General features: G+C 40.1%; 5 protein-coding genes across 6 annotated transcripts; 1 reads left to right on the top strand and 4 right to left on the bottom strand.

Moving 5' to 3' along the window:
- Window positions 1–2521: 2521 nt before the first annotated feature.
- On the bottom strand, window positions 2522–20359 carry dctn6 (dynactin subunit 6). 2 transcript variants are annotated; one of them, XM_079442218.1, is made up of 9 exons: window positions 20333–20359; window positions 12649–12679; window positions 12401–12525; window positions 11323–11387; window positions 11024–11129; window positions 5525–5613; window positions 5408–5455; window positions 3214–3356; window positions 2522–3103 (listed from the first exon to the last, which is right to left on the bottom strand). In XM_079442218.1, the coding sequence occupies exons 1-9, from the start codon at window positions 20335–20337 to the stop codon at window positions 3005–3007; spliced, it is 711 nt and encodes a 236-aa protein (XP_079298344.1). In that variant the 5' UTR covers window positions 20338–20359; the 3' UTR covers window positions 2522–3004. The 2 variants fall into 2 exon arrangements, with proteins under 2 accessions (XP_079298344.1, XP_079298343.1); XM_079442217.1 differs by having other exon boundaries at window positions 2715–3103; window positions 5408–5613.
- On the top strand, window positions 13666–19741 carry LOC306876758 (N-acyl-aromatic-L-amino acid amidohydrolase (carboxylate-forming) B-like; the record flags this gene model as incomplete). Its single annotated transcript, XM_079428157.1, has 6 exons — window positions 13666–13907; window positions 15976–16171; window positions 16267–16360; window positions 17327–17434; window positions 19350–19462; window positions 19541–19741. The coding sequence occupies 6 exons, from the start codon at window positions 13666–13668 to the stop codon at window positions 19739–19741; spliced, it is 954 nt and encodes a 317-aa protein (XP_079284283.1).
- Window positions 19757–30233, bottom strand: cldnd1a (claudin domain containing 1a). The gene is made up of 4 exons (XM_079442239.1): window positions 29711–30233; window positions 29520–29627; window positions 22615–22752; window positions 19757–21397 (listed from the first exon to the last, which is right to left on the bottom strand). The coding sequence occupies exons 1-4, from the start codon at window positions 30000–30002 to the stop codon at window positions 21177–21179; spliced, it is 759 nt and encodes a 252-aa protein (XP_079298365.1). The 5' UTR covers window positions 30003–30233; the 3' UTR covers window positions 19757–21176.
- Window positions 30234–43974: 13741 nt separating this feature from the next.
- On the bottom strand, window positions 43975–44364 carry LOC306885709 (histone H2B 1/2-like; the record flags this gene model as incomplete). Its single annotated transcript, XM_079442428.1, has 1 exon — window positions 43975–44364. One exon carries the CDS (start codon window positions 44362–44364, stop codon window positions 43990–43992), a length of 375 nt encoding a protein of 124 aa, XP_079298554.1. The 3' UTR covers window positions 43975–43989.
- Window positions 44365–45074: 710 nt separating this feature from the next.
- Window positions 45075–45386, bottom strand: LOC306885750 (histone H4; the record flags this gene model as incomplete). The annotated part of the gene is made up of 1 exon (XM_079442504.1): window positions 45075–45386. One exon carries the CDS (start codon window positions 45384–45386, stop codon window positions 45075–45077), a length of 312 nt encoding a protein of 103 aa, XP_079298630.1.
- Window positions 45387–52064: the final 6678 nt, after the last annotated feature.

The raw sequence follows: 52064 nt of genomic DNA, 5'->3' as shown, positions 1-52064 counted from the left end.
GCCTGGCGGGAAAATACCCTATCTTACAGAAAAGCTTTAAAAACTGCTAGATCTGATTACTTTTCGTCTCTTCTAGAAGAAAACAAACATAACCCCCGGTATTTATTCAATACAGTCACTAAATTAATGAAAAATAAAGTATCAACAGGTGTTGGCATTTCCCAGCAGCACAGCAGTAATGACTTTATGAACTACTTTACTTCCAAGATCGATTCTATCAGAGATAAAATTGTAATCATGCAGCCGTCAGCTACAGTATCACATCAGATAGTGCACTATAGATCCCCTGAGGAACAATCCCACTCATTCTCTACTATAGGAGAGGAAGAATTGTATAAACTTGTTAAATCATCTAAACCAACAACATGTATGTTAGACCCTATTCCATCTAAACTACTAAAAGAGCTGCATCCAGAAGTCATAGGTCCTCTTTTGGCTATTATTAATTCATCATTTTCATTATACAGATATGTTCCCAAAACCTTCAAATTGGCTGTTATTAAGCCTCTCATTAAAAAAACACAACTTGACCCCAAAGATCTAGTTAATTACAGACCGATCTCAAATCTCCCTTTTCTGTCAAAGATACTAGAAAAGGTAGTATCCTCGCAATTATATTCCTTCTTAGAGAAAAATAGTATTTGTGAGGAATTCCAGTCAGGATTTAGACCGTATCATAGTACTGAGACTGCTCTCATTAGAGTTACAAATGACCTGCTTCTATCATCTGATCGTGGTTGTATCTCTTTATTAGTGCTACTGGATCTTAGCACTGCATTCGACACTATCGACCACAACATTCTTTTAAATAGACTAGAACACTTTGTTGGCATTAGTGGACGTGCATTAGCATGGTTCAAATCGTACTTATCTGACCGCCATCAGTTCGTAGCAGTGAATGAAGAGGTATCATATCGATCACAAGTGCAGTACGGAGTACCTCAAGGCTCAGTACTAGGCCGTTACTTTTCACGCTTTACACGTTACCCTTGGGAGATATTATCAGGAGATATGGTGTTAGCTTTCACTGTTATGCTGATGATACTCAGCTCTATATTTCTTTGTGGCCCAGTGAAACACACCAAATTGAGAAACTAACGGAATGAATAGTCGATATAAAAAACTGGATGACGAGTAACTTCTTACTGCTAAATTCTGAAAAAAACAGAGGTGTTAATTATCGGACCTAAAACCCCCACATGTAATAACCTAGAACACCATCTAACACTTGACGGCTGCTCTGTCGATTCTTCTTCATCAGTTAGGAACCTAGGTGTGCTGTTTGATAGCAATCTTACATTTGAAAGCCATGTTTCTAGCATCTGTAAAACTGCGTTTGTCCATCTCAAAAACATATCTAAATTGCGACCTATGCTCTCAACGTCAAATGCAGAAATACTAATTCATGCGTTTATGACCTCAAGGTTAGACTATTGTAATGCTTTATTGGGTGGATGTTCTGCACGCTTGATCAACAAACTACAGCTGGTCCAAAATGCAGCAGCTAGAGTTCTTACTAGAACCAGGAAGTATGACCATATTAGCCCGGTTCTGTCAACACTGCACTGGCTCCCTATTAAACATCATATAGATTTTAAAATCTTGTTAATTACTTATAAAGCCATGAATGGCTTAGCTCCTCAGTATTTGAGTGAGCTCTTATCACATTATAGTCCTCCACGTCCGCGCGTTCTCAAAACTCTGGCCATTTGATAATACCTAGAATATCAAAATCAACGGCAGATCCTTTTCGTACTTAGCGCCCAAACTCTGGAACAATCAACCTAAAACTGTTCGGGAGGCAGACACACTCTGTCAGTTTAAATCTAAAAGACACATTTCTTTAACCTGGCTTACACATAACACACTAATACGCTTCTATTATTCAAATCCGTTAAAGGATTGCTGCAATAATTAGATCAACCGGAACCGGGAACACTCCTCATAACACATGATGTACTCGTTACATCATAAGAATGGCATCTACGCTAATATTTAGGTTTCTTTCTTATTCTGTTTCTCAGTCCGTGTCCGGATCAGATGGTGGATCGGCGCCGGGAGATGATGTCTCCCTGATCGTCAGCGGAGGCCGGACACCTGGATTAGCCCCGGGGACATATCCCCAGACTAAAAATACAATAAAACTAAAAATAAAACAAAATAACAAAAAATATAATAAAATACCTAACTACATAATACTATTATTGTTAGAAACTGCAATATAAAAATAGAAATAATACATTTATACATTTACAATTTTAATTAAAACAATAATTAAACAATAAATAAACAATCTCCTGGCCAGAGGAGAACTGGCCCCCGGCTGAGCCTGGTTTCTCCCAAGGTTTTTTCTCCATTCTGTCTCAGAGGGAGTTCTGGTTCCTTGCCGCTGTCGCCTCTGGCTTGCTCAGTTGGGGACACTTCATTTCTAGTGATTATAGTCAATTTGATTTCACAGATACTATTTAAACTAAACTGAGCTAGACAATGACGTCACTGAATTCAATAATGAAATGCCTTTAACTGAAAATTGAGTGTTTAATCATATTATTATACATTACTGACACTCTATCCTCCTATTTGATACTGTTAAGTGCTTTGGCACAATCTGTATGGTTAAAAGCGCTATATAAATAAAGGTGATGACCTCAAATATTACTCTTTTTAGACATAGTTTTTGAAGTAAACAGTAAAGAAAATACTACACAAAACTTACTGAAACAACCAGTTCTTTATTTACCCTTGTAAGACCCACCCCATAAAAACACTTCCTCATTGGATCTCAGCAAATCTCACAGGTGACCTGTTCTGATCTGAAAAGGTGAGTTGTCACTGAAAGGTGAGGAGTGTGCATCTCTAAGTCATGTAGTGCCGCCATGTGGAGAAGAAAAGAAACACACTCCAGACACACATGAAGGAGCATTTAATGTGTCCTCAATAACTTACAACACGAGCCACGAGACTCTAACACAGAAACAATATGCAGCGACTGAAGGAGACACGCTCAGCTTCTGGCCGGAGTGGAGCTGCCCTTCACCGTCTTCTTCAGATGATGATAGTTGGGCAGGATCTTCATCAAGAAATCCAGCTGCAGCGTCTGAGGCTTGAGACGACAGACGGTCAGAACAACAGCTGCTTTATCTGGTGCATTAGAAACACACGGTGTGTGTGTGTGTGTGTGTGTGTGAGAGAGTGAGTGAGTGAGTGTGCTACCTGCGGTCTCTCGGTCTGCACGCGTCTCAAACACTCAGAGCCGTAGATCACGGTGTTCTCTGGAATCACTTCACAGGTGTTCACCGCACAACACGCTCCGACGATACATCCGCTGCTGAGGATCACACTCCGGCCCACTTCAGCTGAACACACACACACACACACACACGGGGTCATCGGATGCCCATTTTCCACAAGTTGATATGATTCTTTAGGGTGTTAATGAAAAGTCTGTAACATAGTTTGGTTAAAATTTCTCAATAGTAGTGTAAAACATTTTTTTTTTACCCTGTCAAAATCAGCTCTGTCTACAGCAAGCTGTTTTATTGCATGTCTCTTTAAATGCTAATGAGTTCTGCTGGCCCCGCCCCTCTCTTCCGAGCTGCTCTCTGGGAGACGGTAAACTTTAGCCGCATTCATCGTGAAACTTGCTAACTAGCACATCATTAGGAAAGACGATTTGCAAAGATTCATTAAAAAGCCTTACACTCACTTCTTCTGTTGGTGAAGCTAGATCAATAATGATTTGCACAAACAGAAATGCATTTAGGCAGATCAGGGGCGCATTTCCTTTAGAAACAAACGCAATCCTCTGCGTCTTCAGCGGCTCAGATGTCAGGAGTAAATGACTGCTATGTTCATTATTACATCTAGGGCTGCCACTAACGACTTTTTATTTTGATTAATCGATTAATCTAAACGATTTATTTCCAGCAAACAACAATTTTACTTAAATATTTTATTAAACCAAAAGAAATTCAAATTTCTATTAAATCCTTTTTTAAAGCAAAAGTGAAGTGCAACAGAGTGCAAGAAGCAAGTGTCCATCTCTCAGTCCAAATCACTGACATCAAAGTCCAGTATTATATGAATTATATGAATTCATAGAATATATATGACAACATATCCACGTGTTCTAGTCTAATAATAGAATTAGCAAAAAAACACTTTTTTAAAGGAGTATTTACCAGAAATATTATTTACCAGAATTTAGGTGAAAAATATACATGTGCAGTATTTCTGAAAAGTACTTTTTAATATATCAATTAATTGGAGATGCTTTTTATTATTAATTTAATGGAACAATTAAAATGGAATCCAGAAAATAATGGAAAACAGAATTTGGTACAGATAAAACTGTAAAACTCAATTAATTAGGCAGGCTTTTTGATTAATACAATTAAAAAAAAAAATTGAATTTGGAAATAAAACAGATTTCATAGGGCCCTATAATTATATTTTTGTGGTAATAAAAATGGATTTAAGTGAACAATAGCTTTTAAAATGACTTAAATTACATATATAATAGCAATGATGCAATAATAATTAGTTCAAATAAAGTATAAAAAGCAAGAAATCATATGGTTTTATTGAACAAAACTGTTAAAATACATAATGTACTATAAACAATAGAGTTAATGTAGATTATGCATTACAACAAAGACCTGCAGGAGCGCCGACGGCCTGATGATTGTTTTTACACATTACTGTTTAATATTGACCAAGCACCATTTAATTCAAACGTACACTTCATCTTTAATATTTGGTCATTTCTTTAGGACAGACATGCTACAGCCGCTGTAATTACATGAATATGTGGAGATCAAACCGTGTAACTCAGAGTGAGGGTTAGAGCTTTTATTTTGAAATCTTGATGTATTCTCCTGTGTTTGTGTAGATTTATAAATGATTTACCTTACAAATCTGATGAAATGGCGCACGTTGCGTTCCCAGATGAACGTTATAATAAACTCACAACAGCATGCAGAGATGAGTATGAGACGCTCCTCATGTAAATAATGTTTCTGTGCAGCTACTGTGAACGGAGCCGCTGTGAGACGCACGCACGTAACCTACACGCATGTAAATAATTAAAGCGCATATACTGTGTTAGAACTGCATCGCATATAATTATTTAATTAAATCATAGCGGCTAAGGTAAAACACCAGTGTCAATCAAACAATCATGGGCGGGGCCTCGGTCTGTGTGACGTAACACAGACAAGAATCTGAAATCGGCTTGATATGAGAAAGGGGAAATGATTTAACGAGATAAAAAAAAAAAAAAGATCTTTATCATTATAGGGTGGTTGTGTTTCAGTTCAAACAGCTTGTAAAAGTGCACGTCGCATCCGATGACCCCTTTAAAAACATCACTGTACCCACGTTACTCCGACACTCTTCAGATGCTCACCTTTAGACTCAATGACGTTGTTGTCCCCGATCTTCAAGGCCTGAGACACTGAAAACAAACTCAAGTTAGATTGAGCTGCAGAAGCTTCATGCTGAGTCTGAAGAAACGCAGACGTACCGCAGCCGACCTCGAAGACGTTGTTGATGCCGATGCTCATGGTCTTGGGCTCGACGCCCTCGGCGTCTGGAAGGATGTTCTCAGGATAACTGCACACAAACACCGGGGCGCTCTCATCACACAGTCACCCTCATGCTGAACAAAAGAATTTATACCACAATACAATCTGCTCATTATATAAAGTGACCGTGTCTGTTAAGAAGACTTGGATTAAATCAACCCATTTCACTTTCATGAGGCGTGCTGCACGGATACGTCTTCTACGCTTGATTACGCTTTGATTTGACAAAACAGCGTATCGGCTGACACAGAAGAGCGTGCGCTGACGGAGAGGAGACGAGTTGTTGAATAAAGTCATTGCTTTGTTTTCTTTGCATAGAAAAAGTGTTCTCATCGCTTCATTAAATTCAGATTGAACCACTGATGGCAGATGGACTATTCTGACGATGCTTTTCTGGATCTTGACAGTGTTGTTTACTATACAGTCAATGGGGCAGTCACAAGCCTCCCGGTTTTCATCCAAAATATCTTAAAATTGTGTTCCGAGGACAAACAAAGCTTTTACGGGTTTGGAACGACATGGGAGTAAGTGATTAATGACAACATTTTCATTTTGGGGTGAAGTAACCCTTTAATAGAGCTGTTGTAATTATTAATATAATTATTATTGTCTCTTATTTTATAGAACAACAGTACAATTACAATGCTACCATTTATGAATGTTGATGGAGTTCTAGCTCTTTCTCAGCTCTTATGTTGGCAGAAACCTGCAGGAAGACCTCAGTGACAGCAGATTTATAAATGATTCTCATCATGAATTTGGGAAGATGTCAGAATACATGCAATTCTTCCGTGTATTAGAAAACGTAACATTCTGCAGTTTATTTACTAATAGTTTAAGGCCATTTCATGATTTCAGTCATCAAACAGTCCCCCTTCCTCTTCTCATCAGAGACATGTGATGCAGTGCTAATCAGTCTCTCGCTGACGCTGCTTCTGATGATATGAGTGAATATATCTCCTATAGCATTATAAAACAAAACCAATCAGAGCGCCTTATCACTAGTTTTATTTTGATTTCTCGAGTCTGCTATTAGCTTACAGCCCATTAGCATCGGCAGCGTGGCTGCAGCTACTCTCGCTTAAATGGCTAATACTCTATTTACACATATTACCATTGTTTCACTATTACTTGCTTAAATGGCGAATTTGTGTCTACCTTTGAGTGCAGGTGAGGACACATTCGAGCTGCATTCGGTGCAGCTGGAGCTGGAGGCTGTGGAGAAGCAGGCCCAGCTGAGAGAGCGAAGAGCCGCGCTGGAAACATCCCAGGATGATGCTCACAAGTCCAGGGTAAGTATATAGCACGCTGCTAACACTCCCACCACCTCTACTCCGTGTGTTTCTCTGCACAGACCCTGTGCACCCAGGAAGCGATCTTCACAGATGTCCTTCACTCCAGCGCCGGACGCCACAGACCCTGAGTGTGCCATCAGCGGAAGACGGGAGCCAGGCCCCGGGCGACGACCTCTCCGCCTCCGGTCTTCGAGATCTCCACCCGGAACCGCTTCACTCCATTCCGCGAGACGGAGCGCGACGCTGTGATCATCGGAGACTCCATCGCCCGGCACGTCCGTGCTACGTTAGCTGAAGGTAAAGTGCACACTCACTGTTTCCCCGGTGCTCGTGTTCTCGATGTTTCTGCGCAGATACCCGCGATCCTGAAGGGCGATGAGAGTATCGGTGCTGTCGTGCTGCACGTGGGGGTTAACGACATCAAGCTGCGGCAGACGGAGACACTGAAGAGAGACTTCAGGAGCCTGATCGAGACGGTACGCAGCACATCATCGTGTCAGGATCGCTTCCCACGTATTGAAAAAGGACATGAAAGGTTCAGTAGACTTTTTGCGTTAAACGAATGGTTATTGTCATGGCGTAAAGCAGGGGTTTTCAACCTTTTAGGACATGCGCCCCCCCCCAAGTTTGTCTAATTTCACTCGTGCCCCCCGTCAGACTGGTCGTGGCGGTGGTGTGGCAACAATATATAGTGATATTCTCAATGTTACTCAGAAAACAGGATACAGGAGGTTTAACTCATTCGAAATACTTCTGCTTAATGTTACACTGTTAGATATGCAGAAGAAATCTCTCCTATCTCTTGCTCTGGCTACTGTGTATAGACCGCCAGGGCCATATACAGATTTCCTAAAAGAATTAGCAGATTTCCTCTCAGATCTATTGGTTAATGTTGATAAACTGCTAATCGTCGGAGATTTTAACATTCACGTTGATAATACAAATGATGTGCTAGGACTTGCGTTTACTGACCTAATAAACTCTTTTGGAGTCAAGCAAAACGTCACCGGACCCACTCATCGTTTTAATCATACACTAGATTTAATTATATCGCATGGAATTGATCTTACTGATATAGATATACTACCTCAAAGTGATGATGTTACTGATCATTTCCTTGTATCGTGCATGCTGCCTATTACTGATATTAGTTATATGGCTCCGCGTTATCGTCCGGGCAGAACTATTGTTCCAGCCACCAAAGACAGATTCACAAATAACCTGCCTGATTTATCTCAACTGCTCTGTGTACCCATAAATACACATGAACTAGACCAAATGACTAGCAACATGGGCACTATCTTCTCTAATACATTAGAAGCTGTTGACCCCCTCAAATTGAAAAAGGTTAGAGAAAACCGTACTGCGCCATGGTACAACAGTTATACCCATTCTCTCAAGAAAGAAACTCGTAATCTTGAGCGCAAATGGAGAAAAACTAAATTAGAAGTTTTTAGAATTGCGTGGAAAAACAGTATGTCCAGCTATAGACAGGCTCTAAAAGCTGCAGGGCAGAGCATATCCACAAACTCATAGATAATAACCAAAACAATCCAAGGTTCTTATTTAGCACAGTGGCTAGATTAACAAATAAACAGACACCACCCGATCTAAATATTCCCTCACAGTTTAATAGTAATGACTTTATGAATTCTTTACTGATAAAATAGATAACATCAGAAATACAATATCAAATGTAGATTCTACTGCGTCTAGTATTTCAGCTTCATTCATCGCACCAAAAGAGAAACTGCAGTGCTTTACAACTATAGGACAGGAAGAGCTAAACAAACTTATCAGTGCATCTAAACCAACAACATGTTTATTAGATCCTGTACCCACTAAACTACTGAAAGAGTTGTTACCTGTAGCAGAAGAACCGCTTCTCAATATTATTAACTCATCGTTATCTTTAGGTCACGTCCCAAAACCATTCAAGGTGGCGGTTATTAAGCCTCTTATTAAGAAACCACAACTAGATTCTAATGAACTGGCAAATTACAGACCCATTTCAAATCTTCCGTTTATGTCTAAAATTTTAGAAAAAGTTGTGTCTGCTCAATTGTGCTCCTTCTTGCAAAAAAATGATCTCTATGAAGAATTTCAGTCAGGTTTCAGGCCTCACCATAGTACAGAAACTGCACTTGTTAAAATTACAAATGACTTGCTTCTTGCTTCAGATCAAGGCTGCATCTCATTGCTAGTATTACTTGATCTTAGTGCTGCGTTCGACACTATAGACCATGACATACTCATAGATCGATTACAAAACTATACTGGTATTCAAGGGCAGGCTTTAAGATGGTTTAGATCCTACCTGTCCGATCGCTACCACTTTGTTCATTTAAATGGGGAGTCATCTCAATTATCACCAGTAAAGTATGGAGTACCCCAAGGATCTGTCCTAGGTCCTCTGCTATTTTCAATATACATGCTGCCTCTTGGTAATATTATTAGAAAATACGGGATTAGTACGTACACAGAATCTCTTGGATTATAATTTGCAACTAGACGGATGCACTGTCACGTCCTCTAAAGTCAAAAATCTTGGTGTTATTTTAGACAGCAACTTGTCCTTTGAAAATCATATTTCCCATGTTACAAAAACAGCATTCTTCCATCTTAGAAACATTGCCAAGCTTCGAAACATGCTCCCTGTTTCTGATGCAGAAAAGCTAGTTCATGCATTCATGACCTCTAGACTGGACTATTGTAATGCACTGCTAGCTGGTTGTCCTGCATCTTCAATAAACAAGCTACAGTCCAAAATGCAGCGGCTAGAGTTCTTACCAGATCAAGAAAATATGATCATATTACCCCAATTTTACAGTCTCTGCACTGGCTACCTATTCAGTTCCGTATCATTTACAAAATATTATTACTTGCCTATAAGGCCCTAAATGGTTTAGCTCCTGCGTACCTAACTTGTCTTCTACCACGCTACAATCCAACCCGCTCTCTAAGGTCCCAAAACTCTGGACTTTTGGTAGTACCTAGGATAGCAAAGTCCACTAAAGGAGGTAGAGCTTTTTCACATTTGGCTCCCAAACTCTGGAATAGCCTTCCTGATAACGTTCGGGGTTCAGACACACTCTCTCTGTTTAAATCTAGATTAAAGACACATCTCTTTAGCCAAGCATTCACATAATGCATCTTATAATCTTGTACTGCAGTTATATCTGATCAAATGTACATTATTATTATTCTTTAGCTTGGGTTGAACAAATCAATTTTGCTGAAATGGAACAGCAGCTACGCTAATTATGTCTCTATTTGTTTCTCTGTTTCTGCCACGGGATTAACATCAGAGGATGCCAACGCTCAAACAACATACAGAATTACCAAATTTTGCCATAAGTTAAATATATTAAGGTTCTGCAATATATAAATATATTGTGGAAACTTAATTTCCTGTAGAGCTGCTTTGCAACGATTTGTATTGTAAAAAGTGCTATACAAATAAACTTGAACTTTCTCAGGTTTTCTCAGTATTATTCATGAGAACCAACTCTTATGATCCAATCACTGTTTCAGGTTTATGTGAACATATTTCATGTTCTCCCGTGCTCCAAACATGAAGCAGAGCACACATCATGTCTTCTTCAAATAAAAGATGCACAAATAATGACAGCGGCTCGTCTGATCATGACACGACAGATTACTGTGATACACAGCAAACGATGATATAAAGACTGAAAATTCAAAGAAGAGTAAACGGAAAGCAACTACCTTTATTCTTTCCGTTTTAGAGATATTGTAATATTCATTTGTCTGTATAATGAGTGCGCTGTAGGTCTGAGTTTTATTGGTTGTTTTCCCTCCTCTTCACTCCCACTTCCACAGTTTTACAGTGTTTTTCAGATCTAAGCTGTGAGAGACCAGCGCTGAAACAGAGGGATTCATGACTCTATAAATGCTTCCACGCTGCGACATGTTTGCTTTAATATAAAGAGTGCATGAGGTTGCTATTTGATCACATCAAATCAGTATAATTTATTCAGTCTTTTCGTTTATTCAGCCGAACACCAAAAGAGCCGTTTTTGATATCTTCAGCCGAACACTCGGAGCATCTCTATTCAGAGTCTCTTCGTGTGTGTTTGTCTCGTGAGGAACAGAGTCATGATTGTGTACTAAAGCACTGACCTGTTGATGATCAGGGCCTGCTCCTCGATCAGGTTGCCCTCTCCGATCACGATGGGTCCGGCCTCCGCCACGATCCGAGCCTTCGGGTGAACCACGGTCCTCGCTCCTGAAACCAGAGCCAGCAGATCAGCAGAAACACTTCCTACAGTAACATATCCACAGCACTAATCTGGATGGCACTGAACCGGCCAATCAGGCGTCTGTGTCTATAAGCCATGATAAACGATGTTGGTGTATCATCACAGTATAACCGGAAGCGTTACTGTGAGCGGGTGAAGTGTGTTTGTGAGTGAGTGTACCGATGGTCACGTCTCCTCGGATGTCGCTCTCCACACACACGACTGCTCCGGCTGCGATCTTCACACTGAAACACACACAACATCAGCTTCACACAGAAAACATGAGGAATACAGACTGAAGCACGTCTCAATAACTCTGAATCACATTCTTCTGATCAGCTGTGATCAGTTCTGCTGTGATTATGAGTGTTTATGTGATGAGACGTGTTTCTGGATGGTTTGGAGACAGCAGAGGTGACGTGTTATCCTCCACGAGCAGCTCTCTCTGAATCTGATCAGGAACAAGTGTGTGTGTGTGTGTGCGTGTGTGTTATAGTTTCACACACACACGCGAGAAACTCAATGGAGGAGTCAGAAATATCTGAAACAGATCGTTTATGGATTTGCCCTTCGGTCTCAGTCGTGTGTTTTCCATCTCACTGGATTATCACAAAATTTGCAAAATGAACATTTAGAAAAGTCAAACTGATTAGTCCTACAGGCAGACTAATAAAGAAATGACCTTAAAGTCAAGCATGGCTTCATTCTCCTGTGCTGCTGGAGGACAAGCAGATATAAAGCTGATGTTTCTAGAGCTGTCTGTGATTACAGCTTTAATTCACTAAACTCTCTGAATTCAGGATTAAATAAACACCCTGATCACGAGGGAGCATCATGTGATCAAGGGCCCTCAGTAGGGAGCATCTTCATTCGGAAATTAAACTTACAATCCACAGACAAACATAAATAAATCTGCCAACTTTATCTTCGGAGTTTAATCAGGTTTACTGGTGTTTTTCTCTCGATCGAGAATAAACAGTGACGATCAATCTGAACATCAACATCCCGATTATAAATATATAATAGTAAATTAAACTGCTGCTGGTATTTTGCTCTAGATTATTAATAATGCGTGTTAATAGAGAGGCAGAAAATATCATTTATTGATATAAATCTCAAAATGACGTGTCCGTTTTAAGATGGATTTTTTTTTTTTTAATGACACACAAAAGTCTGTAACGTTACCGCATTACGGGCATCGTTGCAGCTGCATTCGCGAGATTTATCCGTAAAACCGCTGTTTCTGAAACATGTTTACCTTTTCTGTCCGGTTTGTTTTCCATTCGGATCCGCCATCTTCACGCGCTCGCTCGATGACGTCACCGCTCGACTGAGCCGCCTGGCAGCGATCGATGATGCCTGATCAGACCTGACCAGACCATCCTAATTCAGAGAGGCATCGATTCGATTAATTAAAAATATTATTATTTGATCTAAAAAATGGCATGGGTTTAAATTTGAATAAAAACAATAACAGCATCTGGACAACATCAGAATTACACTCACATCAGTCTCTAAACTCACAGAACATGCTCTGCTGGAAAACAAAAACAAAACAATAGAAACCATTACCGAAATTATAATGGTTTCCATTATATTACAATCATTAGAAACCAACTGTTAACCATTAAAAGCATTAAAACATGGTTACGTGTAGTGTGTTTTGGGACTAATCTCATTAGGATTTACTGGTTTTAACAAGATACCAATAAAAACCAACAGAGACTATTAGAGTTTCAATTAAAACCAATACAATTACCATCAGATTTCCTCGTATTTCACGTCAGAATCTAAATAAACGCGTGATCACATTTCAGCACCTATTTTAATTATCTTCTGCTGTTTTATATGAACTTGACGAGGTTATTGAGTGGAACTGAATCAACACTGAATAACAACACTTTTGTCTTTTTACTGCTGCTTTACAGAAGAATTTAGATTTGTCTCATATTTCTGAAGCAGAATTAGCTTTATTGCTGGATATGTTTGCATAAGAGGAATCTGTTTTAGTGACAGTTTGCATCACTGATTCTGTCTCTTCCTGTTTAATACTGTGAAGCTGCTCTAAAACCATCTCTACTGTATAAAGCCGTGAATAAACAAACAAACAAAAAGATTATCATGCTACTCTCATTAATGCAGTGCTGCTGCTATAATCAAACCAGCAGAGAGAGAGAGAGAGAGAGAGACAGAGAGAGAGAGAGGAGAGAGAGAGCGACACAGAGAGAGAGAGAGAGAGTCCTGCTGAGTCAGATAAACTCAGTGAAAGCAGCAGCGACTGACAGAGGCTCAGAAGACATGAGTGCATTTCATTCTGTGTCATTCGGAGCAAAGCTGCACTGCAGGGTCAGAGTTCAGAAGTTAATCTTTGGTCAGAAGAGCAAAAGCAGATGGATAGACACAATCATCTCTGGAGGAACGTAAGTCCTGCTTTGAACTCACCTAACAGTAATTCATTAGATGATGCCATGAGTAATGCTCATTACAGGAAGTGTGTAAATCTAGATTAGTAACAATGTATTAATGACTGGGTTCTCACTGGAGGCGGTCGCTCTGCCGGCGGTGTCTCGAGTGGCGGTTTGCGGCGGGACCCATGGAAATGAGCTTGCAGGCGTCTACCTGGTGAGAGAGAGGCTGAAGAGGAGGGCGGATGGGACAGAGCCGGTTTCCGTGGTAACGGTGATGTCGAACCCACGTGCCACGCAGCTGTGCGTCCGTTACGTGGAGACGGACCTGAACCGCTGCTTCACACGAGACGCGCTCAGGTGAGGCGCCTGTTTACTCTCAGTGCTGAAGCCTGAGTTCATTTAACTGCATGAACAATTTGATACTGTTAAGTGCTTTGACACAATCTGTATTGTTAAAAGCGCTATATAAATAAAGCTGACTTGACTTAACAACTGCCATTTCAGCTCGCCATAACGGGTGGAGCTGACTGCTATATAAGTCAACGCTAAATGCTATTGACCATGGCATCCTCTTGAATCGACTCAAATGTGTAGAGGTTCAAGGACATTACAGTGGTTCACTTCTTATTTAAAGGTTAGGACTTTTTCAGTAAATATCGGGTCGTTTACCTCAGCTTCTGCCTATACCGCCTGTCCCTTGTGGTGTTCAACATTGTTTTATTCTTGGCCCTTTATTGTTCTCGCTCTACATGCTTCCCCTAGGCTCCATTTTCCAGAAATATAATATTAACTATCATTGCTATGTCAATGACCTCCAACTTTACCTTCCAATTAAACTTGATAATGATTCTTCTTTACAACGGATTGTCTCATGTTTTGATGAAGAACTTAGATGGCTAATATTTTTTACAACTAAACGCTGACAAAACTGAGGTGCTTCTGCTAGGCCCAGCTGCACTCAATAGTACTCTTACAAGTAGGTTAGGTTCCCTTAGTAACAACTTACAACACCATGTAAAAAATCTAGGGGTCTATTTCGATCCATTACTACAATTTGACAAGCATGTAAACACGGTTGTAAAGAGTAGCTTCTTACATCTCAGATCTGTCGTGAAATTAAAACACTTTCTCTCTCGAAAAGATATGGAAATTGTCATCCATGCATTAATCTCTTCCAGGCTGGACTATTGTAACTCTCTGTATGTCGGTCTTCCTCAATGCACTCCATCTCGGCTTCAGATGGTTCAGAATGCGGCAGCCAGATTGTTGACAGGAACAAAAAAGAGGGAGCATATTACTCCTGTTCTTGCTTCATTGCACTGGCTCCCTATCAAATTCAGAATTCATGTTAAGATCCTTCTTTTTGTATACAAGACATTGCAAAAGTCAGCCCCGGATTATATCTGTGATCTTATTCAGCCATGTGCAACCTCTGGGTCGTTAAGATCTTGTAACTAGCTTCTTTTATCAGTCCCTCGTTCTCGCTGTAAATCCAAAAGTGGCTGAGCTTTCGCTGTTGCTGTCCCTAAACTCTGGAACAGTTTACCCCTCATTATCAAGGCCTCTCCATCACTCTGTGCATTTAAATCAAATTTAAAGACACATTTTTACACCCTTGAATCACCCGATTCGCTCACACAGAATACGCCATCAGCGCATTCACTTACACTGTGCAGACAGAGCGAGAAACATCAACAAACTGATCTTCCTTCCTAGTATTGTAATACATTCAGCACTCATCACCGCTGAGAGAAGCCTCACCTCAGCCAGATCTTCTGGAATTTGCTGCTGGCTCTGATGGCTCTGTAGTGGTTACACATGAGATATAACTCGTTTTGGGTAATCTATGGGCAGTCTTTGGTCTCGTAAATGTATTATTTGCTCCAGAGCAAAACTGTTAAAGAGACGACTTGGTGTGTCTGTGTGCAGAGAGAGAGAGAGAGAGAGTAAATCTGCGCTTTCTCCGAGCTGCGATAGAATGAGTGATGGTAGTTTATGAGAGCTGCCAGTACACAAGAATCTTTCTCAGCATGACAGCACTGTCAGAAAGAGGCATGTTAGTAAATAAAAATAAAAATCCTCTTGATTTCACACCCTAGACAACCACCGATGCCACAGGTCAGACCTGGAGCAGTGAACAGATGGCATTCTTTATTCATTAATTGACACAAGGGCGATGGTCACTGGCACGCATTCGAGAGCTGTTCTTCTATATCATGAAATCTGCATGAGCTTGTTTCACCGGGCTCATCTGACAGATCAGAGTCAGGAGCAAGACTCACTAAACTTGAGCAAATGATAGTGTTTGATTCAGTTGCTCATTACAATATCACAGCACATGCCAGAGTCATATTTTAACTTCAGTACAATTGAAGAGTTGTGGGCATATTCTGACTTTCTGTTTGTCATTCTGTCTGTCTGTCAGCACACCCGTCTCCGAGGCCTCGCCGTATGAGATGATCCACTCTCGGGAGCTCAACACTCTTCTGGGCCCTAAAGGAAGCCCTCAGGCGGTCGACCTGCTATGTGACCTCCACAACACCACTGCAAACATGGGCCTGTGTCTCATCACGTACTCTGACCACGACTGGATCTGCCTGCACATCTGCAAACACCTGCAGGCACGAATTAATCTGAGTAGTTCCCTTGCATGGTTGATATATTTTATGGTAGAACATATTTATGTCCAACTTCTGTCAGTATTTGTGTTTTTCAGAGAGAAATGGCCTCCACTCCCGTCAGATATGTTCACTTTGACATTCCTCTCAATGAAGCCTATTCTCTGGATTCGGTGGGGAAACACGGATTTGGTGAGACACTTTATCCGAAAGAGTTTGTCCTTCACTCATTTCATTCATTCTCCAAACAAAGCTAACTTACTAGTTTATCAGCATCTGTCTGGCATCACACATACTGACAGAAATGTCTTGTTGCTCTCTGCAAATTCAGTTATTTTGAAGGAAAACTTTCATCAGTATAAACAGTTGACGTCATTTATATGAGCTCTTAAGGCCCGTTCACACCAAGGACGATAACTATAAAGGTAACGATAAATATATAGTTCTAAAAATCATTCTCAATATTAAAGAATAGCAGAGTGCACACCACAACAATAATGATAAAAACACAGCGACACGATATCGTTGGAATCGCTTTCAGAACGATTTTTTTCCAGCTGATGAATGATAAACACATTGACATCCAATCACAATCCATCGTACTATTTTGAGGTCAAGAATTTCAAGCGGCAGATGCGCGTGCGCTTAGAATACACAGATGATGTAATTTGCTGGTGTGGACGCTAATATCGTTATCTTTATAGTCATCATTCTTGGTGTGAATGGGGCTTTAAACATTGACTCTGCAGTGAAATGCTGATTCAGACACTTCTTGTACAGTTATGCAGCTAATTTATGGATGGACTGAAATGCTTGACTGTGCTGGAGTTCGCTATGAATCATATTCATTAAATAGGCTCTAAGCATTCAAAAACATTTATTCTGAGACTAACATTGCTGAAATGTTGGGCAGGAAAGCAGTGGCGTCTGCAGCGTACATGCCGCTCTCTTATCATCCCCAAACACAGCATGATCCACGCATACATCATCCATACATAAATCCATCACAGCAAAGCCATGCATCGGTGTGTTTTTCTTTTTGTTGCTACTCAGCTTTTTCAATTAATATTCCCCATGGATAAGGATGTGTCAAATAAATAAATGCAACATTATCTTTTAAGTGCTATAACTGGCTTGACGCATCTCTTTTCCTCTCAGCGATGGAGATGGGGCCGCAGCCTCACGGCATCGTCAGGTCTGTTATATTCAGCGCGATGCAGGAAGGAGTTCAGCTGATGCTGGACTGGATCTGTCAGTTCAACTCAGGTAGGTTTTCAGCTACAAATCCCAGCAGATATCTGTTTGCTGTGTGTGTGTTTTCATGGCTTGTGTAAGAAATTAATCCTACAAATGTTTATTTTAGCTTTTAGGGAACCACTCTCACGAGTGATGTCATATGATTAATGGATATTAATCAGAACGTCCAACTCATACCTTATCAACGACTTGTCCAGCAAGCATTAATATCAGCAAGTTATCTCTTTTATTTTACTCGCGGCCAACGATCAAAATAAACAACTAGTTAACTCAGTAAAATAAACTTAGTTCTCAGGTTTATGAGCTTAGGTAAAACGCAATCTTTTTGGCAAATAATTACGACATGCAAAATCACATAGCACAGACAAGAGATTTCTTAATGAAAATCAAAGTTTATTCACTAACTCTAATGCACTACTGACTAGACAACACAACACGGACGATTTAAACAAACACACACAGATGGGAGCGAGTTGTTTTATATCTGAAGAGAGAGTCTTAGGTTTTAATGCTCGTTTCAGCCTGAGGGAAAATCACACGCAAGAACCCTTATCTTTACTTTTAAACAACAGATAGATATATCACCAGTTTCCAGTAGATTCAAGAGAAGTTCGTTTGCCTTACTGTTCGTGTTTCTTTCGGTTCAAAGAGTCTCTTTCCTCAGGTGAATTCTGTCCTTTGTTCAGGTCGAGACGGACTGCGTGCGGATTGGCTGCTCGGTAGGTCGTGTGACTAGAACCCTCTTCAGTGGTTGGTCGTCGTCGTTCTGACGTGATGAAGCTTTCAGGAAGTCGTTCGGTTCTTGACTTTTGATGTTCAGATGTTAGTCTTTGAAGTTTAACTTTGATCGCTATGCAATGCCTCCGCCGTGATGTTAGAGGCCAGAAGCGCTTTGCAGCGTGAGCAGAACGAGAGACGAGCGAGGCGTGCGTGAGCCTCCTTTTAGTTTTCAACTCCAACACAGTTTCACGGTTGTGCATCTGGTTTTAACGGGCCAATTTGAGATCCGCCTTCGGGCGTTTGATCCAATCGCAAGTGTTGCTGTGGGCGGAGCCCCACCCCTGCACAGTTTCGTGTTGCATACATTATCTGCGCAAGTATTTTATCACATAAAAACTTATAACAGCAAACTTCTATTTGTCTTGTAAATATGCATTAATGAAAACAGATAAGATTTCATTCATACCACAATATTATTATTCATGAAATCAGCGTTCGTTTGACACCAAACAGTGGCCGTTTAACATGCACCAAAATACAAATATCCTTTATATTCAATTTCGTAGTTAAGGCATTGATTAAACGATCCTAAATTCTCAATAAACATATCGCATCGAGCATGTGAACTGACATCTCGTCATCAGGTAACCTTTATGCATTGAATGATTGCAACAATACCATGAGTTTCAATAATAACAAAACAAGCTTATAACTGTCACAAATACAAACTTCTTAATACATGTCTAGATATATTGTATATAGTGTTTCTTTTTCCGAGTATATTGTTTCAAATATCAGAAACCAGTATAACTTTTGTTCTTTAAAACAAAATCCTTCAGGGCGTGGTTCCCTTTCTCTTAGTTAGATAGAGGACGCACAGAAAAGGCGCGTTTTCCTGGAATGTGCTTGATAGCAAGGTCATAAAGTCAGTTCCCTAGAGGTCTGGAGGGGTCCGTGCCTGGACGTGCTCGTAAAAGTCTTCTCTTGGAAAGTTGGGAGTTTCTGGCGTCACATAAATTAGGATCCGGGACATGAGTTCTGTTTTCTTTCAAAATGACCAAACGGGAATTTTCTTCGTTAGATCCTGGTTTTATGGTCTCAGGAGATTTAAGGGAGGGCCTTCCAGGAGGCGTCAGGCAGTCTGGAATTTGTGTGTTTGTGTAAGCAGAATTCTTCCTACACTTGCGTACATCTCTGTCTTCAGGGACCCTGTTTGAAGGAGGATGGGTTGATGTGTACACAATGGTGAAGAATATCAACTATCCACAAGACCCTGAAACACACGAGATCACGGCCGCGGTCCATCCTGACCTACAGGTACAGAAAGATGATGATCGGAAACACTGCTCCAATCACAGAGTAAACACCCTCCCTCTTATCTTTTCCCTCCGGCAGGACAGAGATTTCTGCCTCCTTCATCCCGGAGACCCCATGTTCCTGTCTTTCTCAGGGGAAACACTGCGCTACAAAGGGAAAGAAGCACTCTATCCGTTCTTCATAAACGAGGGAGCGTACTATGAGAAAGGCATCGCTCTGTCCCTCGCCAGGAAGAGAAGAGTGGAGATTCCTTCTGTTCGCTCAGAGACGCTGAGATGAAGAAACACAAGCATGAACATGAGCTCAAGAGGAGTTTATTACTGATGCCAGGGAACACTGCATGTGTCAAAAACAGACAGATATTTTAAGACATTCAGAAAAACATACATTCACTGTGTAAATAGTGCACAGATGATGTTTTTATAAGCATGGACACAGATCAGCAGTCTGTGCAGTTACAGAGCACTGTGTGAGATACTGTATCCCACAATGCACCTGACACCACCGTCCATCTCCAATGTGACAAATGAACCGGAAACAAGCACTGATACATTACCACACATGCTAGCAATCACCAAAAATAAATGTACTGTATAGAAATAAATGTATAAATATGAATAATAGTAATAAATAAATGTCAATAAATTAAAAAGCAGCACACTTTAGGATTACTGACTCTTCACTAAAGCTAAAACACAAGAGAAGTCGAGCTGTTTCTAATACAGAGGAAATCTGACATCACAGATCACACAAACACTGAGTGAAAGTAGATCAGTGCTTCAACTATAAGACACACACTCGTCAGTTCTTCAGTTTGAGTGCTGTTGCTGGAGTTTAGACTCTGTTCCTGTTCATTTATCAGTTACACACCTCATCTTACACCTGCATCAGGGTCCAACACTAACACTCGCCAAACATGGGCTATCCTGCGCAAAAACACAACTTCACAGTTTGCAGAAAATGTTATGATGAACTGCATTTATTAAACATTTATAAGTAATCATTTAAAAATATATCCAAAAGATATGCATTAAATAAACTTCTCTTAAAGAATCTGGTCATGACTTCCTAGTGGGCAATTCACCATCAGAGAAACGGTAATCCTATTGTCACAGGGACAAAACATCAGTCTGAAAACATGCCAAATACAGTTTATGGTTGGTACTATTTTTCTCTTTTTATCCCCTACCATTGCAAAGTGTGAATTTTGGACCCTCCCATCATGAATCTGGATTGAGTCTCTCTCTCACACACACACACACACACACACACACACACACACACACACACACACGTTGGTTTTTGTGGTTTATGGGGACTCTCCATAGGCGTAATGGTTTTTATTCTGAACAAACTGTGTGTGCTATTGCCCTACACCAACCCTACACCTAAACTTAGCCCTCACAGGAGACTTTGTGCATTTTTACAATTTCAAAAAACTTAATTCTGTGTGATTTATAAGCTTTTTCTTTACCCGTGGGGACCTGAATTTAGGTCCCCACCAAGACACGAGTCCCCATGAATCTTTATTCAGGTTTAAGTCCCCACCTGAATAGAAAAACACACACACAGAAGTAAGGGCTCATTATCTCTTGAAAGTGCATTTGACATTCACAGAACAAGATTGTTTTTCTGACTAGCAGGTGTCTCTCTTCAATACACACACAGTTTTGTGCACTAGATTCACGGTTGGTTGTGGATCCGCTGGGGTGATTTACGCGACTCTGTAGGCCGTCATGCGGTAGTAGCTCTGACTGTGGCTTCGAGCCGCCCACACCAGCAGAGCAGCTGCCATCATGTGCAGCGGAGACGCGATGAGCGCCAGATACAGCGACCAGCCCAAAGCCCCGTCCACACGATCCGGCAGCTCAGACACACGGTGCAGCAGGTCCATCCCGGCCAGAAAACAGCACACCGTCGCCAGAGAACACAGGCCTGAGGAGAGGAGAACCAGCACAAACCTCCTCAGAACCAGAGGTCTGCTACACTCTTAAAAATAAAGGTGCTTCACGATGCCTTAGCAGAACCTTTTTTGTCTAAATGGTTCCATAAAGAACCTTTCTGTTTCACAAAAGCTTCTTTGTGGCAAAAGAAGGTTCTTCAGATTATAAAAAGATAAGAAAGAGATGGTTCTTTAAAGAACCTTTGACTGAATGGATCTTTGTGGAACTAAAAATGGTTCTTTTCTGGCATCGCTGTGAACAACCTTTTAAGAACCTTTATTTTTAACTTGGGTTCGTGTTAATGTTTAATCAGTAGCTTGGGGTTCGGCTGGGGTTTGTAGCTAAAGTAAAACTATATGCAGTAGGCTACGCTGCTTTCATTGACGCATGCAAACAGAGATCGGAGAAACGCAAACACTGTGGTGCAGAGGAACTTTTATTAATAAAATAGCTTCGATACTGACTCACTACATTATATTTCTCAGCAATGACTGGGTAAAATCGCTGTAACTTAATTGCTTGTAGAGAGAAAGAGAGACGCAGGTAATCACACAACTTTTATTCCCCTCTCTCTCACTAATTAAAATAAATGCTATAATTAATTCAAATATATGTGAGCTTACCGCACTACTTGAAGAATGCTAGAATGAGCCATAACTGACCAAAATGACAGTCATTTTTACCCTTTGCCTGCAAGTCGTGCATTAAACTCTTAAGACCCATGCTAGCTGGATTATTGCTTACATTTAACGTGTGCATGCCGTTTGTTGTGTAGGATATATTTACAATGGAACTTGTTTTGCTCTTGTGCCTGATCTTGCAGTCTTTTTGTCACAACACGGCAAACAGCATTGATTGCGAAATAGCAAACAGGAAAACTCCTTACATTTCAGAAGGAAAACTGCTCGGTGGAAGAATTATGATCTTGACATTACAACAATTAAAAAACTCTGCAGAATTTGAGACCGTGTTGTGCCTGTTCGTAAAATTTCATAACTGGTAAGTGCTTTTTTGCCTTGTGTGTTGAACTGGCCATGAGCTTTGATTAATCTGTTTCTTTGTATTTGTTTACTGACCGTTGCATGCAATCGTGAAATACAGCATATTTAAAAAAATTTGGCTAATTGTTGTGAAAATCAATTTTGGGTTCGGGCTTCAGTTTAAAGACCGTGCAGAGCTCTCCTCAGAACAGAAAGCTCCATCTCTGACCTGCGAGCAGATGCAGGAGGCCGATGAAGAGTGCCGGGGTCAGACTGCCACACAGACACGCACAAAACCCCATCAGACCACCAAGAACCACCAGACCCAGAGAGACCAGCGGCAGCAGGAGCTGACAGCGCCACAGATCTGCACAGAGGTTCAGACGTGTGATGTGTGAAGAGCAACCCAATGATGAATCACACACATTACACCAAGAAAAACAGACATGAGTGTGTGTGTGGATGAGGCAAGATTTGTATCAATGTGAATTATTAAATAAATAGCTCTGACTGCATGAGCTGCCGTTGAAACCAAAATAATGACTATAAAAGCACTAGTGTTTTCAATAAGAGGCCGGAAGAGTTAAATGTACATATAAGGAACAGCTGGAGGACCAATTTGCAACTTATTAGGTATAATTGTTTTCAATTGATTGTCCAACGAATCCAGAACAATGTGAAATCTCTGCACTCAGTCAACACTTAGATCAGTAAACATTGTAATTACTTCAAATGAAAAGAGCAGGATCTGCTCTCACTTGTAAACCTAATTCATGGATAATGTATATATATATACACACACACACATACATACATAAAGCACAAATGGATCATCAGAATCATCAAACGTTTCACCTCTAGGTTTCCTCAGTCATATTACAATTAGAATAATTTATGAATACTTTCACAGGTGCATTTTAAAAGGAAGAATTGGGCCTAATGATCATCAGGTGGAAACTCTAATTAAAGCTGCTTCCTATCACAAGCATTTAAGACTTAGTTCACACTGCAGGCTAAAGTGGCCCAAATCCAACTTTTTTGCCCAAATGTGAGCCATATCTGATTTTCTTATGACAGTCTGAACAGCACAAATCTGCTTTTTTCAAATCAGGCCCAGGCCACTTTCATATATGGTCCTAAATCGGTTAGAATCGTTTTGCAATGCGACTTCAGTCTGAACGGCCATGTTGCATTCCATGCAATGTTTACGTCATTGAAATGCGGCAGACGTCACAATTCTGCGCTGGAGGATGTGGGAAGATTAAAATCACAATGGCAGACAATATATAGACAATAATATCACTTCGTTATTTAGGCTCCGATTGCACATTAAATTAAAAATTGCTAAACACATGCTAACACGAGCAAACACAGTGCGCTGCGTCTGACGTCACGTCGTCTTCTGCGTATGCGGGTCACTTCAGGGCCGTATACGCTTCACACATGAGACTGATGGAAGTCGCATTTAAATGACAATGTAAACAACAGCGCAAAAAAATCGGATTTCAGCAAAAAATCCGATCTGAGCATTAAGACCTGCAGTGTGGACTAAGTCTTACAGACTAAAAATCAACAAATCCCCAGCTAATACATCAAAACTCCACAATCCCATTACTTCACAAAACATCAGTACATCAATACACACAAACCACAATCTACAAAACACAAAGACCAAATACATTTTTTCATTTTCAATTAGAATAAAAACGTGGAGGGTGATATAATGGGCCGTTCATTAAAGGTAGTAGCTCACTTCAAACTCACTGTATGGAACAAAATAGAAAGGAATGGGTTTTGTTTATTTGTTTTTTACAACCAGAACAATTATAAATAATTAAATCATAATTAATGAAAATGAGGAAGATCAAAATCTTCATTAAGGCTTACAGGAGACATGGATTTTAACCAAATATCCAATAAGCTCCACATTGCAAAAGTTCTCTTTCTACATTTCTGCCTCTTCTATTATTTATTGTTTTTTTCACTACCTATACAACTCTTTAATTTCAGGATTAAGGTAAATGTGTAGTGACTGCTGAATTCACATCACATCTCCTAATGGCAGATTTATGTTCACTAATACCAGTTTTTAATTGGACGAATAGTTTTTCCAATATACATTTGTGGAAAAAGGCATTTTAATATATAAATCACACCTGATGATCATTAGTCCATGTAGGGTAAACATACCTATTAAGCTTACCAAAATCTACATAGAGACCTTTTTAGTGCACAAGATACTGGTTTCAGTACAAAAGTTATGTTAAAATAAAATATTAATCTCTCACACAAAAGTATTTAATTTTACAAACCCGATTCCAAAAAAGTTGGGACACTGTACAAATTGTGAATAAAAACAGAATGCAATGATGTGGAAGTTTCAAATTCCAATATTTTATTCAGAATACAACATAGATGACATATCAAATGTTTAAACTGAGAAAATGTATCATTTTAAGGGAAAAATACATTTATTTTAAATTGCATGGCATCAACACATCTCAAAACAGTTGGGACAAGGCCATGTTTACCACTGTGTGGCATCCCCTCTTCTTTTTATAACAGTCTGCAAACGTCTGGGGACTGAGGAGACAAGTTGCTCAAGTTTAGGAATAGGAATGTTGTCCCATTCTTGTCTAATACAGGCTTCTAGTTGCTCAACTGTCTTAGGTCTTCTTTGTCGCATCTTCCTCTTTATGATGCGCCAAATGTTTTCTATGGGTGAAAGATCTGGACTGCAGGCTGGCCATTTCAGTACCCGGATCCTCCTTCTACGCAGCCATGATGTTGTAATTGATGCAGTATGTGGTCTGGCATTGTCATGTTGGAAAATGCAAGGTCTTCCCTGAAAGAGACGACGTCTGGATGGGAGCATATGTTGTTCTAGAACTTGGATATACCTTTCAGCATTGATGGTGCCTTTCCAGATGTGTAAGCTGCCCATGCCACACGCACTCATGCGACCCCATACCATCAGAGATGCAGGCTTATGAACTGAGCGCTGATAACAACTTGGGTTGTCCTTGTCCTCTTTAGTCCGGATGACATGGCGTCCCAGTTTTCCAAAAAGAACTTCAAATTTTGATTCGTCTGACCACAGAACAGTTTTCCACTTCGCCACAGTCCATTTTAAATAAGCCTTGGCCCAGAGAAAACGCCTGCGCTTCTGGATCATGTTTAGATATGGCTTCTTTTTTGACCTATAGAGTTTTAGCCGGCAACGGCGAATGGCACGGTGGATTGTGTTCACCGACAGTGTTTTCTGGAAGTATTCCTGAGCCCATGTTGTGATTTCCATTACAGTAGCATTCCTGTATGTGATGCAGTGCCGTCTAAGGGCCCGAAGATCACGGGCATCCAGTATGGTTTTCCGGCCTTGACCCTTACGCACAGAGATTGTTCCAGATTCTCTGAATCTTTGGATGATATTATGCACTGTAGATGATGATAACTTCAAACTCTTTGCAATTTTTCTCTGAGAAACTCCTTTCTGATATTGCTCCACTATTTTTCGCCGCAGCATTGGGGGAAATGGTGATCCTCTTGCCATCTTGACTTCTGAGAGACACTGCCACTCTGAGAGGCTCTTTTTATACCCAATCATGTTGCCAATTGACCTAATAAGTTGCAAATTGGTCCTCCAGCTGTTCCTTATATGTACATTTAACTTTTCTGGCCTCTTATTGTTACCTGTCCCAACTTTTTTGGAATGTGTAGCTCTCATGAAATGCAAAATGAGCCAATATTTGGCATGACATTTCAAAATGTCTCACTTTCAACACTTGATATGTCATCTATATTCTACTGTGAATAAAATATAAGTTTATGACATTTGTAAATTATTGCATTCCTTTTTTTATTCGTAATTTGTACAGTGTCTCAACTTTTTTGGAATCGGGTTTGTATTTTAAATGACAAAAGCATTTCAATTAAGATATACATCATTAAATGCAAAAAGTCCGGCTGTGCTTAATGGGTACATTTCTGCGTTCTTTAAGCACACCCCTGTTCCCATTAAGCTCACATCATGTCTTATTAAAAATTCTTGTTTATTTTAAGGAAAACTTTTAAAGAATAATTGTAAATATATATTTTTGAAGGTACAAAGTCACAAAAAAAAAAAACAGAACACTAGAATCAAGCAACAACGCACTCAAGTCGATCAGTTAAATTTTCATAGTGAAGTGTCATTTAAGCACATTGCAACATCTAGACTAGTCCACTTTCAGCTAAACGACATTCAAAAAAATTAAATAAAACAAACCAATAAAACATTTAATTCATGGGGATTAACACAGAAACTAGCCTCATTATGAAACCTCTTGCTAAATGGATATAAACGTATCTATAGTCTCTTGGGGAAGTCGTGGCCTAATGGTTACAGAGTCGGACTCGTAATCCAAAGGTTTTCCACAGATTTACAGTCTGGAGAATTGATGCTAGTTGCCAAAGATCAGAGCCAGTCTGTGGATTTGAGTCGACAGAATCCATAGAAAACGATTAACTTAAAGTGACAACCATCAGTTAATATTTAAAGTCTGTTTATGACGTATTTACACAGACGTTCAATGTAGAAGAGCTTAAAGAGAGCACACTGAGATTAATGGGAGCAGCAACACATTTTTAATACATTTCATGTAATATTTATTAAAATGACAGGATTTTGCTAAATAAATAGTCTAGGTCATGTATTAAGTTCATAAATATTTTAATATGAACAACTATTATTAACAATATCTATGAAATAATATCTTTCTTATTGATGTCACGTTGAAGCTGTGTGAGTTTCAGAGTAGCGCACCCTTTAAGATCACCTTAAAATAATATGAAATCTTTAAAAATTACAGCACTGTAAAACCACAGACCAGCAATAAACTGTCAATGTATAATATTATGGATGTAAAAGTACGAGCCAGTAATGCCTGTGCAGTAATATGTTAGCGTAGCACACAATCTTCTACAGCTAGTCAGCTAACTGTGTTCTGTAGCATCTGTGCTGTGTTGCTAAAACTATCTTTTGGATTTCATGTAATTATTTCCCACATCGAAGTTCCCGGTTATAATATGCAAAAGTCTGAACATTAATCTCTTATTTTTACAATAAGTAGTGAAATTTACCCCAAATAAAGTCTAAAAAAAGCACATTTAAGGGACTCCTCTTTTGGTGAATGTTTTTAGACAGTTTTCAAAACGGCCTCCAGACAGAGAGAACACACGGAGAGCCGTATCTCAGCGTGTGATGATCTGAATGACTTCCAATGAGAGGAGGTATATAGTAACAAACATATCAATTGGTTAAGACATCAAGTAGGATAATAAATTATTTTTATAATCTGATCTCAAAATTGGAAGTGTGCTTAATGGGTATGTTTACCCCAGGGGGGGTTTCCTCCGAGGAGGCAAGGGAGGCAGTGTCTCCTCAAAGAATTGGATGAGAAAATAATCGATATTACAAACATAAATCGCAAATATGACTAAATATGGCACTAAAAGTCTAAAAGTCACTTGATTTTATAAAGTAACGCTGTCAAACAACAACACCCGCAGGTAAAGTTACAGCGGAGACTTGCCTCCCTTCGGCCCATAGACTTAAAACAGAGACCCTAAAGCATGCGGTGGCTTCTCTGGAGGCTCATTGAGATGAATGGGGGAAGTCACGTGAGAGGAGACAATGCCTCACCGCGCTATAATTGGATATGATCGGTTATGATTGGATGTGATTGGTTCCGGCGATAAATCCCGCCTCTTGTTTTCGTGCGGGCTCTCGGCCTGAATTAAGAAAATAATGGCATTATTGACTAATTATAAAGCAAGTAAACAACTCTCGTGCTTAGATATCACTGCTTTGTGTGACGTCAAAATAAAACTTGAAACGGTCTGAAAACATGATGACCGTCAGCTTTGAGTGAGCATTCAGTGATGAAATGAAAGATATATCTTTGTGTCTATGGCAGTGTTTACATTGCTTTTATGACAATGATGACCAGAAAATAATTTGACTTTTAAAAAGAACAGCTGAACATCAGTTCACAAATAAAAAAAAAATATTGGTAACATTTTACAATAAGGTTTCATTTAATCTAATATGAACAAACAATGAGCATTTATTACTGTATTTAGCCTTTAATCTTTGATACATTAGTACAAATACAGTTCATTGTTAGTTCAGTACATAAACTAATGTTAACAAACACAACTTTTGATTTTATTAATGCATTAGTAAATGTTGAAATTCATATGAACTAATATTAATAAATGCTGTAGAAGTAGGCTATTGTTTATTCTTATTTCATGCTAACTAAAGTAGTTAAGTAATGTTAACTAATGAAACCTTATTGTTTCCAGAATATTGTTCAAATTGTTACTGCTTTAGTTATTATTAGGCTAATAAAATACAAAATATAATTATATGTGTTCTCTTTTTTATGTAATATTTATTTACCCAGGAAAATGTGACAACATTAAGTGTAGCAGGGACACACACACACACACACACACACACACACACGCCACTGGTTTACCCTATTGTTTAATAATTTTAATTCTAATTGTTAAATTACTGAGAAAGCAGCCGAAATGTATGATGGCCCATTGGTGCTTTTTGTATAATAAAACATTTAAAAAAATCATTAAGTTTACAAGTGAGTGCAGATCCTGCTTTTTTTTTTTTCATTTTAAGTAATTAAATGATTATGTAAAATAAAGCTTAATTTCTTTGCAGCAATGCTTTGCATGTTTCTCACACAAAACATCACTCACAGCACATCTGACCCGCTCCAGTGCTCATATCATCACTAAATGTTTCTGTAGCGCTAATCTGATAAAAAGACTAAAAGGCATGAACATATTAAGACTTCATAGATGATTAACATCATTTTCTATAAAGCTACTTTGAAATAATGAAATAAATGTTTAGAGTGTTTAGAAGCAACCAGAAAATAAAATGCCAATTAATATAAATCCATTATGTGTTAAAAACACATCACCAAAGACAAAGCGTTCATTTATGTGTCGTTTCTTCACCAGAAAGCACTGTTTATCTCATTCGCATCTTTATGTGTTTTTACTGCTGCCTGTCATGTTATTTCTGACTGTTTGCTTATCTTCAGTAGAGATTAAAGCGTGTTTGCTCACAGGTTCGTATCAGATCTTCTCCGCTGTTGTGGTTTCCAGGCTCTTTGTATTTTGGAGTGAACTGCTGAGAGAGAGTGAAGCTCACACACTCCATCACCATCTTTGGATCTGAAACACACAAGCACTCTTATTCAGAGACAACAGTCACAACAATAATGCCGACCATAAGAGAAGCTGATAATAACGTTTACCGGGTTCTCTGTACCAGTGCGCGTCCGCGGGCGTCTGGACGCATCTCCACCACAGCCCGAGCGTCCCGTTCATGCGGAACAGCGCGTCGCTGACGCTCTTCTCGTCGAAGTCTCCGTCCAGAAACTCGTCCTGCAGCGCGCGCAGCTCCGAGGCGTTGGGCTCCGTGCGCACCGGCGGGCTCGTGTAGCGGAACCAGTGCGGAGAGGCGATGGACACCGACAGATACACGGAGGCCAGCACGCTCAGAACACCGGCGATCACCAGAGCCGTGGCGTGCCGGTTATCCACCATCGCGCCTCTCGATAAGCGCAGACGCGTCGCGATGTGTTTGCGTGCCCTATTTTCCGCCCATCTGCTTCACGCCATCTGTCAGCCTGAGAATAAACTCCACGGAGAATCGCTCTCAGAGTCCGCGGTTCAGTATCAGCGTGCTGATCAGAGTCAATGCCTTCATGTGCTAAAGATGAACATATATGTGATGTTTACAAGCAGACGTGTTGATAAATACACGCGATTTCCTGTAAGATTTAGAGCCGGCAGCAAGGCTTCATGGGTAACGTAGTCCACTACAATAATTCTTCTAATATAGCAGCCTAAGCCATTTCAGACCTGATTTAGAGAATATTCACTTGATATATGCTCTTCTCAAATACAGAAATGAGTCTAAAAAAACAAGATGTGTGCAAATTATTTTTATTAGTCTTCTATTTTCATTTACATTTTTATGACTTTAATGTTTCAGTCCTGGCATAATGTAATTCTTATTGCATTAGCCATTCTTACAGTATGTTTTCTTTTCAAATTCTTCAAAACTAGTTCAACTCTACACAAATTCTAGTTCATTACGAGTCCCCACTCCACGGATCAGTCAATGAAATAAAGAAAGATAATAGCATTTCACATATATTTCAACATGTAAGCTTATTTTAAAATAGACTAATATGTATATGGTGTACATTTTTTAATGTTGTGTATAAACTATATTTATTTTTGCTTGTACATGTTAAAGAAAAAAAAAAAACGATAATAAAAATAAAACTGTAATACTAAACTGTAGCCACTAGATGTCTGCATAACCTTTTAAATATATATATGGGCTGTAATATCTAGATGTGAAACAAGACACGATTTTTAATAGTTTCAAATAGTTTTTACTATAGTTTTCATTAGTTTTCATTTTAAAGTCATACTTATATATTGTTTTTTTAAACTTTATTTACATATGTAATCCAAAAGTCATCAGATTACATTACTTTTATATTGTGGTACTTGGATTTACTGTTCCAAGTTACTGAATACACTTTTTTTTTTCTTTTTTTTTTTTATGAAGTAATTTGTAACTGTAACAGAATACCTTTTAAAAGTAACCCTCCCAACCCTAAAGACTCTCCACGGACCACAGCAGGAGAACTGCAGAAAATAGCACAGATTGGAAGTAACAGAGTACAAATACTTCGTTACTGTACTTAAGTAGATTTGTCTGGTATCTGTACTTTACTTCACTATTTATTTTTCTGGCTACTTTTTACTTTTACTCCTCACATTTTTACACAAATATCTGTACTTTCTACTTCTTACATTTTTAAACCAGGCTGGTTACTTTAGTTTTGGTGGATCACCATTCGATAACAAATCTGTAATACATCATTCAAGTCTTGTGTTTGAGTTTACGTCCTCGTCTCCGTGTTCCTTGTTCCTCCCTTCTGTGTGCACCGTGACTAATACGTATATATATATATATATATATTCTTTTTTTTTTTTACCATGTTTATAGTGAACTGCAATATACCTTTTTATCTCACAAATCCCAGTTCCATGACAGTCTCATGTGACAATCCCATCAGGCGACGCTCCCATGTATGGCCACTTGGGATTCAGACCACTTTCCATCCAGGAGAAGCCCTCATGCTCCAGACGCATCAGCCTTTACTCTGCTCTGGCTTGTGCCTCATGCTTGCATCCGTAACTGTAAAAAGTACACAAACAATCACAAATTAAATGGTTATTTAATATTTAGTTTTGAATTTAGAAACTTTGCAACATTATTACAGTTCAATGGTTTAAATATTTACCATTATCCTAACCCCTATGCTTAACCATACCCCTGCCTAACCCTGGATTTACAAGCCCATACCTTTAGGGAGACACTTGTGGTAGAAACTATTAGCAAAAATCTCACCTCTGTCTTATCCTAATTCAAGCCCTAAATACCTTGTTGCAACTGTGGTGAACTTGTGTGGCTCTGGGTAGCATATGGCCTTCATCAAGCTCTTGGACATTGTCAAAGGCTTCGTTTGAAGAACTTGTTTAAGCTTAGAGGCAGTTATGCATCCAGCTCTTTGTTGATACCAAGTCCTGGATGCATCCTGGCTTTGAGATGCCTTCTCTACAGTCTGTACCTGAGAAGGGGTAAGCTCTTCTAACTGGAAATCATGGCACAGCTCTGAAAGCTCTTTGGGGGTAGTTGCAGAGTCTCTGGTTTCTGTGTTCAAGAATAGTTTTAGGCAACATACAACATTTGGGAACACATTCCTTGTAGTAATTCTCCCTAGCCATTAGTGCAGCACTCCTTGGACAGTTTTTACTTAAGGACTCAAAAAACCTATCGTATGTTACCGACCCTCTCTTTACTCCTGGACATTGAACTGTTTTCTCAACCTTGGCTTGTTCTGTTGATTTCCCAGCGATGGCATCGTACATTTTTCTTTTTTTGGACTGCAGAGGAAAAGTCTATAACAGCTACGGGAGCAGCAGGAATGTGTACAATTTGAAAATTAATTCTAACACACATATGTGGTCCATAACATGGAAAATTTAAGATATAACATTGCAACTACAATGTGTGTTGTTTGTAAAAGTTGCAGTGTTTGATCTTACTTTCCCTGCAGAAGTGTGTTTTTCAAATTAACAGTTGCTGTAATTTCCCATAGTAGTGTACTAGTGTACTAAACAGTAATATGTACAGTACATTTATACACATTTTGTACATGTGATGGCATCAGCCACTTGCATTTTTCCGTTGTGCAGGACACTGTCTCTCGTATCTTAACACCAGCTTCAAAGAAAAAAGAACTGCCCCTACATGAGACCAGGATTCTGAGAATCTGAAAAAGAATAGAATTTCTAAATTAACCACAAATGGCTGACACATTAAGATATAGAAATATATTAAGATATTATAGGGATTTACCTGTAGAATATCAGAGACTGAATCAGACAAATTTAAGATGCATCAGAACATTGAAAGCTGAGGAGCTGGAATTCAGAGAGGCCACAAGGAAACAGGACAATGTCATAAATTAGATTCTGGCACCACTAGTCTGAAGCAAGAAAACTAACCAACTTTTTCACAGAACAGCTTACAACCTTGAGAAAAAAGAATATATATTGATCATTCCAATTCAGGAAGGAGACCGTCAAATTTGGGGCAAATAATCAAGACTGATGGTCAAAGAGATGGCCATCACGTGTTCCATGATTGAATTCACGAGCTTCCTTAGACTGACTTCTCCCCCGCATAGAAGACAGACCAAACCAATATTCCTTTGTCTAAAGAACATACCTTCGTTCTCCATAGAACTATACAAAGACTTCCTTTTTCATATGCACATAAAATCATCCTAAAAGGACATTTCTATGCAGAACCCCATATTATGTTTGTAACCCACACATTAGACTATCGTGTTTTAATCAAATATTATTTGTCTTTTTAATCATTATTGAATAGCTGAAGGATTCCTATGTGTGTTTGATATGTATGAGTTTGAAAAATCATGCTTTAAATGTTTCTTCCAATTAATTCTTTGTCAAATATATCATAGTCTTGTTATAGAAACCATGTTCAAAAGTATACTTTGCAAGGGCCAGATTTGTGTATGCTGTAGAAGCTCTGTGAGTTGACGTCACAGTGTTTCTCTCATTTGATGTGTGCGATGTGAATGCTACAGGCCTATTCTTCACAAGCAGAAGTGCTGGCGGCTGTGTAGAGAGATGAACTAACCAAGGCCCAGGGGCTTCATCCTGTGCTTCTGTGTCTGTGTGTCAGTGCAGTGATGGGGGAGAATCAGAGGAGGATACTGGAGGCTGTCAGCTACTCTTCCCGCTGGCGCGCATCTCTTCCCTAGTAAAAAAGTGGTTTTGAATGGCATGTCGCATTACAGACTAAAATGACTCTGGGCTGACTGGATTCTGTTCAAAGACCCTAACGTTAGACCCTATTGGTTCACACTAGCTAATTTAAATAACGGACGTCTTTAAAAACTACACACAAAGTGTTAGCACATCGGTCCACACATATTATGTTAAATGCTGTGTAAATACACAAGTTGTGTTGATTTTTAAACTACACATAAATGTGTAAAAGAGGTTATTCTTTTCTACACATTTTTATTTAATATTGACACAAAATGTGTAAATTAGAGTGTTACACATAAACTGTGTAATTTTTTAACACATCTTTTCTAAGGGGTTCGGGGGCATGCTCCCCCGAGAAAATTGAGATTTTCCTGACCTACATGTGTGCATTTTAAGACGTTTTAAGGCTCATAAATTAGATCCAAGTCAGTGGGCAGTAGTAGCATAAATAATTTTTCAAGATAACAGATTTTTAAACATGAGAATTAGATTATGTTGCAGTGAATGATCCACGCTACAAACTGGAAATAGAGAAGACATTGTTTAAACTAGTGGGGAAAAAAACGCTTCAGTGCGCCGTCGCTCTGGTAAACGTTAACAGGTTAAGTTTATGAATTTAATAAACGCAGTTATAACCAAGATGGCGCCACTGATGGCAGCTATTGTGCGTTGCTCTCCAGTGTTTGTACTGTTTTTGTTTGTTTTTCCTGTTTTTTGTTCTTCAAATAAGATCAGTTTTACCAGGGATGACCTGCTGAACATTCGGCAGAACACACCAAAAAATCTTTTACCGGATTTGGATTTTTCAGACGTTTTGCTGGACATTGTAGTTGGCGGAGCCGTACAGGAGGAAGCACAGGTGGGGGAAGCGAATCGGCACGCTCGTGAAGCTTCGTCAGCGCGGATTTAGAACGGCGTTGACTAGCATCCATCTGGCGAATCTCCGCTCTCTACCCAACAAAACGGACAAACTCCTTCTGCTCTCCCGGACAAACAAAGATTTTTCTAACTCTGTTGCTTCATCCTAAACTCAAAAAAAAAAAAAAACTTTCCCTCTATCTTTCTCTCCACCTACTAGCTTGTACTTATTTGAACAATGACTGAGACTTGGTGTTACGAGCACTTCCTCTGTCTGACTGCCTCTTCAAGATGAATCGCTTTTTGTATTCCCCAATTGTAAGTCGCTTTGGATAAAAGCGTCTGCCAAATGACTAAATGTGTTTCATGGAAACCTGGCTAAATGGCGACATACCGGACAGCGCGATTCATCTGCCTAATTACCTGCTGATCAGAGCAGATTGGGACATGGAATCAACGGGGAAATCGCGCGGTGGCGGGACGTGCTTTTACATCAATGAGAGGTGGTGTACAGATGTGACTGTGTTAAAGAAGATGTGCTGTTCAGATCTAGAAACGCTCTTCCTTAACTGCAAGCCGTTCTATTCGCCGCGGGAGTTCTGCTCGTTCATTCTCGTGAGTGTCTACATTCCACCGCAAGCGCACGTGAGCACAGCTTTGCAGAAACTTGCTGATATGATCACAGAGAGTGAGCAACAACACCCGGACTCTGTTCTAATCATTCTCGGGGACTTTAATAAAGCAAATCTCTCCCGTGAACTGCCAAAATACAGACAGCATGTTACATGTCCCACCAGAGACAGTAATATATTGGATCACTGTTACACAACAATAAAGGACGCATATCACTCGGTTCCACGAGCAGGTTTAGGACTCTCTGATCACTGTTTGGTTCATCTTATTCCGAGCTACAGGCAGAAACTTAAATCTGCAAAGCCTGTATTAAGATCTGTTAAAAGATGGACTAATGAAACAGAGCGGGATCTACAAGCCTGTTTCTCTCTCACTGATTGGACTATTTTTGAAGCCGCTGCCATCGATCTGGACGAGCTCACAGAGACTGTAACATCTTATATCAGTTTCTGTGAGGATATGTGCATTCCTAACAGGACTCATCTAATCTACAACAATGACAAACCATGGTTCACTGCCAAACTCAGACAGCTCCGTCAGGCCAAAGAAGATGCTTACAGAAAAGGGGATAAAGTCTTGTACAAACAGGCCAAATACACACTGGAAAAGGAGATCAGAGTGGCAAAGAGGGATTATTCTGACAAGCTCAGGAACAAATTCTCTTCCAGTGATCCTGCTTCAGTGTAGAAAGTAATGAAGGATATCACCAGTTACAAGACACCATCCCCCAGCACTGTGGAGAATCAACACCTGGCAGACGACTGAATGAATGAATGAATTTTATTGTCGTTTTGAAAAATCACCCCACACCCGCCCTGAACACCTCTCCACACAACCATTAACACCTTTAGCAACCCTTCTCTCCCCCACACCTACAATTCAAATCAGCGAAGAAGATGTGTGGCAGGTCTTCAGGAAGAACAAAAGAAGAAAAGCACCAGGCCCCAGACGGTGTGTCACCAGCCTGTCTAAAAACCTGTGCTGATCAGCTGGCCCCCATCTTCACACAGATCTTCAACAGATCCCTGGAGCTGTGTGAAGTCCCCTCATGCTTCAAACGCTCCACCATCATCCCCGTCCCAAAGAAACCCAAAATTACTGGACTTAATGACTACAAACCTGTGGCCCTAACGTCTGTAGCCATGAAATCATTTGAAAGACTGGTTTTGGCTTATCTGAAGGACATCACTGGTCCCTTACTGGACCCCCTGCAGTTTGCCTACAGAGCAACCAGGTCTGTGGATGATGCAGTCAACATGGGACTGCACTTCATCCTGCAGCATCTGGACAGACCAGGGACTTATGTGAGGATCCTGTTTGTGGACTTCAGCTTCGCTTTTAACACCATTATCCCGGAAACCCTTCAGAATAAACTAACTCAGCTCTCCGTCCACACCTCCGTCTGCCAGTGGATCAACAGCTTCCTGACAGACAGACAGCAGTTAGTAAAGCTTGGCAAATTCACATCCAGCACTCGAACCATCAGCACTGGAGCTCCTCAGGGCTGCGTTCTCTCCCTACTGCTCTTCTCCCTCTACACCAACGACTGCACATCTAAAGACCCCTCTGTCAAGCTCCTGAAGTTTGCAGACGACACCACACTGAACGGTCTCATCCAGGACGGTGACGAGTCTGCTTACAGACAGGAGGTTAAGGAGCTGGCTGTCTGGTGCAGTCTCAACAACCTGGAGCTTAACACGCTCAAAACTGTGGAGATGATCGTGGACTTCAGGAGAAACCCCCCTGCTCTCCCCCCACTCACCACCATGAGCAACACTGTGACTGCATTGGAGTTATTCAGATTCCTGGGCACCACCATCTCTCAGGACCTGAAGTGGGATATTCACATAGACGCCATTGTCAGAAAGGCCCAGCAGAGGTTGTACTTTCTTCGACAGCTGAGGAAGTTCAACCTGCCACAGGACTTACTGAAACAGTTCTACTCCGCCATCATTGAATCCATCCTCTGCACTTCAATAACTGTCTGGTTCAGCTCAGCTACCAAATCTGACCTCAGAAGACTACGGCGGGTAGTCCGGACTGCTGAGTGAATCATTGGTACAACCCTCCCCACTCTCCAAGAACTGTACTTATCCAGAGTGAGCAAAAGGGCTGGTAAAATCACTCTGGACCCCTCACATCCAGCACACTCCCTCTTTGAACTGTTACCATCTGGTCGACGCTACAGAGCTCTGAGAACCAGAACAACCAGACACAGGAACAGTTTCTTCCCTCAGGCAATCCATCTCATGAACACTCAACAATAAACGTGGAACACACAACTATAATACACTATCCATTCACCACACTCACTTATTTTATTTTTATTTTCTCATTTCTAATTTGCACATACTTGACCTGTACATACTGTGGCGGGAGGAGCAAACGACAGACACAGTGGGCATGGCGTCAGGCCTCGGAGAGGTTTTTATTAAACAATAATAATCAAAATAGTGTCCAAGGGGAAAGTGTCCAAAACAAACAGGGGGATCTGGTGTCCTCGTCGTGCTGCGGGGCTTGTGAAGGAGGGCAGTGTTCAGAAAGGAAGGGTCCAGGGAAGGGGCGGAGTCTGGTGGCCGCACGCGCTCCCCTCTCGGGTCCGGGAGCGAGTGGCGGCGGCTTCTCTCGAGCTACTTCGTCCTACTCCTTGGCCCCTGGAGCTTCTGGGGGATTAAACGGCCCGGCATCCTGGCCCGTCAGCCGTAACGGGTGCGGCAGTCTTCCTACTCGACGCGCCCTTCCTGGACCCACGAGGACACCAGTGTGCATGCACGGGGAAGAGACCGGTCTCCAGAGGAGAGGCGCGCTCGGCATTTAAATGGCGGCGGTGATGAGACTCTATTCACATCAGGTGCGCCTCATCACACGCCGCCAGCCCTGGCTGTTTCAGCGCCCCTCCTCTCTCACGCACCCACTCCCGTCGGGAGCCTGGTGAAGGGCGGCGAATACGGGACGGGGTGGTGATGATGATAAGGGGGCAGGCAGCCGACTCGTCACAATACATAGTTGTCTATATTATATATTGTGTTTTTGCTGCTTTATACATTGCCTATTTGGATATTTGGTAACGTTTCCTGGTTTTGGTTGACTAAATTATAATAATTTTTTTTCTTTTAATTGCTGGGGTGCCAGACAGGGTCACTGTCATTTAGTCAAACCAACCTTGTCAAGTCAGTCAAGAAACTTACAAAGGCCTATGTATCTAAATAGCCACATACCACATAGTTATGAATTAGGAAATTCATAAACCTTCAAAATAAAAAAAAAACACAACATAGAAAGAAAACAACTGAACACAATAAATCACCTTTCGATTTTCAAATCGGTATATTCAAGGTTCAAAGTGCCAAAGATCAAACCACAATTAGGACACAGAAAAGGAGAGCAATCAGTTCATTAGAAGTTGTCCACAATATAAATCGTGTAATCCAGCTAAGAGAAACAGATCAGTTCAAACAGATCACCCATTCTGATAATCCAGCAACATGAACTCCCAATAGAAAAGGGGCCCAACAGAAAACGGGTAATAATAATAATATTGTCAGTCACCAGTCAACAGTATCCACAGCTGCTGTAATTACTCACAACCTCGTTTTCTTGAAAGTCCGGTTCGAGTCCGCGACTCTGTAACTCTTTGAGCGTTACGATTGAGTTTTCCGACTCCCGATCCATCCGTCCAGGTCAGAATACATCCTTGCTTGACGGCATCCTTGCAGCGTTTAAACAACAATCTGCGTGACACACAGCAACGTGTGATGAAGTGATGAATAATCCAGGCAGTGAGAAGTTATTAGATCGCTATGAATCGCCGACGGACTTAAATTTCAACGCGGGTAAAACAACAGAAACGCCGCGTGAGTCTTCAGAAAGAGCTCCGTGAGCTACTGCTTGCCACTTGGCCACCGCCATCTTGCCAAACGGACGTCATCACCTAATAAAGGTACATCAGAAGGCTGGACTCGCAGTGTAACCAATCAAATGACAGGAACTACATAAATATATATATATTATCCTTTAATGCTACGTGCATTTAAAGCTAATTAATTTAACAAACGATGAGAATTATTGATACTTAGTACTCACTATGAACATATTACTGAAAAAGAAAGACATTGAAGAATAATACATTTAAAAAATTTAAAAATCGATACCATACTATTTATTCCTGTGATGATATCGTCACAATTTGTATATTATTCTTTTATTATCTGTTTCCTGTCCTGTTGCTGTGTTTCTGTTGCACTGTGGAGCTTCTGCCACTACAACACATTCCTCGTATGCGTAAATATACCTGGCTAATAAAGCTCATTCTGATTCTCATTCTGATTATCCTGGTAGCCTACAGTAACATTATGTGTCTAAAATGATTAAACATGAATAGGCCTATTGTTTTTTTTATTTTTTTTTATTTTATTTATTATTGTTAATATTATTATTCACACTGATAGAAATTATCTTTTCCAGTAACTTTAAACTGGTTTTTACATTTTATTTAATATTTTTACATTTTACATTTAATTTTTAAATTTTTACCTTTATAAAGCCATTATTTTTTTCTAAAAGTGTTTATTATCTTTTGAGTCAAATTCTTACATTTAATCAGTGAATTAAAATAATAAGACATTCGGGCTGTTACCAAACAAATGAAATCAGCTGCATCTGAAGTTAAAATGCATTTAGAATGATCACAAATTCAAGACACAGAAAATGTATATATTTATACCACATATCTATCATTATAGTTAATCAATTTCACACAAAGAGTGTACAAAAATAATCCCAAACACAGCCACACTGCTGCTGTGTGTCTCTGAGCAACATTACTGTTTTGTTCCTGAATGAATCAACCGTTTAAATGATTCGGTTCAATCACAATGACTCACTTAACAGTGATTTGTTGCCACCTGGCGGTTTTAATTTCACATTCCCACTTCTTTCCTCAAATATCAGCATTCAACGTTTTATGTTTAATATATCAAAACATTATTCATGCATTTGTAATTGCAGGTTAAATGCATTCATGTCTTGCAATAAACAGTGTGTATATGCATCTAAATGCCACTTCAAAGTTGAGATAATGAGTTTTTTTTTCGAAATGAGGCTCCAAAAATTAGCAAATGTCTCCCAGTTAGCTACTAACTTAATACGATACAATTACTACAGCCAATGTCTGTTTATGGTTTAAAAAATTGGCGCGCTCAAACCTACACAAGTAAGCTAACAACGTGACATCAGAACTTGGTTAATACTTTTAAATTAAAAAATTACATTTTCTCTCTTCTGACCAGTGTAATGATTCTTTCCATATTTGTCCTGTATTGGAAATCGGAAATCTGTTTTTTTTCTCTCTCTCTCTCTTGGCTATTGGGGCAAATAGGAATGCAAAAATAATATTCCGTTCTCTACTATAGCAGTTCATCCAACCATGATGACTTTCTCTTCTGAGAATCCTGGAAATGTACATGGTGTTTCAGAAAATATTAAAGTCACATTTTGCCTTGCTTATCTGCTTAAACAACAGCATCTCATTCATTACCATCAACACTGAATGTATGTTAATGCTCACTGAACGAAGTCTGTGCCAATGGTGTTTGGACCTCCTTGGAGTAGTCTCTTTCTTTTTTTCCAGCACGACAAGATGTGGTTCTCTGCTGTTTTCAGCCAAGCAAGAAATCCACTCCCACTTACAGCATCACAAAAGTGCTCCTGTAAAATAGGGGGAGGGTGGGGGGCAGAATCATATCAAAACTATTAACAGGTGAAATATCAGAGACAAGTATCAATTACAAAAATAGTTTACTCAAAACATTTACCCAAACATTCGGTCATCATTTTTTTTTTTATCCTAATGTGATTCCAAACCTGTATGGACATGGCATACACAGTGTCTGTGGAACGGCATGAATACAAGTAAAGAACAACTCAGGTGAACAATTTGTTTTAAGGGATAGTTCACTCAAAAAAATAAAAATGATTTCATCATTTATTTACCTTTTTTTCTTGCTCTAATGCCGTGACCTTCTTCCTTTTTCTGAACATGAAAAGCTATTTTTCTTTTTTTAATGTCCCACACGTGCTTCTTCATATAATGGTAGCATGGCGATTAACATCAACCTTTTAAAAAAAAAAAACATGCAAAAGTATCACAGAGTGGACCCACGTGACACGTGCTGTATATTCAGTGTTCTGGGTATATACGATAGGGCCTGGTGAGAAACACACTGAACATTATTTGCTGAATATCCTGAGCTGACTGCTGGTGTCTGTGCCTGAATGAGCTGTTCATGACACTCTATTAAAGCAGTTCAGTCTAACTCCACCAGGAAAACAACACAAGTTGTGAACAATTAAGATTAATAAAATCACAACATGAAATACAATGTATGTGCTTATGAGGTAAATATATCTGCTGTGCTCGTTGCAACAGAGTTATCACGTTCATCTTTCAGCTTCATTTTGCCTGACATGACAACCGAAGCTCTGGTCCGGAGTCAGAGAAAAACATTCAACTCCTTGAAGAAAGTACACAAATATTCTTTGGGGGATTTCTATGTGTTGTTTTTTTATGTCACATTTTTATTAATCTTGATTTTTTTCACAACTTGTGAGCAATTCAGAGTGAACTGAACTAATAGTGTCTCATGAACACACAGTCATGCACAGAGACCAACAATCAAGTGAGGATATGTTAAATAATATGTACAATTTCAGTTTGTTCACACCACCTTATTATATACCCGCAGAGCACTTGGAATATACAGCACATGATGCATAAGACCACTCTACTGTACTTTTGCTTCTATTTTAAAAGCTTAATGTTAATCCATAGACTGACATTAGACAAGCACAATCAGGGCATTTTATTTTAATCTCCTTTTGTGGTCCGAAAAAGAAAGAGGGACATACAACAGACAAACTCAAGGTAAGTGATTATTTTCATTTTTGGCTGAACTATCCTATAAGTGCAGGAGAGCACAGCACATAAATATCGCTATGAATAAATATGATGTTATAAAATACATATTTTAAATGAGGTAAAAGGCTTACTTCTGGTCTTTCCCTTTTCTAAGCGACCTTCGCGTCTGCACAGCATAGCATTTAAATATCATCATAAAGTAATATAATCTTATAAAATACATCATGTAAATGAGGTAAAACAATTACTTTTGGTGTTTCCCTTGATAAAACCAGCTTCCCAATCTGCTCCCCATCGCGAATGAAAGGAAATAGCTCTCCGAGAAAAGGTTTAGGAGAGCACAGCACATAAATATATATAAATCAATATGATGTTATAAAATACATATATTAAATACACATATTAAAATGTTATTATGCAGCTATGTCAGTATACATTATCGAAATGCATCTATGTAGTGTAACCCAAATAAAGTTGTTGATGTGAAGAAAAAAATAGTTTTAATGATTTATAATTTTTTTTAAAAGCCAATTAAACACAATATATAGAGATTCAAGAGATTCAAGAGTTTTATTCGTCACATACACAATTATACAGAGTATAACCAGCAGTGAAATGTAGGTCAGGTCCGCTCCAAGGACAGTGCAATTATATAGAATACAAATATTAAGAAAAATAAAAGTATAAAAAATAAAATAATTTTTGAATCCATTCAGCCGATCTCCGGGTCTGGCGGTAGCACTTTTAGTTTAGCTTAGCATAGATCATTGAATCGGATTAGACCATTAGCATCGCGCTCAATAATGACCAAAGAGTTTCGATAATTTTCCTATTTAAAACTTGACTTTTCTGTAGTCGTGTACTAAGACCGAATGAAAATGAAAAGTTGTGATTTTCTATGATATGGCTAGGAACTGCCGTACCATGTGTGCAGCAGGCGCAGTGATATTACGCAGCGCCTGAAAGTAGTCCCCAGCTCAGTAGCCTATGATATAGCTGGGGACTACTTTCAGGCGCTGTGTCATATCATTGCTGGACTGTCGTGATTTTGGCTAATGCAGGAACCTAATGAATGATGCACATCAGAAGGGAGTATTTTAATTTTGTAACAATATCTTGCCCAGGGACTGCAGATCCCTTATAGCCTTATAGCTAACACTGGCACAATTCTTGTGTTGTGCATGGTCCCGGTTAAATAAATTAAACTAAACTCTGATGCCCTCTGCCAGAAAGTTGTCAATGTGGATTGGGGGGGGGGGTATCTTGAATACTGTAATGTACTTAAGGTATGAAAAGTACAAATAAAGGAGTGATATGATAGTCTGGCATTAATATTACTGCTGCACTACTGTGATGTAAACGAAGTTTATTGGTAGAATATTAACAAATAGTTGCTAACTACAGCTGTGTCTGGAAGACTGGGACCAGTCTAACCTACAGAAGACTGCTCTTGTTGCCTAGCAACTGTGACAGCTGCCGTTGCGAGCGGCAGTAAGAGGACTTCATATTCAACTGCATAAAACTAAACCACTAAAAACCTGTATAAATATTTGTTCATTAATTGAGTTTTGACTGCTGTCAATGTAGTACACTTGCCAAAAACGGATGATTGCAAATGTAATCAGTGACCAGACACAAATACAATAACAATAAATTACGCACAGTATAAACGCTCCTTCATCGAGTAGATGGGTGGCTCTTAAAAGAGCCTTTGTGGTGTGAGAGTCTCGGGCTGCTCTACTTGGAGCTGGTGTACTTGGTGACGGCCTTGGTGCCCTCAGACACGGCGTGTTTGGCCAGCTCCCCGGGCAGCAGCAGACGCACGGCGGTCTGGATCTCTCTGGAAGTGATGGTGGAGCGCTTGTTGTAGTGAGCGAGACGAGACGCTTCACCGGCGATGCGCTCGAAGATGTCGTTGACGAAAGAGTTCATGATCCCCATCGCCTTGGAAGAGATCCCGGTGTCAGGATGAACCTGCTTCATCACCTTGTAGATGTAGATAGCGTAGCTCTCCTTCCTGGTCTTTCTGCGCTTCTTTCCTCCTTTCGCCGCGGTCTTTGTGACGGCTTTCTTGGAGCCCTTCTTAGGCGCGGACTTCGCTGGTTCAGGCATGATGATGCTGACGAGTCAATGATGAGAGAGAGCCGGACAGAGCCGTTTATTCACGAACCTATGCTAATTTACACAGAGATGCGGATTCTTCTGATTGCGTGTTTACACAGACCACACCCATTAACTCCACTGTGATTGGACAACTCCAAGTACCACGAGCCGGACGAGGGCCAATCATAGGCGGTGAAATGATAGCCCCGCCCACCGCTGCATGTTTGAGCTGCCCACGTGACTAATCTCCCTTTGTTTTAATTCCCGCTCTTTTTGTTAGTCTCAAATATCAGCGTATTTTTTAAGCGCTTATGTTTATACGTTAAGTTACCATTGAGTGAATCTGGAGAAAAGGGCAATAATGATTAGACACTTTATTTTCCTCTGCTGTCCCGGTAGTTTTACTTCTGCTTCAACTACCACGTGATTGTTTTATAAATGACTTAAAGCTCATCAAAGCGCAGCATCAGACAAAAAGACAAGCTTATGCTCCAACTTTGAGAATCAGCATCAAATTCAGAATTAAATTACTTTTGACATTTTCAGATACGAGGAGTTTTGCTTAAAATATAAATAAACTCATGGAAAGGAATATATTCTCGGTGCAACAAGTATTTTCTCTTTCTAAAACAGGTTCATTCACAAACATGGTCTCTTTCTCTGAGAGTGTGTGTGGCTCTGAAAAGAGCCGTTGGGTTTGTTCTCCGGATTGAAGGCGTTTATCCTCCGAAGCCGTACAAGGTGCGTCCCTGTCGTTTGAGCGCGTACACCACGTCCATGGCGGTGACGGTCTTTCTCTTGGCGTGCTCGGTGTAGGTGACGGCGTCGCGGATAACGTTCTCCAGGAACACCTTCAACACCCCGCGGGTCTCCTCGTAGATCAGACCGGAGATGCGCTTGACACCGCCGCGGCGCGCGAGACGACGAATGGCGGGTTTGGTGATTCCCTGGATGTTATCCCGCAACACTTTCCGGTGCCGCTTAGCACCTCCTTTCCCGAGCCCTTTACCGCCTTTACCTCTTCCAGACATGATCGAGATGCTTCTGTGTCTGTCAAACACTAATGTGTTATAAATGCTTCAGAGTAGCATTTTATATTTGCTTACAGGACCTAAGTGAAACCAGCTCCGCGTCATATGGTTTTGACCCCCCCCCCCTCCGAGCAGGAAACAATGTGGTTTAAGGCCAATCTTAATTTAACAGTCTGTCTTGTTTCGCATTGAAATTCTTATTTTAAAATGTTAATTTGACAAAGACGTTTTTTTTAGATCATATCTACATAATATGTACATTTATGAATTTGGTAGACGCTTTGACTTTCATATCATCATCATGATTGTCTAGAGCCGCGGACATGCACCGAAGTAAACGGAGAGCTAGTCACCGCAGTTTAAAAAAGACAATTTATACAATTGCACTTCCATATATCATATACACATGCATATCCTCCTGAGACCCAGCTATGGAGTGTGTGCCTCTGTAGTGGACATTATATTTCAGTGTATTTCTCTGTGTATATCACAGTTGTAAGTCTGGGTGTCCTGTACAGAGCACATTCAGGGCTTTATAGAGATACTAAATGATTGGTAGTTACTAGGGGTGGGCGTATCGATCCTAATATCGATAGCAGTGGCGGCTGGTGAAAAATATTTTAGGTGGAGCTGTTTGTGCGAAGGGGGGGGGGGGGGCTCCTCCTCCCCCATAAAAATTTTAATTTCATAGATGTGATTTCCTGCATTCTAGTGCATTTTAGGCCACCCATGTCCCTTGCTTATACCAATAAAATAACTCAAACCAGTCAATACCAATGGTCTAAAAAGACAATATTATTTGAACTGCCATGTAGAAATCAACAGTTTCACAGGTAATGATAATGAACAAGTTGCATGTTTATTATGCTCCGTGTCTAGATAGAAAAAGTGCAAACGCATAACGATAAATTATTATAGGAAATACAACAATCTAGTTCTTTAATCAATCCCCAGCTGTGGACTACATATCTTTAAAGTTCACTGTAGACAAATTGGATAATGGATAACAGTCTGTGTTGATACTAGAGAAAGAGAGAAGGCTCTCAAAGAAAGCGTGGGACAACATTCTTGAAGAACACCAAGTATGAGAAGAAAAATCATTTTAACATTTTAACTAGTATGAAACACAGTAATCCAGCTCAGAACTTCGAGCAAATGTGTGTGAAACGTGGTGTGACTGTGAGTGAGAGAGAGAGACTGAGTGAGTGAGAGAATGACAGCATAAAAATCAATACGCTATATTCACTCAAAATTGTGGCAACAGATTACAAGCAATATTATTAAATACATTTAACAAATTAGAATTGAGTAATAATCTAATTAATTCCTTAAAAGTTAACCATTTAAAATCAGTAAAATTTACAAAAAATGTTTTTAAACAAAAATATCTGAATTAAGAATTCTTTCTTTTTTTTATTTACATTAATGCTACTGGACGTCGCCGGCGCTGCCATACTGCACTCGCACTCCTCTGAGGTAAATGTCCCGCAGCAGGTGCACTGCTCTAATCTTGGTAATAGGGGCAATATTTTCAGAGCCCCCAAACCATAAAATTTGACGACGATGATTGAACTTTTTTGCGTAGCAACAGGGGAAGACAGCCTATTGGCTACTACTACACCAACATGAAGTGAATGCAAATATCATTCTGGAGAGTTCTAAACGCATTCTAAAGTAAAACCATTAATAGCATGTCATTAACACGGATCATTTTTCAAAATGAGAGATTATTAAAAACTTATTATTAAATAAAAAAATAAATAAAAAAAAAAAACTGGCAGGGAGGTCGACGCCCCAGCGCCCTCTATGGGCGAGCCGCTGCTGATCGATAGTATCGATGCCAACGTTGGTATTGGTATCGGATCGATACTAGCCTGATAAGATCGATACTTTAGGTTAATTTTTTCTCCTATACACGTAATAACATTGCTTAATACATACAACACAGTGTAGACATGTCTGGGTGCATATGCCGCTCTTTTCACATCTCTTATGCAAACATTGCTGCTCCTCCCCTGCTACGCTGTGATTGGTTGTCATGTCATCACGTGACTCAGCGGCTCCGAGCGCGAGCGGATACAGTGAGAGATGGAACGGAACTCCGAGCTACAAACGAAATGAAAAGGAGAGGAAGGAAATCCTTCACATAGTGCATATTATAGCTGTTTACCGAATTTGTCCTTTTTATACAGTATCACTGTAAGGTGTGGACTGAGTTTAGCTTTTTAAAATTATTTCTTATCTTTAAATTTTCATTATAATGGTTTTCTATGGGAGTAAAATGCTTAACATGTTGTTTAGCATGTTTGCATATATATTCTGGTCTCATATTATATTTTATTAACAAGCTGTATACCGAATTTAGTTTTTATTTATTTATTTGGTCTTTATCACTTCCTCCATTCATTAATTGCACCATATTAAATGTTTTTATATTGCAATTAGAGAAAATTAAATTCAGTGTGTTGCATTCATGTTCTGGGTTCATCTGCTTACCTGTACATACATAGTAGGCCTATATATTTTTATAAACCATACCAAATTTGGCCTTTTCATATCACAGTTTTGTTTTATTGCGATAATAACAAACACATATTACAGTATGTATAAAACACACAGAAAATACAGTACGTACATAACATACTAAAATCCTTTCAATAATAAACGAGTTATGGTTTAATAGTTCTTTTTCATATCAATGTCTTCATTCAATAAGCCACTTACGTTAAACTTTTCTTTATAATGTTTTTTTTATGGGAGGAAAATACATAATGTGAAAACTTTGAGCGTTGCTTTCATATTCTGGGCACATCTGCTTACTTGTATATCTAGTTTGCGACATTAATAAGGTGTATACTGAGTTTTGTATTTTAATATTACGTTCTTAATTTATTAAGCCACATTAATTATTTTTATAAATCTTTTCTTTGGGAGGAAAATACTTAACTTGAAACTGTTTATTGCTTTCATGTTCTGGGCTCCTCTGCCTGCAAAGTCCTTTTATTTAGGCAAATAATATCCACGTAGCTTTAAGGTGAATATAATATTAGTCATATCAACATTAGTATTGTTCATTTTTTTTAATTGTTGTTGGTCATTTAAATGTATGTTTTAGTATCGGAATCGGTATCGGCGATACTGGCCCTGTATTTACTCGGTATCGGATCGATACCAAAATTTGCAGTATCGCACACACCTAGTAGTTTCACCAGGACCACTCCCTCTCCTCGGTCTTTAAAGATGGCTAAATTTAATTTAGTGAAACATTTTACATCCTTATGGAAATATGATTATATTTTGTAATTGTCATTTAAATCTGAATAATTTTCTAATTGTTTGTCATAAAGCAACATCTCAGGAAAATGTTATGGGTTTTCAAATTCAAATATGACTTCCTGTTCCTCCCCTAGGCAATCTCAACTCATTTGAGTCGCATGCCGTTACTGTAACAGCTCCTATAAGACTCCAGATTGTGGTAATCTATCGTCCACCGGGCCAAATACCACCAACCTTCCTAGATGAGCTGGACGGACTGCTGTCCTCTTTCATGGAGGATGGCACTCCACTCTTGGTCTTTGGCGATTTCAACATTCACCTAGACAGGCCTTATGCTACAGACTTCCAGTCACTCCTAGCTTCATTTGATCTCAAACGCCTCACCACTACTAGCACGCACAAATCAGGCAACCAACTCGACTTAATTTACACATGCAATTGTTCTACAGATACATTCTGGTACAACCACTGCATATCTCTGACCATTTCTTCATTACATTTACTTTACATTTTGCTACCCAGGTGCCACCATCTCCCTTACCGGTTACTTTCAGACGCAACCTACGCTCCCTTTCCCCCTCCCTTCTTTCCTCTGTAGTATCCTCCTCTCTTCCCTCGCCTACCCATTTCTCTTCTCCGGATGTAAATGCAGCCACTGACACTTTATGCTCTACCTTAACCTCTTGTCTAGACGACATCTGTCCTCTCTCCTCTAGGCCAGCACGGGCTGTCCCTTCTAACCCCTGGTTATCCGATGTTCTTCATAAGCATCGGACCAAACTCAGAGCGGCAGAGAGAAAATGGCACAAATCAAAAGATCCGTCGGACCGGAGTAGGTATCAGTCTTTGCTTTCATCTTTCTCTACTGAAGTCCACACTGCCAAATCCTCACATTTCCACAACAAGATCACCAGCGCTCCAGACATGCGTAATCTCTTCAGAACATTTAATTCTCTCCTCTGTCTCCCTCCTCCACCTCCCACCACTTTGATAACCGCTGATGACTTTGCCTCTTTTTTCACAGACAAAACTAGAACAATCAGCAACCAGTTCTCAACTCCACAGGACCTCCAATCAACCACATCTACTGCTCTAACTCCCATCTTCTCCTTCTGTCCCCTCACCGAGGCAGAAGTATCCAAACTTCTCCTCTCCAGCCGTCCTACAACATGTCCTCTCGACCCGATCCCCTCACACCTTCTCCAAACAATCTCTCCCACACTCTTACCGGCACTCACACACATTATCAACATATCTCTCCTCACAGGCATCTTCCCCACAGCATTCAAGCAGGTTCGGGTAACCCCACTGATCAAAAACCTACATTAAACGCTTCTCTTTTAGAAAACTACAGACCTGTCTCTCTCCTTCCATTCGTAGGGAAAACACTTGAACGAGTTGTCTTCAACCAGCTCTCACTGTTTCTTTCACAGTACAACAAACTGGATGCTAAACAGTCAGGTTTCAGGAGTGGCCATTCAACAGAGACTGCGCTACTCTCGGTCACTGAAGCCCTGCGAACTGCAAAGGCAGAACCAAATTATCAGTCCTCATTCTGCTGGATCTTTCTGCTGCTTTTGACACTGTCAATCATCAGATTCTCCTGTCTACCCTCTCATCACTGGGCATCACTGGGATTCCACTTCACTGGTTTGAATCCTATCTCACCGGTAGATCATTCAGGGTGGCCTGGGGAGGGGAGGTATCCAAACCACATCAACTGGTCACTGGAGTTCCTCAGGGATCGGTTCTTGGACCCCTCCTCTTCTCCACATACACTACATCGCTGGGTCCCATCATACATGCACATGGCTTCTCCTATCACTGCTATGCCGATGACACACAGCTCTATCTCTCTTTTCAACCAGATGACCCAACGGTAGCTGCACGGATCTCAGGCTGCCTGGCGGACATCTCGGCATGGATGAAAGAACATCACATACAGCTCAACCTGGCAAAGACAGAACTTACATTTACATTTATTCATTTAGCTGACGCTTTTATCCAAAGCGACTTACAATTGCTATATATGTCAGAGGTCGCACGCCTCTGGAGCAACTAGGGGTTAAGTGTCTTGCTCAGGGACACATTGGTGTCTCACAGTGGATTCGAACCCGGGTCTCTCACACCAAAGGCATGTGTCTTATCCACTGCGCCATCACCACCCCCAACTTCTTGTCTTCCCTGCCACTCCGACTCTACGGCATGACTTCACGATTCAGTTCGGCTCATCAATGATTACCCCATCAACTTTGGTCAGAACTCTTGGTGTAATCTTTGATGACCAGCTGACCTTCAAAGAGCACATTGCAAAGACTGCTCGATCCTGCAGGTTTGCACTACACAACATCAGAAAGATCAGGCCCTTTCTGACAGAGCATGCTGCGCAACTTCTTGTCCAGGCCCTTGTTGTTTCTAGACTGGACTACTGCAATGCTCTTCTGGCTGGTCTGCCATCAAACACAATCAAACCTCTACAAATGATTCAGAATGCAGCGGCACGACTGATCTTCAATGAGCCCAAAAGAGCGCATGTTACACCTCTCTTCATCTCCTTGCACTGGCTACCAGTGGCAGCTCGCATCCAGTTCAAGTCACTGATGCTTGCGTACAGAACTACCACAGGCTCTGCACCCTCCTACTTCCACTCACTATTACAAACCTACATCCCCTCCAGAAGTTTGAGATCTGCTAGTGAGCGACGCCTTGTGGTACCATCACAGAGAGGCTCAAAATCACTCTCCAGAACATTCTCGTTCACCATTCCTGGCTGGTAGAATAATCTTCCCACCCCTATCCTGAACGCCCGATCCCTGGCAATCTTCAAGCAACAACTGAAAACTCATCTCTTTCGGCAGTACTTGACTTCATCCTAAACTCAAAAAAAAAAAAAAACTTTCCCTCTATCTTTCTCTCCACTTACTAACTTGTACTTATTTGAACAATGACTGAGACTTGGTGTTACGAGCACTTCCTCTGTCTGACTGCCTCTTCAAGATGAATCGCTTTATATATTCCCCAATTGTAAGTCGCTTTGGATAAAAGCGTCTGCCAAATGACTAAATGTAAATGTATGTAAATGTTATGAAACAGGACATCATTTCATACATGTCCACTGTAGAGGACACCAGGACTAAAATTATGTTTATGATGCATTTTGGGAGACATAACAATTAAATAGCACAATAAATTATATATCTAATTTGTTATTAAATATTAGATATTATTATGAAAACCTGGCCAATTATTACTGCCATTATGACAATTATTTTTTCAACATGCTGTCCCAACAGCAACACATTAATATGCAAATTAGATACAGTATAGATACACTTTGTTTAATGGGAAAACCAGTTTATGGAAATTTGTACAGACATATTGCATAAAACAAAATGGTATATC

Source organism: Barbus barbus (genome assembly GCF_936440315.1).
Source record: "Barbus barbus genome assembly, chromosome: 2".
In the NCBI taxonomy this organism is placed as follows: domain Eukaryota; kingdom Metazoa; phylum Chordata; class Actinopteri; order Cypriniformes; family Cyprinidae; genus Barbus; species Barbus barbus.
The sequence above is the reverse complement of the archived record's forward strand: the minus strand, read 5'-3'. Positions and strand labels throughout refer to the sequence as shown.

Excerpts from the sequence above, each read along its gene's own strand:
- dctn6 (XM_079442217.1), bottom strand. Across the intron at positions 11,388-12,400 it reads AAACAAACCGGACAGAAAAG|TGTGAAGATCGCAGCCGGAG; the intron begins GTAAACATGTTT and ends TGTGTGTTTCAG. Across the intron at positions 3,104-3,213 it reads TGCAGACCGAGAGACCGCAG|CCTCAGACGCTGCAGCTGGA; the intron begins GTAGCACACTCA and ends TGTCGTCTCAAG.
- cldnd1a (XM_079442239.1), bottom strand. The coding sequence starts at position 30,002 with ATGGTGGATAACCGGCACGCCACGGCTCTGGTGATCGCCGGTGTTCTG. Across the intron at positions 29,628-29,710 it reads GCACTGGTACAGAGAACCCG|ATCCAAAGATGGTGATGGAG; the intron begins GTAAACGTTATT and ends TGTGTGTTTCAG. Across the intron at positions 22,753-29,519 it reads AGAAGATCTGATACGAACCT|ATCTGTGGCGCTGTCAGCTC; the intron begins GTGAGCAAACAC and ends ACCTCTGTGCAG.